This window comes from Nannobrachium achirus (assembly GCF_963921795.1).
Source record: "Nannobrachium achirus genome assembly, chromosome: 18".
Taxonomy (NCBI): domain Eukaryota; kingdom Metazoa; phylum Chordata; class Actinopteri; order Myctophiformes; family Myctophidae; genus Nannobrachium; species Nannobrachium achirus.
In genome coordinates, this window is record NC_137825.1 from 25,069,888 (window position 1) to 25,130,219 (window position 60,332).

Here is a 60,332-nt window from a genome sequence, read left to right on the forward strand (position 1 = left end):
AGTTTAAACCCACGGAATGCCCCTTCACTCAGGAGCCTGTGCCCAAGTTCAAGAACAAGGACGAAAACAACCAACATGGTAAAAAATGTTTATAAAGCTGCAGGGCTCTCTGTGAAAAGTTTAAACGTGGTGGGGCTGATGAATGGAGCCATGGCAGAGATGCTGCTCCAAAACAAGGACCGCCTCCCTCCTGAAGCCTATGCTGAATGGGATGCCATGCTACAGCTGGCAATAGTGAGCAACGTCCATGCCATCCAATGGGCTGGCAGGGGGATGGACGTCGCTGTCAGCATGGAGAGGTTCAGGTGGCTGCAGAAAGTCCCCTTCCAAGGCGACGAACCAAAGGCCAGCGAGAGGCGAGAGGAGCTGAGGGGCCTGGACACAGCCCCCAACAGTCTCTTCGAGGGAGCGTTACCCTTCCTCCGTGTCATCACCGACACCAATAAAGCCCAAAAAGAAGTGGTGGATGCTGTTTTGGGTAAACCTGATAAAGGGAAAGAACAGTCAGGCTACTCAGGACGCTCTTCCCGTAATAGGGAGAGATATCAGGGACCCCCCCGACAGGGCGGGAAACCCCATCGTTCTCCTAGAGCTCCGTCTTCCTCCTCGGGCACGAGCAGGAACAGAAGCCAGAGCAATCAGGGCTCCCAGCACCAGGAGATGCGCCCACCAGCTCGCCCTTCATACAGTGCAGCAGTGAGGGGGCGTGGGAGAGGGTCGAGAAAATGACACTTTGAGAAAGAGGGCCTTCTCACCCTCGGCGCACGGAGACAGAGTCATGGACGGCTCTCCAGCGCGCAAGCACAGTGCACTTTTGATCCTGCCACCCAGGGTGGAGGAATCCAATGTAAATGTGAATTTTGTTTCTGTGCCAAATGTTTTCTCCCAAGTAAAGAATGTGTCTGCGAAACAAGGTCTCTTCTTTCACAATGCACACACAATGGAGAATCCCCAGTGGGGACATCCATATATAAAGTATGCATGCCCAGTACCACAATCACAAACACAAACAGCCTTCAAGGAAACCCCCTTAAGGGGCATTTCCAATATAAAAGGTTTAATTGTTCCACAGCCTCAACCCAAGGGCCGGAACAACAAGTGTTCCTCCCTTCCGACACGAGAGGGCGCCAAAGCGCCAGTCAAGGTAAGAAGGTTGCAGAGAGGGTTTTCTTGTTTAGCTATCCCAGCCAGAGCTGCGACAGCAGTATTAAACAGGGTTTTAGACAGGACGTGTTTACAAGAATGCGTTCCTTTTTACACTCCTCCTCTGCCTCCTGTCCCACCGTGCAACAAAGTGTTGTCGCCGGTGATAAAGGCATTAAACGTAAGGCCCTCGCTTCACAGCAAGACGGTGTCACGCTCAGTAGTAAGTCACGTGACTCAGTCTCGAGTCCCTTTGACTTCCGCGTTACCGGTGACGTCAGAGTCGTGTCCGGGGATGCACATACCGTGCATTCCTATCAATCACATTCCGTTAGGTCTGACGTCAGCTCCCATTCAGAATCCTTTGTCAAAGCATTTAACTCAATGGAAAGCATGCAAGCCGTGTCCCTGGGTGCTTCGCACCGTGAGGCAGGGATACAGGCTACAATTCTCAACCCAGCCTCCCTTGTCAGACAGAGTGATATTCACGCATGCAAAGGGACAGGCCGCTTTGATTCTGAGGGAGGAGATTCACTCTTTATTGGGGAAAGGAGCGATCAGGGAAGTTTCCACAGATCAGCTCGGTCTGGGGTTTTATTCTCATTATTTCGTTGTGCCAAAGAAAGGGGGGGGGCTGAGGCCCATTCTGGACCTAAAAGCCCTCAACAATTTTCTGGTAAAGTACAGTTTCAAAATGTTGACGAACGTAGCGCTATTGCGCTCGATCAGAATCAACGATTATTGGACGTCCCTCGATTTGAAGGACGCGTACCAGCATGTGGGAATTTACCCCCCACACAGAAAATTCCTGAGGTTCGGTTTCGAGGGGAAAGTGTACGAATACACTGTTCTCCCGTTCGGCCTCTCTCTGTCTCCCCGCGTGTTTGTCAAAGTGACACAAGCGGCTATAGCTCCCCTGCGGCAGCAGGGAATCCGACTTGCGACGTACCTGGACGATTGGTTAATAAGCGCAAGTTCAAGAGAGGAGGTGACACGTCTCACCAATGTGGTGATGTCGCAGTTAACCTCTCTGGGGTTCAACATAAACTTCAAAAAGAGTATGTTAACACCAGCTCAGCAGACCACCTTTTTGGGGATCTCGCTGGACTCAATAAATATGACGGCTCGACTCTCACAGGAGCGATTAGTCAAGATCGTGGCCTGCGCGAAATCTTTTCGCGTGGGCAGAGTGGTCACGTACAAGCGCTGCATGATTATGTCAGGGCTGATGGCCTCAACTATCCATCTACTCAGGCTGGGCAGGCTGTATATGAGGCCTTTTCAAAAGTGGATGTTGGCACTCAAGATCCACTCGACACAAGGTCGCCGCAAGGTCAAGGTGTCCCCAGGGTGTGTGTACACACTGAGACCGTGGGTGGACGTGACTCTTCTGTCCCAGGGGGTCAGTATGGGCGTGGTGGTGTCACGGAAAGTGATCACAACGGACGCCAGCCTCAGTGGTTGGGGCGCAACGCACGAGGGCCGTTCGGTGAGGGGAGTTTGGGACTCCGCTCTACAGAAGCGGCACATCAATTTCCTGGAATTAAAGGCAGTGTTTCTGGCGTTGAAACATTTTTTGCCTTTTGTGGAAGGGGGTCACGTGTTGATCAGGACGGACAACACGACGACCATGTGCTATATCAACAAGCAGGGGGGCCTCTCCTCCCCGGCTCTCAATCAGCTGGCGCGGGATCTGACGCTGTGGTGGGAACCACGTTTGGCGTCGATCAAGGCGTCGCACATTCCGGGGCTTCTGAACAGCGGAGCAGATCTGCTGTCCAGGGGGGAGCCCCTTTATGCAAATTGGTCCCTCCACCCGGGAGTGGTGAGACAGATTTGGAGCAGGTTCGGTCAGCCTCAAGTCGACTTGTTCGCGTCAGCAGAGAACGCGAAGTGTACACTTTTCTTCTCTGCGACGGGGCCAGCCCCACTGGGGCTGGATGCTCTGGCTCACGACTGGCCGAGGGAACTGCTGTACGCGTTTCCTCCGTTGGAACTGATCCCCCAGACTTTGGAGAGGGTCAGGCGGTTCGGCCTCAAACTATTGTTGGTGGCTCCGGGGTGGGGCGTGTGGAGGTCGGAGATATCTCCCCTCCTTTACGGCAACCCGTGGCCTCTGCCGCCAATCAGAGATCTGCTACGGCAGGCAGGGCAGGAGATCTTCCATCCCGACCCGGCGAAGCTAGACCTTCAGGTTTGGCCCGTGAAGGGGAGTCTTTGAGCGCTTTGGGTCTGACACCAGGGGCGGTTCAGACTATTCAAAGTGCTAGGGCTTCGTCCACGCGGTCGGCTTATGATAAGAGGTGGAGGATCTTTGAAGACTGGTGTGCGGAGCGTACGTCACCGGTGGTGGCGTTTGAGGCTCCGGTCCAGCTTGTTGTGAATTTCCTTCAGGAAAAGTTAGAAAGTGGTCTTGCCTTTTCTACCATTAAAGGTTACTTGGCGGCGCTGTCAGCGTGCCATGTGGGCTTTGAGGGTAAGACGGTGGGTAGACACCGTCTGGTGGCTCGGTTTTTAGCGGGTGTGCACCAGCTTAAACCGGTTACTAGGTCCCTTTTCCCATCGTGGGATTTGGGTGTGGTGTTGGACGGGCTGTGCCGTCCACCGTTTGAGCCTCTGGAGGCGGCGAGCTTAAAGCTTTTGAGTTTTAAGACTAGTCTTTTGTTGGCTTTGTCTACAGCCAAGAGAGTCAGTGATCTACATGCGTTATCGGTGGACCCGGTGTGCATGAGATTCTGTGAGGATGGCAAGAAGGTTCTGCTAAAACCCCATTTGGCGTTTGTCCCAAAGAACCGTGTGATTATACATGAGCCAACCGAGTTGGTGGCTTTTCATCCTCCTCCGTTTTCTTCGGAGGAGGATAGGCGTCTACATTGTCTTTGCCCGGTAAGATCCTTGAGGATTTACTGTGAGAAGACGAGGGCTATTAGAGCGTCAAACCAACTGTTTGTCACTTTTAAAAGTGGTCCTAGAAGGAAAGCGGTGGCTAAAGCTTCACTTTCAAGGTGGATTGTGCAGGCCATAAAGATGGCCTACACTTGTGCTAAAGTCCCGGTTCCTGAGGGCCTAAGGGCTCATGACACTAGGGGAATGTCGACCTCCTGGGCTCTAGCCAGGGGTGTCTCGATCCAAGAGATCTGTTCGGCGGCTAACTGGTCGACTCCGTCGACTTTTGTGGTTTTTTACCATTTGGACGTGGCTCCATCTTCATTGGCGCATTCGGTCCTGGGTGTTGCCGCCTCCTCTAGTTAAAGATTTTTTTTTTTCCCCTTTTTTATAGCTGAGACCAAGTCCCTTTGCTCTCGGTAAAAGGGGGGGACCCTGTTTCCTTATAAAACGGCTGCTAGTGGGCCTATTAGTGAGTAGGCGGGCTCCAGCCTGTCAGGGTTTTATGAGGCGGACCTGGTCGGCCTATTAGTTCATGAGGCGGATTTCGGTCTGTCAGGGTCTTTCTACTTTCTTCCGCTCTCGAGTCCGGTGGGCTCGGGGCTCCGTGGGGGAGGGGCCACGCCGGGGGTGTGGTCTCCTGTCAGGCGGAGCGGGCGGATTTTGAGGGTGTGCGCTTCCGGGGGTTTATGTGACCCAAGAGGAGTGCATTTCGAGTAAATGACAGAAAACGAAAGGTTTCGTACGAAACCATGGTTTTCTTAGTTTAGGAGAAATGCACTCCTCAAACGCCCCTTCGCGCGCATGTTGCGTGCAGAGGAACGGTGTTGTTAAGAGGAAGTACACATGCCAGTCTCGCGCCTTATGCCCACGGGTGGGGCGGGGCGTTTGACTGGCATACCCTCCGACTGTGTCATTCGGGAGCATATGTGTAGCTCTGTATCGCACGCTAGGAGGCGCGATAACCCAAGAGGAGTGCATTTCTCCTAAACTAAGAAAACCATGGTTTCGTACGAAACCTTTCGTTTGTGTACGGAAGTAAAGTGAACTCGTGAAAAAACATGGCTGAATGCTATGGGTTTCAATCAAAAGAGCATCTCTTTTTGGTGAAAACTCCCAACTCTGACACTTGATATTTATAAAGGGACGCCAGGGCACAGGGTAGGAACTTTCCTCGTTGCTACACTCGATCATATGTATTATGTACCGTTTAACGTTATACAGGGCTACGTTTATACATATAAAAGTCATATACGTCTGTCCTCGACTCCTCGGTTAGAATCATTATAGGTTAGAATATATTAGCATGGCAGCAGCGCCACTCAGCAATTACCGTTGCTCTGTTGTTCCGTACTGAACCTAGATGTTGTTTAGAGGTTTCTATATGCCATTAGGTCGTACGGTCTAACATGAATGATTGATTATAGAAGGTAGTGATTGTTTATTGATAGGCTACAAGCCTACACAACTCCCAGATCGAACTAAACTGAAATTATGAAATTAAACAACCATATTTGGCTATCACATTTTTATGTTACAAAATCGTTAATTGTGTACTACGATGACAGAAGTAGACATAAGATAAGAAGTCACATGACCAACATTTTGCCATGTAGAAATGCAATAAGCACTTTTGAAAACTAATTAGGGTCCTGCTTAACCTTCCCAATCAGACTCACCTCACCGCTACTCACCAGTTAAGAGTGGGGTGGCTCAGAGTAGATGACAGAGTACAGCAACTTGCAATGGGCCTGGTGTACAAGATACACTACACCACTATGATACCCAAGTACCTGTCAAAATACTTTAAAAACGTTAAGGATGTCCATAATTACAACACCAGAGGCAGTGCCACAGATCACGTTCAACCCAGAGTCAACTCAAAGAAAGGGTCGAACTCGTTCTTCTGCTACACCACAAAAATGTGGAATGCCTTACCGAAGGCCATAAAGGAGTGTGGATCACTAGCATCCTTTAAAATTGCCCTAAAAAACCACTTACAGGCAGCAGCCGTTCACAACTGGTAAAAACCTAGCCCAACCCTACCCTCCCTGCCCCTTCCTTGTATATACTGTACATACTGATTGTTTAGACTTACTGTTACCTGCCCCTTCCTTGTATATATTGTATATACTGTACTTACTGATTGTATAGACCTACTGTTTTCTTTTTTTCTTTACATATCTACTGCATAGTACTGTGTTCTATTTGTCTGTCATTCAATGTTATATGAGATACTTTAATGGTTTCCTGTTGAAATAAGCTTAGTCTTTTCATGGATCTCCTTTTAGTAGACCTTGTACCAGTGAACTGTACCGTCATGAATCTGTACATTTTCCTATGCAAACTTCTAATAAAGCCTTCAATCAATCAATCAATCAATACATATACAAAACATACGGCACCACAGAACTTTACTAAATATTCCCTATTTTGGGCATGTCATTGGTGGGGAAAAAAAAACACTTCGCAATGCAACATGATGTGAGCTTGTAGATCTGCCATTTTCATTGTGTGTGTGTGTGTGTGTGTGTGTGTGTGTGTGTGTGTGTGTGTGTGTGTGTGTGTGTGTGTGTGTGTGTGTGTGTGTGTTCGAAAAGCAATGGACTTCACCGAGTGTTATGGGGACACTGTGTCCAGTGTTGCAGCAGCAGCTCGCTCCGGGTGCAGAGAGCGTGTTCGGAAGCTGATCCGCAAAGGGTTCAGCATGGACAGCAGAGACAACCGTGGCTGGAATGCCCTGCACGAGGCTGCAGCCGCTGGCAACAAGGAGTGTGTGCATGAGATCCTGTCTGCTGCTGGTAAGCAAGGGTTGTAAACAAACAGCATGTGGTTATATTCATACTTGACCCATTAAGACTTGAGGCCGATTCTACAAATGCCTTCTATTCTAATTCAACAGCTCTCAAATCTTTTCGTGCCAAGGACCCCCAAATTGATATATATTTGGCTGCGGACCCCCATCTGAAAATGTTTTGTACTAGGGACCCCGAGAAGAGAAGATTTATGTTAGAAAAGTCAATATTATTCAACACTTTCAACATTTTTCAAAAATGTAAAAAAATACAGTATTATTTACAGTACATCTGCTGAGGAATTCTGGATTGGTCAGAATTCAGTTCACAAGGAGCCAGGACAATTAACATCTTTGCATCAAGATGGCTCCTCACACAGCCTTGTGCACAAGACAGTAAGCCAGACCTAGCCTAGCTGAGCTAGACATCCCAGCCATGTTAAAACAAGGAGGGGACGCAGTTACTAGTTAGCTGCATTGTATATAGGCTGGCCCCAGGCTAAGCCAGACCATACCTAACAGGGAATAAGAGATTAGTCCACCCATCCTTGCAATTAGTCAAATGCTACTGATCTATTTGGACATACTGTAGGGGATTTCTTTTCCTTCCTAGAATGATGCAGTAACACACACATTTAATTGCCTTTAATTTTATTTGTATGTACAGTAGCAAATTATTTCCCCAATTCAGTCATTAAAGCTAGTTAATTCCTTCCACTGTTTGCAACTGCTGTTGGACCCTTATTTACAAATTCGCTGAGCTTGTAGATTAGCTATTCGACGTACGGCAAAGTAAAAGGTTTCAGTGGCTAAAGACGGCCTGTTCCTATTTTTTCTGACTTTGTAGCAGCAGGCTCATCCCGCAGCCATCGCGTCTACGTGAATTCTTTGACTCACGAGGGAGAGTCTGCAATATACCTGGCGGCACGGCAAGGAAACCTGGCGGTGGTACGACTCCTTCTGAAAGCACATGCCAACATAAACCAGCCAACCAATGATCTGTCCTGTCCTCTCTATGCAGGTATGCAACGCTCTCATAATTAATGTCATCGTGGTACTTAATCTGTAATATCAGTGTTATTTATCAGTTGTGTTCCTATGTACTGTAGCTGTGGATGCTGGGCATAAAGGGATCGCGGAACTGCTAGTCCGTAAAGGTGCAGAAGTCAACGGCACACATACTGCCTCCTGTTGGACCTGCCTTCATCAAGCTGTTTATAAGGTAATATTTACACACACACACACACACACACACACACACACACACACACACACACACACACACACAGATGTACAGTTTACATTCTATACCATGAATCATGTCACACTTTTTTTATTTTATTCCCCAAGGGCCACAGTGACATTCTACGCATACTGGTTGGTGTGTGTTACCTGGAGGCACTTGATGACCACAAGATCACTCCTTTATTTCTAGCCTCACAGTACGGACAGCAACAGTGCCTGGAGATTCTCATTGATGCAGGTAAACCATCTTTCTTTTTTTGGGATGATGACAATAAGAGGCGTTACATTATTATCATCATCGTATCTTGTAATATTTCTTATTACTATAATTCATAATTCGAGAGGCTAAGCCTTTTTTTGGGGGGGGGGGGGGGGGGGGGGGGTTAGGGTTCCCAAAATATCTGTCAAGGAATGGCCAGTGTACCCAAATTCCATATTTGGGTGTAGCTGCATCCCGCCCGTCTGCCGGTCCTCCCTTAAGCCAATTTTAATGTTGTATATTATTATTATTACATCTGTTCTTCTCTGTACTGTAGGTGCAAATGTGAATGCCCAGGCAGAAGACCTGGCCACACCACTTCTTATCGCAGCTCAAGAGGGTTATGAACGTTGCGTGGAGCTTCTTTTAGAGCACGGTGCTGATCCTAACCTGCCATGCAGCTCTGACTGGCCGCAGCTCCCCATTCATGCTGCCGCTGAGTTTGGCCACATCAGGTACTGATCCATAAGATGTTTATCTGTTATATACTGTATACACTGCAGAGCAGACTGTTCAATGGAAATATAAGACTCAGTAGCAGACATTAACTGTGTGTGTGTGTTTATATTCTGTATGCACCTTTTTGAAAGCCATTATGTGCAATAACTTCAGCATTTCTAACTAAAAAAAGCTATACTATATGATAATACTCTGTATAACTACGATTATAATTATTATCGTATATTGTATCTTCTTGTAACTACTATACTGAGTATTCATCTTTTTTGCGCTTCCAGTATCCTTAAGAGGCTGATAGCTGTTACAGAGCGTGCGTGCGACAGTGGTGAGACCATGTTGAGTCCTCTGTATCTGGCTGTGAAGAAGAAGCATCATAAGTGTGTTGAGCTGCTCTTGAAGGAGGGTTACAGCCCAGATGCCCAGGACTGCAATCTCATCCTGGGTTATCAATCACCACTGTCCTTCGCCTTGTCCATTGCGTATAATGATGACCCGTGCAGGTTTGTATACAAACTCATTTAACATCGAAAATGTCAGAGATGCAAGCTCAATGCCCCATATCCTTCTGGTTCCCAGAAAAATAGATTCCAAAATTCTGCACCTACACGGCCCTAGACGACCTAGCTCCCTGGCCTGCTACACCTACGACCTCATCCACCACCATAGGCCTGGTCCATCAGGTCTGGTGATCCCACCAACCTGGTGGTTCCCAGGATAAAGCTCTGAGCCTGGGGTGTCAGGGCCACTTGCTGGCCTTCCCTATGAAACTCACCCTCTCCTCCTTTAGATTCACTCTCAGAACTCAAAATTCCACCATTCTTTTTTGAACAGTTTCAGTTGCTGTTTTTAACAGCAACTAAAACTTTTGCTGTTTTTAACCCTTTTGTCTTTAAAGACGTACTGTGTTTTGCCAATTATCAAAAGTTACATTTGATCATTTACTGCACCTAAAGTGGTTAAACTATCCACATGCTAAAGTCTAACACCTATGTCTATTCTGTGTTTTTGCTGAATGACGTGGCTGAAATACAGTACAAAATCTCTTTCAGTGAAACAGTGAAGTTGCTGATGGCTGCGGGAGCCAGTTTGATTGAGGCTGTGTGGGTGTTTGCCTTGGCCACAGAGAAACCAGACCTGCTGCAGCTGATACTGCAGCACAGACGTATCCCCAAGATACAGAATATGAGCAGGACCCTTTCCATACCAGAACAGCCAAGAGACTCTGTGTTGAGGCACACTGAAGTGAGGGCACTGGTGTGCATAGCACTCAACCATGTGGACTTTGCCCCCTGCTGGCTGCCCCTGCTCCTACAAGCTGGCTTGGAGCCATCTTTACTGGTGCAGCCCATCATGTAAGCTCCTTGCTGTACCTTTTCATTGCATAAATATGCTGTGTTTATTGATATAATTTGACACATGGTTTAGAAATGGGCTAGAGCAGTGATTCTCAATCCTGGTTAGATGTGATTTTTAAAAAGTCTTTGTCCCAATCTGGGTCATCCCTATGTTCCTCAGGTTCTATGTTCCCCAGGTTCTATGTTCCCCACTTACCTTAGGGGTTAGGGTTAATGTTAGGGGTTTAGATACGCTCCCAGCCAATCTACACTATATAATGCGTTAAATGAGTTACAAACCTGTAAGGTTCCCTCTCCCTATCTAATCAGTCTTTTAGCTGGGGGACCCTGTGTAGCCCCCTTAACTCATTCTGTGCCACAGGCCAAAATGCCTCCAAGGTAGCTGTGCCACGGTTTTGTATGTTTTTCTTTACTATGCAATGAAAAAAAAAATGATTTTTTTTAAATAATTTTTTCCCCCACAGAAACAGACACAGTTGTTGTGATTCAGTGGCAAAAATAATTTTGTCAATCGGACAAATGGTTCCAGAGATAGAGCTGTTGTCCATCCACTAGAATGGACACACATTTTCACACATTTTCTCAATCAGCTAAACGAGGGAGCGAACACACAAACAGAGAAAAGCATCTCTCTGATCTCAGGTCATTTTGACATCTTTAAAAAAAAAAAAAAAAAAAAAGATTTTTTTTTTTTCTATGTAAAAAACACAAAAACCGTCATAAGCCGTCATTGGCACACAGGGCTATTGGAAAAAAAAACCGTCATAAGCCGTCATTGGCACAGGATCCCACATTGAACCAGAGATCAAAGACCAAGAGCTTGCCCTTTGGTCTTTTGGCAAGTTTGTCTTTAGCCTCTTGTGATTGTTTTCACAGGCTGGAAAGGGCAGACAGTGCGTTGTTGAACTACCTATTGGCATTTGTGAACTGGTCGACCCTGTCGCCAAATCTGAGAAACATTCTGCTCCGGAGGCTGGATGAGAAGACCTGGACACCACAGGCCTGTTTTGGTAAGGACACTAAATAATGCACATCCCTGGGATGTGTCTCAAATATGTGCTGGCAAAACCCTTACATCCTGATGCTGAGCTTAGGTATTCTTCCCCCTCTCTTTTTATTTTCCTTTTCTTAAATGCTTTTATTTTATTTTACTAGCCCTTACCCGTTCAAAGATATGAGCTCCGAAATGATGTGCAGTGTGTGGGTTATGGGATGTGCACAGTATATGAGGGATGGAAAGTAACTTTAACTGGTGCTTGCATGATAATATGTAGGAGCATCAATGTAAGAAATACCCGTTTCGTTTAATGGCTACAGAGATGACACCCCCCCCCCCCCCCCCCCCGCCTGCACACACACACACACACACACACACACACACACACACACACACACACACACACACACACACACACACACACACACACACAGAGCTGGTTAAACATGTTGCCTCATGTTAGATGCAGAATAGATATGCCTCATGCTAGATGCAGAATAGATAGTAGATACACCATAAAAATGCTAATATACAGCATATGATTTGTGAAAGTGACAAACGGGCTTCACAGTTATGTCAGGTATGTTCATATGCTAATGGTGATGCGATTTCAGATCAATTGCTCCAGCCACTGAGGAGAAACGCTGTGACAGACACTCAGACAGACAGGCAGACTGTCTGACACTCACTCAGACAGACATTCGGAAAATTATATGTTTGATTGTGAAGCACATTGAGACTACCTGCTTAGTGGCCTTTTTGGATTGAGTGTCTGTGTTGGGAGGCACTCATATAAAGGGTTTGATTTGGGTTAAGTCCTTGCGACATATTGGTGTCATGTCCAGGGGATGTACATCAAACTGCCTCATGCTACAGAAACCATGTCCATTAAAAGTTTGATTTATCTCTGTCTCTCTCTCTCTCTCCCTCCCTCCCCTCCTCTCTAGACTGCATACCATCTCTCTTCCACCTCTGCAGGCTGAAGATCAGAGATGTGTTGGGATATCCAACGCTTATCCAGCAGCTCCCAGTGCCCACTCGACTACATGGCTACCTCCAGTTTGCAGATGTCCCACTACCCCTGCCTTTGTCAGATCAATGATACTGAAAAATCTTACATGTACATGTTCTATAAAGACACTTCTGTTATACCTTTCTGCCACCTTTTGTAGATTGTAACATTGTTTCCAACTTGCTTTCAAGTGCTGATTAGTGATTCCTAAATTAGCTTTCTTTTGAGTTGAGCACACCCGTTTGCTGCTCAAACTATTCAGGAGGGGAAATATTGTTTGTTTGTTTACTATTCACACCGATAAAGGCTAGATTGCCGAAATGTCTGTCATTTTTTATAAAATGTTCAAATCAAATCACATAGACACAGTTAGACACACAAACCCCACAAGACATGAAATGTCTGTCATCTTATGGCATATGTAATAATAAAAAATATGGACTTACATTTCTGAGTGTTTTGATATAGCCTAATGGCAGTGGTTCTCAAAGTGGATTCCAGGGACTCTGTGAGTTATTTTAGGAGGGTTTAAAATTAAATTGGCCCATACATATCTGTAAATCTTGACAGTGTACAAATGGAACCAAATGAACGGGAACGCTGACGGGTCCATTTGGTTCCATTTTGTACACTGTCAAGAGTTAAGGGGAGACCTTGAAATTCTAAAGTTTGAGAAACACTGGCCAAACAGTTTAGTGGTCAAAGCTCACATTTGAAGTTTAACTGAAATACAATATGAAATGAAATCTGTAAATTATGAATAACAAAATCGCTCTGTTGATAATGCCTTAATTACATTGAAATAAAACGGCATTTAATTGCCGTTTAATTGCAGTAGACACCTACAGGAGCAGCGATTGGCCAACGTGACATTCTGGGGACGGTGCCCGCATCTGACAGACGGAAGTAAGCGGAGAAACTGGCATTGGTTTGGTTTTTTATTGACACAGAAAAAAATAAATAACATCTGCTTGCTGAAATGCGTGCTCGTTGAATCGGAAAATCCCCCAGAAAGACATGCCTTAATGTATTTCATACGTGAGTATCTCACAACATGTTTGCGTTTCTTTCACAGTAATGTTATTTGTGTGAATTGTGGCTGTGTTGGTTAGCTTATGCTAGCTTTGAGTCGATGCTGCAGCAGCAGGCATCCCAGCGTCAGATTCTCCTCAGCTGTTGGCTTGTGCATTCAGTATAGCGAATACAAAGTGTATGCGTGGAGGACAATAATGTCACATCAGTTGTGTTATTAAAGCCAGCCAGCATTGCAATACCGACAGGTAAGGTTGGTTGGCTAACGTTAGCAGAGCTCTCCATCTCTGAAGACTAATATACATGGTTTTCAACCTTTTCATATCAGGAGGTCGATTATTTATTCGGCATTTGAGCCACGGACCAGAGATTTAGCCTCGATCAGACCCAAAACTTGGAATGTTTTTGTTATGATTGGATAAGATGTTTTTGTCCACATAATTCCATGCTGTATTGACGTGGTAGAGACTAGAGAGATACCGGGGCAAACGTTGATCAAAATAAGAATTCTCCAGTTGCAGATGTTTAACAACAATGTAACTATTGAGAGCGTAAAATGAAACCAAATGGAGCCGTAGGGGTCCATTTGGTTTCATTTTACGCTCTCAAGAGTTACAGATCCATAAGGGTCCATTTGGTTACCAACTCCATCATTTAGCTGGGGACCACCTGGAACCCCCTCCTAAGGATCACTGGTGGTCCCCGGACCACTGGTTGAGAACCACTGTTGTATGGTCTTGCATGGTACAGCACCTTTGTCTCTTTTAAAATACCGAATGATATTGGGCTGTCATCTATAACTGCGTACAGTCAGTAAGTAATGTGTGATAACTGCGTTGGATTGTGGCATGTACAGGATATGTGGGCACTAGGGACATCTGGGTACCTCGATTAGATGTAAAATTGGCTATTTTGTCCAAAATGTTAAATTATAAAATATGAGAAAAATTGTCTTATATAAAGTATACATGATGTGAACATGCACGGTACATCATTATCAGGCTTATTTCTATCCTTCGACTTCTTGTTCATGCTCCCAAAAATGACAGGATATAATGGTTTTGTAGCAACTGTACAAATATTAGACCTTTTTTATTGTCGAATGTTTAAGCATGTTCTTATCATGTCATGTATACTTTTCTTGGCATTTTCCAAACATTTTATTTATTTACGTTTTGGAAATAATGGCCAATTTAACACAGGGTGCCCAATCCTCCTTGGTGCCGACCTATCCTGTAGTGCAGGCCAGGGGTCTTCAACAAGGGGTCCAGGACCCCTAGGGGGTCCTCAGAATGGGGGTCCTCCAAATCTTTGTGTGATAGAAACCTTTTTTCCCCTTTTTTATATGAACCACTTGAACCTTAGCGTCCATATTCGAGAAAGAACGTTTAGCCAAAAATAGCAGATCTACAAGCTCACAACGCCTCACAGGCTATTTTTTAATCAATGCACATCGCCTGACATTAAGCCTTTTAATCCGTTTTTATTCTATACAAAATGTCTTCTAAATCCTAAAGGTTTTCTATATCAGTGGTGCTCAAACGTCTTCATGTCATTGATTCAGGATTGTATATTTTTGGCCGCAGACACCCAGCCATCTCAAAATATTTTGTTCCAGGGACTGTCAAATGTTCGCATTAGAAAAAATATATATTCAGATTTGCACACATTTTCATGATCTTTCAAAAATAGCCGACCTACAAGCTCATAGCGCTATGAAATCTGAAGTGACACAGATTTGTTGCAACGATGTCACAGCGGTAGGCGCTTCTTCATTCAGCATTTTGTTTGACTTGACTTGCAGCTGAGAGCACATCTCTTCCAAACGTCAGCCAGATGAGGCCGGCTGGGAGCATGCAGCCCATATATCGGAGAGATGCGGGAGTGTGGCACCAAACCAGAAGTCTTCTCTACAAGAACCTACTGATCAAATGGAGAACCAAACAGCAGAGTCTGCAGGTGTTGTTTCTTCACTGGATCTGCTTGAATAATACAATAGTCAACTTTGTTTGACTGTGTCTGTTTGATCTTGGTTGACCAAGACCGTTAGATGACTGATTGTTTTGCCGTTGCTGTTTGTCCCGTGCATATCTCCTGTAAACTCTAGGTATAAGCCATTTCGTTCCGCCCGTCTATGCATCTATAGCTTAAAATAATTAGTAGACGTTGTGAAATCAAGTTCCATTAGAATGTTCGTTGTTCTGTCAGCCTCATCGCCAACCCGAAAAAGATGGTCATGATTGTGTGCACTATGCATCATAACACAATTATAAAGTTTTGTTGATTAAATCAACTCTTCATTGGTTAGTCGACAAATGCCTATGACTATTAGTCGGCTAAGAATTTATTAAGTTGAGGAGAGCCCTGCAGAATATGTTGATTTTGCTTTTGATTCTATTGAACTGTATTTGTTACTTAGGGTTTTTGATGTTGCAATGCCAGTTTTCCTCTTAAAATGGAACTAGTTGGCACAGTATACTATCTAGTATAATTGACTTGAAATGTGGATTGACAGTTAACATTGTGAGGTGTGAAAGATGTCAGCAGTGAATCTGGACTATACTATAGCTTTAAAATCTAAATTCATTTAGATTGTTTTTAAATGTGAGGCATATTTTTCTATTAAATAGTGTACTTTGTGTATTTTCATTTAACCACTTAAAATCCTTATCCAATACTTCGCTGGCCGTGGTCCCACAGAGGTCTAATCTCTCTCCTCGAAAGAGCACCAACTTTCACGCGTTTGATTTAGGAATTGTGTAAACATTACCATTATGCCCATCTTCCTCTGCCCCCCCTTTTCTGTCTTTGTAAAACCATGCATTTTTCATTTGGATTTAAGTTGCACTAATGCATATTTAATGCATGTCTCTGTTTCATCCTTTCTTCCCGGCGGCCTCCTGGAATGAAGCAACTGAAAAGAATAGTGCATACTGTATAATATCACTTGTTCTGCCCTTTGTTCCAGAGATGCCAGTAGGGGTGCAACAGTTAATCAAACTAATTGATTAAATCAATTATAAAAAAATTACAGATAATCAATGATTTAAAAAAAATATATATTTTTTTAATCCATCGCTATTTTGACTATTTCTGCATGACACCATCGTTTGAAGAAGTATAAGATAACGCGGTTAATCAATTTGTTGATATATTATTTTTAATGTAAAAAAGAAATCTATCTATTAGAAATTGATAGAATAATCTATAGTTACAGCCCTAGATGGCACTTTGTCATCAGATGTCTTGACCCTGATGCAATCCTTCCAGAGAATGTTAGGTGGAAGTCGAATTAATTATGTCCAGGGGTCATCAATATGTCTGGACATTGATAAATGTGTCTGTGGCAAGACTTGGCCTGGTCCGTGGCATATTTAAAATGTTGTTTTTACACCATTATAGTGATCATAAGACCCAGTGACTGAATGTCAGTCTCCAGGCTTTCTTCAGAATATGTATGACACTTATTTACTGTGACACTATGTATGCCATATGAGTCAGTTCTCAGACGCTTTATTTTCAAGGACCCCTGTAATTCTGAGAGTATACAAATGGAACTGTTACAGACCTGGCTGTAATGGTCATTTGGGGCTAGTGTTTGTCTAATGTCTACTCATTTTGTATGTCCATGGCAGAAATTGAATTTTGGAAAAAATGTCCAACACAAGCCAGCATGGCGATGAATCCTGATCATGTCACACGCTCTTACGTGCCAAGCCTGACTCAACAGCATTGACAACAGCTTTGACAGTACAGCTATTGATTTGTCTGGGCAGGCTAACAAAGTGTTTACAAGATGCATTACTTTTGGGTGTATATGACTCATCCCTGCATTGACCTAAATCTCTTAAGGGCCTAGGCCAATGCTTTTTTGTATTAGTCCCCTTGGACAGTGTTTCTCAAACTTGGGGTGGGTTCAATTTAAGGAGGAGAGATGTTTTTTCCCCCAGTTCAAATATGATTATCTTGGGGCGCCACAGCCTGAAAAGAGTGCGAACCGCTGCCCTGGGATGCTTTTTGTAATATGATGCATTTATACCTCAAGGCAACACTTTATGTTTTATGTCCTCTCCTGACACAGAGAGAGGTCATTGTTGCAACTGTAACACCCGAGACTCAAACCCGGCGGGTCTCCTGTGTGGGAAAGCAAGAAGAGCAGCCATAGCTGAATGGGTAGAGATTCTGATTTGAACAACAAAAAGATTAAATCAGAAATGGCTAAAATCGCTATAAGCTTGTAGATTGGCGAAGTAGGGCATTCATTTCCGGAAAGAACCCCCCAGAAATATGGAGATGCCAGGTTTTCTTCCTGACAATAATGGTACAGTAAGGCATCCGTTTCCTTCTGCATTATTAAATGTTATGTAGGGTAATTATTTTCAAGTGCTGATGACTTAATTTGCTCTCTTTAGAGTTGAGCACAGCAGTTTCCTTGTTTCTTGCTAAAACTAAACTTAACGTATCAGGAGGAGAAATCTAAAGAGAGCATTTGGCAGAGAGATACAGTATATATTAGGGATGGGACGATGCGCGATATTATCGTTTCTCGTGATAAAAAAACACTCACGATAATCGTATTGTGGAGATTTAATTTATCGTTATATCGTCCTCCGTCATGCACTGGGATCAATTCACCTTTTATTTGCCGAGCTGCATATCCGGTACCACATAAACCCTCTATAAATGGTAAAAGGTACTTATAATATACGTACTTGATACAGTCTTTTTTCACTCTCTATCAAATGTCTTTGCCAAAAAATAGACGATCTACTAGATCTGCTATTTTTTGGCAAATGTTCCGCCCCAGGATAATTTGAATCCTGAAAAGTAACAGTTTTAGACATATGACATTTCAACCCGACAGAGACAATCTGAGAGAAATCTTGTAGGCATGACAAAGGGCACTTTCTCCTATGAAGGCACTGGTTGGCTGCTATGTGTCCACGTGCCTGTCATTTATCATGGGATTTAATGGTGACAGCTGTGTTGGGAGACCTTGAGCAAGGCCAGTATTGGCCCATGGTTCTTGTAGAATGGGGTAGAAATTCACAGGAATCCTTTCCGGCTCTTGTGTGGTGGCACACCAGATACAGGCAGCATAATGCAGTGAATCTAAAACAGTCAGGCTTTCTTGGCTGCTTCCCAAGAGCTAAAGATACATCACTGTCATATTATGAAAAGGGAATTTGAGGTCTTAGGGAAGTACAGAGGAGAACTTTGATCTTTATTTTTATTTTTATGGATTTTTAGTTATTGCGATAATATACTGTCACTGTTTACGGACGGTATTGCGGTCTCCCAAAAGTTTTGAATGAAATTATATATCTTTTTAAATACATTTTAATAAGTTGTAATAAAAAGAAATCGCTGGGGCGCCCGCTGGCCTGGTGGTCAGGGCGCATACCACATACTAGGCTGTGATGCCTGCTGGCGTCGCTGGTTCGATTCCCGATCCGGACGATCTTTGCCACATGTCATTCCCCATCTCTCTCCCCATTTCCTGTCAGCCTACTGTCCTATCAAATAAAGGCATAAAAAGCCCAAAAACAAATCTTAAAAAGAAAAGAAAAAAGAAATCGCTGTATAATCGCGGTAATGAACTCAACACTGCGGTTGCGGTATGCATTACACAACCGCGGTTATTAGACCCAGCCCTAAACCCTGAGTGTTATTTAACTCTTAACCCCATGAATGAATGTGCCTATTCTGGGGGGGTGGCGAACATTCGGCGAGCATTGTAAGCTTGTAGATCTGCTATTTTCGGCAAAGAGATTTCGTGTCGAGGGGAAAAAGGATTATAGTGAGCCCTGGGGGTTTAAGTGGTTAATATTGTTGTGCCCATAAGGGTCCAGTCTTTCTCACACTCTCGGAGTTAAATGAACACTCAGGATTTGACTCGTGCATGTACAGTTTCCTGCGTCCTCACGTGCACTTTGAAATGTGAGCTGTGAGCCTCAGTGTCTCCCCTTCTGCAGGCACGTGCACACATAGACATCAAAGGGGGCTTGAGCCCCTGCCCTTTTATCGGTCTGTAAAAAGTGCACTCTCCAGACCATGAATGCAGTTTTTACTATGGTGAAAGAAATGAAAATGCCCTCTTTCCAATGCCATACCTGAAGGCAGCATTCAAGAGAATTGCCTTTTCCAAACTCTCCTGAACTTGAATGCAGCATGTTAAATGCTGAAAGAATTGCCCTCTCTGTGTAGAAACCCATGCCGTACACCACAACTCCAGTATTGACTTGATTACGCTTAGTTCAGTGTGGTATCAAGCACCGAAAATAGCCGAAAATAGCCGACCTCCAAGCTCACAACGCGTCGCAGTGCGACGCGTTGTGAGCTTGGAGGTCGGCTATTTTCAATATCTTCAACAAAAAGGCACTTTTATACATTTCTGCCCCTGCTTCTCTAACATTCCCTGCACGTCCCTGCCCTCCCGTGTCGTCCAGGAGCTGATCCTGCCGCTGCTGCTGCTCGGCCTCCTGATCCTCATCAGCACGCTGAATCCTCACGTCTACTACGGAGGCATCAGCACCATGGAGCTGGACCGCGACGACTACCACTTCCTCAAAGGCCTGGGCTACACGCCCATCACCAACGTCACCAACCACATCATGGAAGAGGTGGCCCAGGAGATGCGTGAGTGTTCACGTCACGTGGGCCCATATTAAGCCAGTGGATCTCAACCCAAATTATTTTGGGGGGTCCCAGATGATTCATTTAATCTGCAACATTGTTCCCTCACTCAACAGTAAATCATGGAAGAGGTGGCCCAGGAGATGCGTGAGTGTTCACGTCACGTGGGCCCATATTAAGCCAGTGGATCTCAACCCAAATTATTTTGGGGGGTCCCAGATGATTCATTTAATCTGCAACATTGTTCCCTCACTCAACAGTAAACAAACCAACCTAAAGTTTAAGTGTATAGAGGGTATATGGACATTTCTAAAGTGAAATTTTAAGGACTTTTTAATACTTCTAAAATGACAAATTACACATTGGCCAAATTGTCAAATATTTAGAGGCAGAAATTGTCAAAATATGTAATTCAACAATTGTGTTAAATCAACAGGAAATGCAGGATGCAATCCTGTCTTGTATCCTCTATATCCTAGTGTTGATTTAACAAGCGGGCAAGCTTTTCGGGCAAATGGTCACTGCTGCGTTGGTGCGTTCTCTTTCAGTCTACACCAAATGTCTTCGCTGTAGATCTGCTATTTTTGGCGAATGTTTCCCCTAAGACTGGGGATGCTGGGGTTAAAGGTTCAAGTAGAATCTGTTCTATAATGGGAACGGACATTCTCTCAAGTTATCCTCGTTACTTGTATCTTAGGGGGAAAGATGTACATGTTTGAGAACCTCTTGTCATTCCAGACATGCAGGATCGTCTGGAGATGTTCTCCAGTGAAGAGGACCTGGAGAACGCCAGCCTGTATGAGCCGTCGGGCTACGTCGGCGTGGTCTTCCTGGACAGCTCGGCCACTTCCTACAGGCTCCGCTTCCCCTACAACCAGCTGCCCCTACCAAGCGACTACACCGAATCTATTGGTAACGGCTTGTTATGCTTTAGTTCCCTTCGTTATTCATACTACTGCTCATTTCTAAAGCCTGCGTGATACTGTAACAGCAGTCAGCGTGATAACAGCATTTCATGTGTCTTTGACACACATTAGGTCAGTGGTTCTCAACATTATGGCCCAGCTGACCACTTAACACGACAGCTGATAGGCTTGAAGTTTCGGAGCATAATATATTTTAACGGTCAATCAATCGTTGTGTTCTAAGAAGGAAGAAAATAACATGATTTTGTATATGTATATATTCTTTTATATTAATGTTACATTATCATCTGTGTTTTGCCAATTAATTCTTGCCATATCACCACGGCCTACTGGTTGAGAATCACTGGCGTAGATGTACAGTATATTACTGTAAACGTTTCGAGTGTTAGTTACTAAAGGCAGTGTTGGGGTACAACAGACTGTAATAGGAGTGGTCACTGTTTGCTCCCCCTCAGCCAACTGCTTTGCCAGCTCAGTGAACTGCAGAGCAGCCAATTACTGGTATTCTGGCTTCATCCGCCTACAGTCTCTTATCGACGCTGCCATCATCCAGGTGAGATGGGCCAAACGTCAGCAGGATGCTGAAAGGGATTTACATGTATCCTTTTATTCTTTCTGTAAATATAACTATTGTTGCTTTTAGTGTTTCTCATACAGTATATAACGTATGTCTCCCAGGCTTTTTTGTGTTATCCTTTCAGCCTTCTTTCCTTTCTGCATAGTTAGGTTACTGTGCTGCAATGCTATTTTTAAAACTGCTAATAAGGCATTCAATCAATGAATCAATCAATCAACAAGCTTTAACACATTAAAACCGGGAAAGCATCATTTTAGATTTTGACTTTTCAAATTTTGACTATTAGATTTTGAGCTTGTACATCTGCTATTTTTAAAATCTTAAAGTGTGAGGCAATTGCAGAATCAGCCTCGGGTTAAGTGGCTAAGCCCACCATGTCTCCCTGGCCTGCGCAGATGCAGACCAAACGTTCGGTCCGGAATGAGATGGACCTGCGCGTGGTGATGATGGGCCAGCCGGGCTCTGTGGAGGTGCAGAAGTTCCCCCACGCCCTCATCTCCATCTACCTCGTCCTGGCCTTCACGCCTTTCGTCACCTTCCTCATCGTCAACGTGGCGGCCGAGAAGGAGCACCGTCTCAAAGACACCATGAGCATGATGGGACTGTATGACACATCCTTCTGGTAGGTAGGGTGGACTGGAGATTAGGGCTGTCACGATTATGACATTTTTGACAACTATTAATTGCCACTCAACTATTGCGATTAACGATTTAATTGTGTTTTTGTTGTTGACAATTACATTTCTGCTTGGCTTGTGTAGGCTTTGAAGTTGCACATGGCAGATATGACACATAACCTAAATATACAAAGAAATTACTGACATATTTGACAACTTTATACTAAACTTTATACTAAAAATGACATTGATAGTGGAAATAGCTGATCTTCACAACGTGTCGTGAGCTTGTAGATTGGCTATTTCCACCCCCTTTTTTTAATGTTTGAAAATGTAAAAGAATTTCAACATGCAAAGATTATGACAAAATAATCGCGATTATGTCAAATAATCGCGATTAGACGATTATGTAATAATTGTGACAGGCCTATTGGAGATGTGCGTCCAATGTGATCCGGGTGGCAACCTTGTATGTTGAGGAAAAAATAACCATTTGTCAAATATATCCAATGAATTTTTTTTTATGGAAAAAAAAGCACTGCAGGGACCAGTGACTCTAACTGACAGGTGCTGTGTGTGTGTGTGTGTGTGTGTGTGTGTGTGTGTGTGTGTGTGTGTGTGTGTGTGTGTGTGTGTGTGTGTGTGTGTGTGTGTGTGTGTGTGTGTGTGTGTGTGTGTGTGTGTGTGTGTGTGTGTGTGTGTGTGTGTGTGTGTGTGTGTGTGTTCTAAACAGGTTGTCATGGGGACTGCTGTATGCTGCTTTGGTAACCACCATGTCCATCCTGATGTCCATCATAGCCACCTATACCGCCCTCTTCCCCAACAGTGACTTCTTTGTCATCTTTTTCCTAATCTTTCTCTATGGCATCTCCTCTGTGAGTATAGTGCTCGATTCTTGAGTTGATACACAATAAAATCCTCAGGATTAGAGGAAAACGTTGCTGATTTTCAACCTTAACAACATTGTAAGATCAATACCAACGATCAGTACTAGTACATTTCGTATGCTCAATGATGTGAGACCTGTAGTTTCACGTTCCACTACATCAGCATTTTGTGGAGAAATACATTTCCTCCTCAAAACTATGTTACCGATCTCCTCACTTCAGAACAGCGATATTTATTTTTTTGAAAATTGGCAGCTTTTCCCTTTCATTTAACGTTGAGTAACCATTTGTACCTGGGAGGGTCCATTTGACTACATGAGTACACTCTTGGAGTTAAAAATGGATCAATGAACAGTGTAATTTACATTTGTTTCATTTCATGATAATGGCTTTTAGAAGTCAGCATTGAGTCAGAGCAGGGGCAAGGCCAGTACTATGCAGCGCTCAAGCTACATTTGACTATGCTATTTACCACAGCTATTTACATGTGCCAATTTATCAATTATGGCTAAGAGGGCATGGCTTTCATTCTCTGTAAATGCTAAATAAATGATTTCGTGGACATAAAATAATTGTTTTTCTTGAAATATTATTTTATTCAATACCCATCAAGCAAATCAGTTTGCCCTACAACTCAGAAATTATACTTTCACCAGTTGTTTTATACATCTTTTCTTGACCTGTCAGGACTGATGATTTACAATTCTGTCCCTATATCGGAACGTAACTCGAATGGGGTTGAGTCGGCTGAAGCAGACTTGTCGACGTTCGGCGGCGCCTCACATGGCTCAAGTCCACTTCCGAAGGTGCTCCTCCTTTGAGGCTGTTCGAAAACAAGCGCTCACTTACGTCTCACCTCCAAGAATACAATATTAGCTTACTGTACATAGAAGCATGCAGTAGTTACTGCAGCATATCTCTCATTTCAGTTAGCCACAGGATGTACATCTTTGATGTTGGATTCACACTAACGGCAACAAAAAGTTACCAAAACGACCCAAGACTAGCTTCATGTCACTGGTTTGAAAATTATTTGTAGACTGTTGCTTTGTTGCCGCTAGTGGGAACATAGCATACGTATTTCTATATTAAAGCTTGTTTGTTTATACTGTATAATGCTCTCTTTCCACAGATTTTCTTCTCCTTCATGCTGACTCCTTTGTTTAAGAAGCCAAAGTTTGCCAGCACTGTGGGCTCCATGTTGACGGTGGTGTTTGGATGTCTCTCTCTGTTCACTGTGCTGATGAGAGACTTCCCACAGCCTGCAGTCTGGCTGCTCTGCCTGCTGTCACCCAGTGCCTTCTCCATTGGCATCGCCCAGGTACGCACGCACGCACGCACGCACGCACGCACGCACACACGCACGCACACACACACACACACACACACACACACACACACACACACACACACACACACACACACACACACACACACACTCTGCATCTCCATTGTTGGATACCCAGAGGTGTTAGGACTGAATGTATTAATTAGTAACTGCAATCATATTTACAAGGTTTGCCTGTGTTGTTTGTCTAACCCACTGTTTGATATTGGAAATGTTCTGGTCTCTCTATAGACAAGAGTGTTTTCTCTGCTGTACTCGCACAAGATTAATAATGGGATTTTTTTTACAAAGTGTCCTTTGTACAGTTTGTAGTACCCCATGCAATCGACCTCTCCTCTTGGACCATGGTGTCTGTTCACTGCTGTGTTTGTGTACATGTGTTGTTAGGTGGTATACCTCGAGGCCCAGGGTGATGGAGCTGTGTTCTCTAGCCTGACCAATGGACCTCATCCGCTCTATGTCCCCATGCTCATGTTGGTCCTAGACTGTATCCTCTACCTACTGCTTGCTGTGTACTTGGATCAGGTGCTTCCAGGTATGCATGCATACAGACAGACAGACACACACACACACACACACACACACACACACACACACACACACATACACACAGGCACGTGCACACATAGACATCAAAGGGAGCTTGAGCCCCTGCCCTTTTATCCCTCTGTAAAAATTGCCCTCTCCAGACAATGAATGCAGTTTTTACTAGGGTGAAAGAAATGCAAATGCCCTCTTTGCATGCCATACCTGAAGGCAGCATTCAAGAGAATTGTCTTGTCCAAACTCTCCCGAACTTGAATTCTGCACCTTGTGTTGAAAGAATAGCCCTCTCTGTGTAGAAATCCATGCTGTACGCCACATCTCCAGTATTGACTTGATTATGCTTAGTTCAGTGTGGTATCAAGCACACCGAAAATAGCTGACCTCCAAGCTCACAATGCGTCGCAGCGCGACACGTTGTGAGCTTGGAGGTCTGCTATTTTCAATATTTTCTACCCTTTTAGAAATGTCAGCGCCTGCCTCTCTAACATTCTCTGCACGTCCCTACACACACACACACACACACACACACACACACACACACACACACACACACACACACACACACACACACACACACACACAGCCATTGAAATGTATTCGGCATCAAATTTGACAATCCTTTTTTTGTCCCTTCTTCAGGTGAGTTCGGGATGAGGCGGTCTCCGTTGTACTTCCTGAAGCCATCGTATTGGTCCAAACGCAGTAAGCGCTATGTGGAAGTGAGCTCAGTATACGATGCAGAGATGAACGGCACGCCGGGAGTCGACGAGTCTGTTGAGCCTGTCTCGCCGGAGTTCAGAGGGAAAGAAGCTATCCGGTAAATACCTGTTTACACACAAACAGACCGATGAATCTATAGTTTAAGTGGTTAAATTTCCCATCCTCTTTAAAGTGTCAACCTGATAGAAGTACAGCACAGTCTTTGGTCCAGTGCCACTCGTCACTCATTCATTACATTAGCCTTGGCCAGCAGAAGTCTGCAGCCAGAGCATTTTTAACGCTGACCCTATCGTTGTTTGCTTTCCCTCTCTCCCCCACCATCAGCATCAACAATATCCGTAAGGTCTACAAAGAGAAAGACAACATGGTGGAGGCTCTGAGAGGTGAGGCCTGTCTGTGCACGTTCTATTGAATGGTTGTTCGGTTCAGGTAGTGGTTTCTCAAATTGCACATAATGTGATATAACAACAAATCAATGAGTTCTTAGAGGAGTCATCAATGGAGTTCCTGCAGTAGATAGAGTTGCACTTTGTTTTCAAAGCCCAGCTCCCTATTGATCTTAGAGCCAAGCGTGGAGATGTGTGACTCTGTGGGCTAGAACCATGACCCCTCTGGGATGGAGATGTGTCACTCTGTGGGCACCGTAACCTCTCTGGGATGTAGCCACTAGTGCAGATTCAATGACTTGGCGTCTAATAGTCTATTATACAAAAATGCTAGTATTGTTTATTACAAAGAGATAAAATGTTCTCTCATACATTTCAGTCATTGGAGAACCTATTATTAACGTACCTTAATCAGTTTGTCAGTTCATCATGCAAGGACTTTAAAAATGTAAAAAGATTCCGGTCATGTGGTCAGCCACAACATGTGTGTCTTTAAAGAATTCTTAAAAGATAATTTGATTTGTGTGAGATTAATGTGAGATGGTAACAAGTTCCAGAATGACATTGATCGATTTGTGTTTGAGGAGATTGGTTCTAGGGGAAGGAAGTGTTAAATGACTGGTTTGTTAAATGACTGGTGTTATAATTTTGTGTATTAAACACTGTAAAAATAACCTGGTGTTTGATTTAAAGTGGGGCAGCAATAATGGGTGCTGATTAGTTGGCTGTCTCCCCAACGTACTAAACAGTCAACCACAGCATGATCATCCGGTGGCATGTCCATATGGATTATATGGACTACGGTACATTTACTTGATTGGCTTTAGCCCCATTTCCACTGTAGGGCCGACCCAGAACTAGAACCAGAACTTTCAAGAACCTGTGAAGTTTCAGGACCAAGTTCTGCTTACGTTTCCATATAACCAGAACTAACCAGTAAGGTCCCCAAAAAGAGCAGCAGCTCCCAGAGTTCCCAGAACTCAAGTTTAGTTCTACCTCAGGAGCAGGACCTAAAAAAGGTTCCAGGAACCTCGTCTGAAACTGGGCCTTGCGCTATGGAAACAAAACCAGAAAAAAATAGGTTCAGGTTCTGGGAAGCTTTGTCCCACCTTGCAGTGGAAAGGGAGCTTTTGATAGCACCTATCTGGTGTGCCACATCTACTATAACTATATTATCCCTGATATGACAAGAAGTCACTGGAAACACTGCACCAGTGTGTTCCACTGAGATGAATTGTTGAGGAGCTGAGTAGTGATGTCTGTAGAGAGAGAGATGCATCGTCCCCTCTAATGCCATTCCTCCCTTCCCCTCCGACGGACCCTGCCCTCAGGTTTGACCTTTGACATCTACGAGGGCCAGATCACGGCACTGCTGGGCCACAGCGGGGCAGGCAAGTCCACCTTGATGAACATCCTGTGTGGCATCTGCCCGCAGAGCGACGGCTCGGCCACCATCTACGGCTCCCCCGTGGCAGAGATCGCAGACGGGTCGGAGATGAAGCAGCTGGTGGGCATTTGCCCGCAGTTCAACATCATCTTCGACGTGCTCACCGTGGAGGAGCACCTGAGGATTTTCGCCGCCATCAAAGGGATACTTCCGGCGGACATTGACGGCGAGGTTTGTACGTTAGCGCAAGCTCTGTAGCGCCTGATTTACACGTGGCAGTGCGGCGTGTAGTCACGGTAGTTCACTGAGAACGGCAGATCTACACACGGGCTACAAGCCTACGTTGCACTGTGGGCTTGTAGCTTCTTCAGTGAATGTCGGTGATCTGTGTTTTGGTCTACTGAAGGGGTTTTGTGTTTTTTCTGTGGCTGATACCAAGTATGTCAACCTCTCTGATTAACAACACGTTACACAGGATTTACCATGACGGCCCACTGTGTGTGTGTGTGTTTTTTCCACCCTGTTCTTTAGGTAACCAAAGTCCTGAAGGACCTGGACTTGGAGAAGATCATGCATGCTCAGGCTAAGAATCTGAGTGGAGGTCAGAAGAGGAAGCTTTCAGTGGGAATTGCCATTTTAGGCGATCCTAAGGTAACTGGAGTGTGTCTTATGTGCATCATAGAAGTCATGTTGCCACATGGCCACATGTTTTGCTTAATATCCGGCATTGCCTTCACACCAACAGTGAACCATATGCTGTTGCGAATCGAAACCACCGTTTTTGGGGGGATTTTAATTTGTTTGTTTGATCCACAGAAGAATACGCATGAGTCAGTCTTCACACATGCCCAAACAATGTGCACTTTTGGACAATACGCTTCAGGATTCATTTTTATCGCATGAAACCATGCATGTGTGAATGCACCCGAACATGGAGTCGCCTCGTATTGGTGTGTGTCAAGAAGATTAATACCTAGTTGCTTATTTGGTAGGGCCGGGCAATATGGTTTCAAAGGCTGCATTACAGTAAAGTGATATAATTGTCTGAACTTACCTGACTGTTTTAGGTGTTATTTTATTTGCCCTTGACCACTTATTTATTGATTATTTATCAAAAATGTCAGTAGTTATTCCAGCTTGTAAATCGTCTATTTCCACTATCGATGTTATTTTTTAAGTATAAAGTTGTCAAATATGTCAGTCATTTCTTTGTATATTTAGGTTAGGTGTCATATCTGCCATGTGCAACTAAAAACCTATGTAATTGTCAACGACAAAAACACAATTAAATCGTTAATCGCAGCTATTTGAGTGACAATTAATCGTCATGTAAAATGACATAATCGTGACAGCCTTATGTGTGCTTGGGCTTTAGATCCTGCTCCTGGACGAGCCCACGGCCGGCATGGACCCCTGCTCCAGACACCAGGTGTGGTCCCTGCTGAGGAGTCGCAGGGCAGGCAGGGTCATTGTGCTCAGTACTCACTACATGGACGAGGCCGACATCCTGGCTGGTACAGTATGCTCCTTTCATGGAAACCTCTTAACACTTTCCCAGCCGAAATCTATTGCAACCGCACTTGCCCGTACTTCTTTAGTACTTAAATTAGCCGACCGGAAATTTCCGGAATAGGTCATTAAAAACACAAGAAATGATAATAATCGCAAAAAAACGATTGTCCCCTCTTCTCCGTCTCTTCTTCGGTTTATTCCAAAGGATCATTGTGTCTGTGCCTAAACAGGAAGTGCTTTTGATCGCTTCCAGGGCAGGATAGCTCTGTTAACCATCCCAATACATTATACACAGAAGCGCTAGCTTAGCCTCTGTCCGTCGATATTTAATTCAGAAAAAAGTTGACATGGAGTGTGCATATAGAGAGCATGCCGTGCGCTTATATCGATGTGCACGGATCGCGCACGTGGAGCGCCTGGTGGGAAGGATGTTTACGCTAAAATTACACAATCACCGAGGCTTTTTCAGTGAAACAACAGACATGTAGTTGGGGCTCTCTGGTGGTCTTGTAAAATGAATGCTGTTTTGCACACATTTATTTATTTTTTTCTTCCAAAAATAGCAGATCTACAAGTGATGCGCTATGAGCTTGTGCCAAAGAAATGACATAGATGCTTTCCTGGCTTTACTGGGTTAACTCATAAATATATAAACTAATAGCATAAACGTGTTACTATAGTGTAGTCAGTATTGCATGGCATGATGAAGAATCTCTCAAAGGTGAGCGCAAGCCCATTCTTCAGCATAAGGAATACTGAGGTAGTCTAGCAAACACAGACTGCATGTACCGGTATAAGAAGAACAACACTTTGGTTCATTGGTGTCTCTCACCGACCATAGCAATCCCATTGTACTAAATATTGACTTTGGTCAAGTATGCACAGTGACCTTGCATGCTTTTAAACCACTGACTGTGGTACATTTTTGTGTCTAGATCGCAAAGCTGTGATCTCTCAAGGTCAGCTGAAGTGCGTTGGCTCGTCCCTGTATCTCAAGACCAAGTGTGGTGTGGGATATCACCTCAGGCAAGTAGCTAATACCTTACATGTTAAAATATATGATGTTTCCAATCATTATATGCGAAAATGTTGCAAAAAAACTATTTTCACCATTCATCATAATATGCGCATACCCTCTATTATGATTTTTATTTTCTTTCCAGGGTGTTTTGAATTGAGGGGATTTTAATATTACAGATAATAAAATAAAACTGTGTTTGCACACATAATCTGATGCACTACTTTCTTCTTTCTCCTGAACATAGAATGTCTGTCAATGAGGGCTGTGGGGCAGATGCAGTCACTTCACTGGTCAAGGAGCATGTTCCCAAGGCACAGTTGTCAAGGCAACAAGAGGCAGAGCTCACGTTTACTCTGCCTTTTGAAAGCATGGACACCTTTTCAGGTCAGATCACAGGAATTACATACGCAACAAAGTAATAGTGGTCTGATTGGCTGTAATAGCGGTTCTTATTACCAGAAATGAGCAAGTCAACGTAGTAATGTTTCAATGTACGTGATGGACAAATAACCTTCTAACTGATATGCTTCCGGTGACCCTAACATGTTGAAACAAAAGACTACTGTTTAACCTCATACCGAGTAAATCTTTTGAGTTGTCACATTTAACCCATTGAGACCTGAGGCAGATTCTAAAAAATGTCTCCTAAATCAAAGTTTTGTGAATAAATGTATTCAGTGGTTATCAAACGTTTTCATGTCAAGCACCCCCAAAATGATACTGTGTGTATTTGGCTGCGGACCCCAATCTCAAAATGTTTGAAGCAAAGATTTGAGTTAAGAAATGTTTCACAATTTCTCAGAAGAATCTATAAGCTTTGTAGATCTGCAGAAGCACAAGCTCAAAATCTGAGCTTGTATATCTGCTATTTTTGAATATCCAAAGTATAAAATAAAGTGGTTAAAAGTATCTCCCCTTCAGGTCTGTTCTCTGAGCTGGACTGCAGGCCAGAGTTGGGGATTACCAACTACGGCGTTTCCATGACAACGCTGGAGGACGTGTTCCTCCGTTTGGAAGCTGAGGCTGAAGTAGACCAAGCTGGTGAGTGTCTCTCTAGGTCTCTCCAGTCATCCTGGTTCTCCATACATCCGGCCAGCTCGTTGGTGCTTTGCGTCTTTCTTGAGTACATCCACATGTTAGTATGGGACGTCCTCGTGACCGGTGCCCATGTGTCGGTTCCCACAGCACCAGTTTACTGGCTGGCAGCTCTTGGTGTCTTAGGCAGTGTCCTGCAAGTCTCATTCTCCTGGCTGCTATTTTATCGCTCACCCTTAAAGGACCACTTCACCTCTGGGACAACCAGATCTTATTTTATTGTTGTTTGGGATCATATGACCAGTTGTTGCATGCTGAAATACTAAAATATGTAATAACACAGATTGAACACAAAAAATAACAAAAGGATTGTGTTGATCGTGTCTCAAACAACAATAAAATAAGATCTTCAGAGGCCACAATAAGTACCTCAGTTTTTGCCTGGTTCAGTTGAAGGAAATTGCTTGATAAGCATGATTTCTCTCTCTTTCTATTGTCTCTCGCTGTGTGTCTCAGACTACAGTGTGTTCAATCAGGAGCAGCAGGTGGACGAGGACTGTGACACGTCCTCCGTGGACGACACAGACCAGCGGCTGTTGACCTTCTCGGACAGCCGCTCGGACGCCGTGTCGGGCCACGCGCTGTGGAGGCAGCAGTTCAGCACCGTGGCCTGGCTCCACATGCTCAACATGCGCAGGGAGAGGAAAGCCTTCGTCTACACGTGAGTGCTCGCAGTGGCGTCAAGTAACCCAGTGCATATATTTGTTTGTACTTTCTTGAGCATTTCCAATACTTTTACTTCTAGTTCTACTCCACTACTTCTCGGATCCAAATATTGTACTTTTGGGAGGGGCTAGAGTATTAACACACTTGGTGCCAACCCAGAGTTTCCCGCTGCAACGCGTTGTGAGCTTGTAGATTGGTTATTTTCAGCATGCAACTAAGTGTAAAATCTGCCATTACGCCATCAAGGCAAAATACGTTTTTGGTCGACTAAAATCTTATGATATTTATTGGACTAAAACTTGACAAAAACTAAAGCTTTTCAGATGACTAAAATAAGACTAAAACTAAATTTCATTTTATTCAAAAGACTATGACTAAACGAAATCAAAATTGGCTGTCAAAATCAACCCTGCCTCCGTCTTTCCCAGGCTGGCCTTGTTCCTGGTGTTCGTTGCAGCGGTGCTGGTCCTGTCTCTGGCCACGGGCAACATCCAGATCCACTCACCAGACAGACAGTTCCTGCCCATCTACCTCCTCAAACGCCACCAGGCGCCCAGGAAGTACGCCACCAGCTTACTGGTTTGCAACTCTTCAGGTTAGGCTAAAGTTTACGTTTTCTTTTATTTCTGCCCCATCCTTTTCAGCAGTGGTTTTCAAACTATTTCAAGTCAAGGTCCATTATTTATTCAGCATTTGAGCCACGGACCACTATTTAATGAGATGTAGCATCTCAAACCCAAAATATTTTGTCACCATTGGATTTTTCCCCACATTTCCATGCTGTATTGATGTGGTACCATAGGAAAGAGAGATAACAGGCAAACGTTGATCAAAATAACAATTCTTGTATTCTCTAATTGTGAAGTTGAGTAATGCAGAAGTTTAACAATTTTACTTTAATTAACACTTTAATTATCATTTTATCAACTCTACATCATTTAGCTGGGGACCACCTGGAACCCCCTCAAGGACCACTGGTGGTCCCCAGACCACTGGTTGAGAACCACTGCTTTGTCCCTGCTATAGAGGCAGATGATCAATATGAGTCCTATACCTTTTATCTTGGTAGTTTCTGTTCCGCACGCATACACATCACGCCTGTCCTTATTCTGTATAATTTGCTGATGAATGTATTAATCATGACTTCTATAAATATTTAGTTCTGTTCCCTTCACTGGCACAGGTCTTTTTTTTTTTTTTTTCTCATTCAGTAGCCCTTTTCTCTCCCATGTATTTCCACTTTTGTCAGTTTGTTGCGACCGTAAGGTCGCAGTTTAGTATGAAAACCTCCACCGGCCGTCCGTCGGTCACACGTGCGGTCGACCGCACGTCACACGTGCGGTCGACGTGTGATGAGGTCACGATGAGTCATCTATGCCCAAATATAGATTTCTAGGTCAGATGGCCCATAGAGTTTGTGATGTCAAACCTAGCAACCCAATACCAGTAAGACTCCCTAATCGGGAGATAAGCGACCGTTGGTCGCTTATCTCCACAAATATCACAACCTCCACCTCTCACGTCATACGGGTAGCCATAGTTACACCTGGAATGTTGAATCTCCATATATGGAGATAACCTACGCATCACACAAAGTCTGACCTCACCAGCCCATACTTGGGCATGGACGACTTATATCTCCATATACGGAGATGGCCATATATGGAGATACGATGACATCACAGAGTCCACAGCTGATGATGTGGCGTGATGTCATACAATACACAAACAAGCCCTATATAAAGGGGCAATTCTCACCAGGGAAGAGAGCATTGCCTGGAATGTTGAATCTACATATATGGAGATAACCTACGCATCACACAAAGTCTGACCTCACCAGCCCATACTTGGGCATGGACGACTTATATCTCCATATACGGAGATGGCCATATATGGAGATACGATGACATCACAGAGTCCACAGCTGATGATGTGGCGTGATGTCATACAATAAACAAACAAGCCCTATATACTGATGCGATACGATGACATCACAGAGTCCACAGCTGATGATGTGGCGTGATGTCATACAATAAACAAACAAGCCCTATATAGTATATACTGATGCGGAGATATGAGCAGGGCAAAGGTGTGACGTGTGACGTGTGACCGACCGACCGACCGACCGACGGACGGACGGACGGACGGCCGGTGGAGGTTTTCATAGTAAACTGCTCCCTGACGGTCGCAATAAACAAACCTGATGTCAGACCTGAAGTATCCTTTTATACCCATATATGGAGATACAGAGATCTCCATATATGGGCATATTAGAAAGCCCATATATGGGCATATACGGATGACATCAGGGATATCCATATATGGGCATAAAAGGGACAAGGGCTTACAGTTAAGAGATCTCCATATATGGGCATATCAGAAAGCCCATATATGTTCATATACTGATGACATCAGGAATATCCATATATGGGCATAAAAGGGACAAGGACTTACAGTTAAGAGATCTCCATATATGGGCATAAAGGGACAAGGACTGTTACAGTAGATATAGAGATGTCCATATATGGGCATAAATGAACAAGGACTGACAAACACTGAGATCTCCATATAACCTATGGGAATATAAGGGACGAGGACTGTCAGCTTGTAGACCTATTTTCTAAATATTGTTGTACATTAAAAACTTGAAATGGGTCGTTCTGCATAGTACTTGGGATTTGTTGATGTAAATGTTCACATAGAGTGTAATAATTGGTAAAACAAACTTTTGGCCTATTTGTGGAGATAAGCGACCAACGGTCGCTTATCTCCCGATTAGGGAGTCTTACTGGTTTAAATAGTGCTACAGTATGCGAATAAATGTATCTCCCATTTCTCTCCAGGTTCAGATATCTCTGAGTTGGTCCACAGCCTGGAGTCTCAGGACATCCAGGTGGAGATGATGAAGCAGGTGGACTACATGGCAGCAGCTCCTCACAGCGCCGCCATCAACGTCACCGGATCCAGCAAGGTCCACTTCATCTCTGATTGATGATACACATAGGCCTGTCACTGATTACATTATTACGCCTAATCGCAATTATTTTTGCATAATCGTCATAATAATCTTTTCACTTGTGATCATCTTGACATTGTGTCCTGGCATTTGGGATGGGCACTGGTGCCAGGCTCAATGCCCCTTTTCATTGTTGTCGGGTGGAAACCTTGCATGTCCAAAACCGTTCCTTTTTTAATTTATTTTAAAAAACATCTTAAATTTTAGAAAATAGCCCATCTACATGCTCACAACGTATCGCAATGCGCTGTAGATAGATGTGGCTATTTTCACTACTTTGTTGTGACTCTTGTATGATGAAGCATACGTAAAAAAAAAAAAATCAAACCTCGGTTCGAAGTGGAGCGGTGAATTTGAGCAGCTATACCCTATGTGAGTGAGTGAGTGAGTGTAAACTGTGCCTGTGAGTGAGTGGTGAGTGTGCCTGGCCTGCACAAAACAGCGCCCCTCCTTTAACTAGTGTGTTGTGTGTGGCCACTCAAGGTATTGCCAGGCTACGGACAGGGCCAGCCACCCAGCCACCCAGCCAGCCACCCACATACCCACGGACATACCTGTTCATTGGGAGCGCTTTCACCGCTCCAAAAAAGCAAAGGAAAAAAAAACATGAAACATGGAGACTCAAGGTTTCTGCCCTGACAGTGATGTTTTCCTACCTTTTTAACAGGGTTTCCGGTATAGTGTGGCGTTCAACAGCACCACAGTACACTCTCTGCCCATGGCAGTCAATGTCCTGAGCAACGCTCTCCTGCGAGGCCTCAACAGCACCGGAAAGATCCGTACCTGGACCAAGCCTTTTGACTATGTGAGCATTCCCAGACACCAGCTTTAAATTAGACACAATGATCTATCAAATGTCAGATTAACTTGGGTTGTGTCAAGCAGTCTCAGATAGGGCTGTCACAATTATTACATAATCGTCTAATCGTGATTATTTGACATTATCGCAATTATTTTGTCATAATCGTGAATGTTGAAAAATGTCCGAAATAGTGGAAATAGCAGATCTACAAGCTCACAACGCGTCGCATTGCGACGTGTTGTGAGCTTGTAGATCGGCTATTTCCACTTTCAAAGTTATTTTTTTAAGTAGTAAGTTGTCAAATATGTCAGTAATTTATTTGTGTATTTAGGTTATGTGTCATATCTGCCATGTGCAACTTCAAAGCCTAAAAGCCAAACAGAAAAGTAATTGTCAAAGACAAAAACACAATTAAATTGTTAATCGACAATTATTGAGTGACAATTAATCGTCCTGTAAAATGTCATATCGTGACAGCCCTAGTCTCAGATGTTCATCCTGGTTCAATACTTATGTTGCAATCCTCCAGCAAATCCCAGAAGCCACGTCCTATGCCCTGGTGTACATCGAGGCCATCATACTTGGCATGCTGGCAGCTGGAATGCCAGCTTACTTTGCAATGGACCATACCCGAGACAGAGAGGTACAGTAGCCGTTGTTTCCTTGACGAGAGGTACTGTACAATAGCTGTTGTTCCGTTGATGATCAAGTTAAAGGGCAAGCCCAGACTAAATAACACATAGGCTAATTTTCCTACTTAATTGATCCCAAATGACTTCCTATGGGGTCTATTTAGCAGAATTGCCACTGTCTGTCGTCCAGTTTCCCCAGCAGCCCTCATGGCATAGAGTGGAGCCCATAAGCATATTGCTACTTACACTATTTGTTGTGGTCAATAGCGTAAGAAGCAATATGCTTATGAGCTCCACTCTAAGCTTGTAAATTGTCTTGTACGGCAAAACGACGAAAGAATAGGCCTTAAGGTATTTAAGTCGGTTACCTATGGTTCTCAATCTCGGGCCGCGACCCACCCAAATGATCATATTTGAACTGGGGACCCCCGCCCTGACAAGCTCTTGAAATTGTAGGAGATGGGGCATTACATTTCGTTTGACTCGGTTCCACAGATAAGTATTGTAAAAATAGCGGATCTAAAAGCTCATAACGCCTCACACCGCTTGTAGATCGGCTATATTCACAATATTTGCCTCTTTCTCACATTATTTGACAATTTGGCCAATGTTTGACCTGTTTTTATCGTATAGTTTGTTGATTACTTTTGATGCAGTAATGGTCTTTTTTGTTGTACTGTACATAATGTCCCATAATTGGCTCATTGACATCATGTGGCGACCCCTCTGGGGGTTCCGACCGATAGGATGAGAGCCACTGAGTTACACAACATCCCAGTGCTGATTCAGTGTCCTTACCTTGTTGTCATTCGTTGTTGTGTGTAGATCAAGTGTCGCTCCACGCTCCGCATCTCAGGCATGGTGCCCTCGGCCTACTGGTGTGGTCAGGCAGCGGTGGACATCCCCTTCTATTACATCATCCTGTCTGGCATGACCGTCATCCTCTTCTCCTTCCATACGGGCAACTTGCTCACGTCCAGCAACCTTACCTCTGTGGTTAGTAGTGCCACCAGTGGTGGAAACATTTCCTTTTTTTTAACTTAAGTAAAAATATCAATATTGCGATGTAGAAATACTCTTTGGTATCAAAATGTTCTTAAAGTACCAAAAGTAGAAGATACTCATTATGCAGAATGTTTTCAAATGTATAAAATGTGTAAATAAATCTAAAATGACACAGAATATAGATGCTTTCCCGCCGGGTTTTAATTGGTTAACTAGCACAAACAACCAAAACACACAAACATAGCCTCGATCTATTCAGAAGGGGGGAAATAATGCACCTGGGACCTGTGCGAAGTGAGCAGTGCAAACACGACACGCGTGCATATCTCCTTGTATGGGCCGTTCTGTCCGTGGCGTCAGTTACTTTGTGTGTATCTATGACTCAACAAATCAGGAGGCTTTCGGCATCCGCATGTGCATATGGCGTGGTTACTGACTTCATACGGAGTCATACTTCATCATGAAATATAAATGATCTGCATAATTTGAAAATATTAGTGGAGGTACTTCTGTGGACTAATGGCAGCTATGTTTGGCGCTGCTTGGTCCAGCGGCTTGCCAGATTAGCTCCAGAGACACACTCACACAGACCCTCTTATAGGGGACTTGCCTCATATACTGTAAAACAAATAAAATAATATTTTAACAGAAAAGGCATGGGGCATCTGCTTATCTACAATACAGGAAGTGAGTGGGCTAGATAGAGGGTTGGCACTTAGTCCAGAGCACCTGCTGCCACAGTTGGGGTCATCAGCGTTTGGGAGGCTTGCACCAGTTCAAGTGAAATACTACAGGTGCAGCAACATGGCATATTTTTAGACGTCAAGGGAGAATATAAACGATGGATTGATCAGCATTAAGGGCTTATACATCTTGAGTGTGATGGATCACGCGTATTAACAACAACAAAAAAAGCATTCATATGATTATGTTTACAGCTCAAAAAGTAGTTTAACATTTTAGCGACACATTGTGAGCTTGTAGATAGGCTATTTTTGGGGTGCAAATTACTATAAATTAAGCTTGACGTGCAGATTTGTGACTTGTGACCCATTGGTAGCTTGCAGCCGCCGATGGGTAATTCGCCAAGCAAGACGCTAAGACTGGTGTGAGACACTCATTGATAGGTGCATTGCCATAATATTGCTACTTCCCCTACCCACCCAGGTGTTGTGCACTGTGGGCTTCGGCCCGGCCATGATCCTCTTTACCTATGTGGTCTCCTTTGGCTTCGCCCGTGTCCAGAGCAACAGGGACTTCTTCTCTGTGGTCTCCATGATGGTGAGACAGGTCATTCTATTTATGCAACAGAAACAAACAATATATAAATACCTTTATTATTGTAAATATATATACACTGGATAACAAAAAGCACGAAAAGCACCATCAGCACTCCACATTTAAAGAAGCTGAATGATTGTTAAAAGATGTGCATATGGCTATATGTTTACTCTGGTAAACAATTAAAATCCTGTACACAATCCCCAATTTTCCAGAAGACATGTACAGTTAGCTTTGTATACAATGAAGCCAATGTAAAGTCCTCAGTGGCATCACATTGATTGAACCAGAAAGCCACCCAACCCTAATAGTGTGTCCTGTGCTTCAAGGTGTGTGTAGTGTCTGCTTCCCTGGTTCAGCTGTCATTTGTCAACGACAACCCAGCCCTGACCAGGAATCTGCACAACGCGCTGTGTTTCTTCAACCCTCTGTACCCTCTCATGGGCTGCCTCAACTGCATCACCAAGGTTGGCCAGTTCGGTAGTTCCTCCTGCACAGTTTTACAGTGTATTTATGTTGCTGTACTGTATATATTGGGACAACTACACATAGAAGTGTTCTCGGCTTGAAAGGTATAACAAAAGCCAAGATACATACAACAGCACAGTATTTTCAGCCAACTGTTTTTCTCATTGTAGGAAATGTGTTAAAATCAGTGTGGACAGATCTGCCAAAAAGATAATGTAGATGCACTTAAAGATGAAGTACACAATCGACTTCCTTTGTGTGTGTGCGTGCGCGCGCGCGCGCGTGCGCTTGCATGTGTGTGTTCAAGAGATAAAATTACAGACACTAAATGGTGCATTTATATAGAAACACACTCAATGCATTTGTTCTTCTCCAGGCTACCTTCCTGCCCTCACTCTATGAAGAGAACTTCTTGTGGAAGAACTTGCTCATTGCAGTCGTGGCCGTATGTAATACATCAAAACATTGACATCCAAACATATAAAAGCACTTGCTGTAGAAGGACACATTGAACCTGTTTGTGTGTCTTTGTGTGTGCAGCCGTATCTTCAGTGCATCCTGCTGCTGTTCCTCCTTCGCTGGCTGGAGATCCACTATGGAGGGAGGACCATGAAGAATGACCAGTTCTGCAGGTGATTCTGTAGATGTTGTTTAGGCAAATCTTAATGCATTTATGAATGTGCTTTTAAACAGAAGTTTATCTACTAATGATTGAAGATTCCATTCTAGTCAAATCGCTTTCAATCTGGACACAAGAATTCTATAAGAATGCAATTCTTCCTTCTAAAAACGCCTTCCAAATCCTGACATAAGACCTTTCAAATGAAAGACAAAAATGAGTGTTGCTATGTACAATATACAGCAACAATTACACTAAAAGGGCTTCCTGGATTGAAAGGTATATACTGTATATATAGTTACGTATTGGTGTTCCAGGTCTAACAGGGTTTTTTCGTCCAAATTAGAGTTAATTAATCCAAACGCTCATTTTCTGTTTTAAAGGATCTCATCGAAAGGGAAGCCCAAAGTGGAGCGGAACCCAGAGGAAGGCTTGAAGGAGGATGAGGATGTACAGATGGAGAAGGCCAGGGTGAGGGAGGCCATCACCTGCCAGTGCTGTGAGGAAGTAAGTAGTGCTTAGCAAACACCATTCAATTGAAAGCCAGTTTCTCAATTTCATAATGGACTACAAGAAAATGTTATTTATCTCCTTTTATCTCCCTTTAGAAACCTGTAGTGGTAGTGAGTAACCTGAGAAAGCAGTATAAGGGCAGGAGGGAAGGATTTTCTTTGAGCAAGAAGAGGAAAGTGGCGACGAAAAACATCTCTTTCTGTGTTCGTAAAGGTAGGTTCAAAGTAAACCACACTTTCTTTAACTTCCTTATGACCTGGAACCACTTTATCCAATATTTTAGGCTTTAACTATAACAAAAAAGCAGATATACAAGTTCTGCAAGCTTGATCTGCTATTTTTGAAAATATTTTGAATACATCTTTTTAAAAGCAAACCTTTGTAACTCAAATATTTGCTTCTGGGGTGGGGGGGTTCCTGTAACAACATATGTTGAGATATAGGTCCGTGGCCAAATACATGTAATTTTGGGGGTCCTTGACATGAAAAGGTTGATTTAGAAGAAGGATTTAGAAGACATTTAAAGAATCAGGTCAAAATATTCAAAAATAGCAGATCTACAAGCTTGTGTGCTTGCATATCTGCTATTTGTTTAATAGTTAAGAAAAACTCTTCATTCACAAATGTGGTCTTCTCTCAGGTGAGGTTCTTGGTTTGCTGGGGCCAAACGGAGCAGGGAAGAGCACCATTATGCACATGCTGTCTGGTGACACAGACCCTACTGCTGGTCAGGTAAAAAGACTCTTTAGGCCACTTACAAAAAACTGTATGTAGCGATGATTCTATCAATTACTTTTTCAGATCATCAAATTGAGAATAACTTGTTATATTTTTCTATATAAACTATTTTTTTAATGCACAATAACAAATGCATTTGTTTCGGGTGTTTTGGGTAAATGTATATTTATTTATATTATTGAACTCAAGTCTCCATGGGTTGAGTAATCGATAGGGGTGAACTATTCCTTTAACTCTCAAAATGCCAACTGTGTGTGCGGAACCCTCCCTCCCCAGGTGCTGATGGGTGACTACAGTACAGAGTTCCGTCCGGTGGACAGTCCCCTGGAGCACGTGGGCTACTGCCCGCAGGTCAACCCCCTGTGGCCCAGGATCACCCTACAGGAGCACCTAGAAATCTACGCTGCCATCAAGGGCATCCGAGCACAGGAGGTGCCAGGTATCATTGACCGGTATGTTAATGCCACACAAATTCCAGGAGCTTGAAAGAGATTCCTGGGTTGGCACTGGACGTCTCAACTTGTGATTGATTGATTGATTGATACTTTATTAGCCGTTCACATAGGAAAAGCACAGGACCGTACAGCTCAAGGTCTACTAATAGGATTTAACCCAAGGAAAGCACTATGGCTTGTTTACATTCATTTAGGTCCTTTTTACTCAATTCATTAGCCGCTTCCCAATTCAGAGTGTGCGCCCTTCGTAGTGTAGCCCTAGCTAGGGTAGTGCTAGTGTAGTGTAGGGCTTGTCCTGTGAAGTGCACATTTTGCCTGTGAAATGGGACAGCACTGCCAAGTGCATAGCCGAGAACTTCCGGACTAAAAAAAAACAATCGTCCGCCATTTTTTCCCACCTCCGCTGTACTTTTAAACCATTTTAAACCGTCTTAAACGCCCGCAAACTTATTTTTTTGAGACGGGGAATTAACTTTTTAGACATTTTAGGATAGTATTTTTTCATAATTCAACATGACACAGCCTATTTTAAAATATTGTCGCGACGTTCGAGGAGAATTGAGAACCAGCATGAGTCGAACCGAGGCTGGCAGTAGTAGCTCTTTTAATGCGATGCTCAAACGCGGTTGTTTTCGTTTTGATTCGGGTTGAATCGTGGAGGCGCCGCGTTGCATTGTGGGACGCCGCTATCCAACGAAGTGCTTGAAGTGGCCATCGGCTGTATGCTTCAAAACGAGGAGAAAGTAGTGCACATTCCAAGGGTAGGTTAAACGCGGTCTACGAAATGGGACAGCACTCAGCGCGGCCCAGTGACGTCATCGCCCTTGAAATGCACACTATGTAGGGCAAATCCCTTGGATTGGAAAGCGGCTATTGTGTCCATTTTCCTCTGCAAAACTGTCTGTTCGTCACATGTCTGTCCATTTGGTTTGCACTTAAGTGACAGTTCTTGTCTTGTCTCCAGTGTTGTCAATGCTCTAGAGCTGAAGGACCACCTGAACAAGCAAGCCAAGACACTGTCTGCAGGAATCAAGAGGAAGGTGAGAGGAGCTTCCTGCTAGCTCTTCCCCATAGATCAGGGGTCTTCAACAGGGGGTCCTCAGAGTTACTACAGGGGGTCCACCAAATCTTTGTGTGATAGAAACCTTTTTTATATTAACCACTTGAACCCTAGCATCCATATTCTGTGAACTTTAGCCAAAAATAGCCGATCTACAAGCTCACAACGCAACGCGCTGCGAGGCGTTGTGAGCTTGTAGATCGGCTATTTTCGGCAAAGAGCGAGGTTTGTTGTAGAGGGGAAAAAGAGCAGACTAAGTACAGAGTGAAAGGTCAAGTTTATTAAGTATTGACGGTTCAAGTGGTTAAATATATGAAAACACAAATTGACATGAATCCAAAATACGCGATGATTGTGCTTTCAAACAATGAAACTGTATGGAATCTATGAAAAGGTTGTGGGGGTCCCTGCTTCATTTCTCACTCAACTAAGGGGTCCTTGGCCTGAAAACGTTGAAGACCCCTGCCATAGATTGTTACTTGGATTCTTAGTTGTGCGACACTTAGCACAACTAAGTACTCTATAAACCAGTAAGACTCCCTAATCGGGAGATAAGCGACCGTAGGTGGCTTATCTCCACAAATAGGGCAAAAATGTGTTTTTCCAAAATCTTCCTGATCCATGTTGATGACATGAGTGTAGACATGCTGTGTAGTGATATTCGTGATTTTAGGGCAAAAACTGTAGGAGCAGTGTCCAAAAATGTGTTTTAAAAATCGGCCTGAAGGTGGCGCTAGAATAGGGCCATGTGAGAAATGAGGGGTGGGGTCTCCGCGTTGCCTTGGCGGACGAATAGGTACCGGCCCCGGCATTTTATGTGCGCTGCAGTGGCAGGGGGTCCTCCAGTGGGGGCGCCACCACTTTTGCATCCGTTCTGGAGCACCAGGAGTCGGTGGTCCCCGGGAATTCCCCGCGAGCAGCCCCGTTGGGGTGGTCATTTGGTCATTTTTGCACATTTGGTCATTTTCCCTGGGGCTCCAGGGGTCCTTGGAGGTTGTAGTTTGGCAGGCAAGGAGTGTGTGTGTAAAATCTGGCATGGATCGGGTCAACGGGTGCGGAGATATAAGCAGGGAAAAAGTGTGACGTGTGACGTGTGAGCACATTTGGTCATTTTTTACATCTGGGGGTCCCCCAGGGACCTGGGGGTCCCTGGGGCTCCGGGGGTCCTTGGAGGTTGTAGTTTGGCAGTCAAGGAGTGTGTGTGCAAAATTTGGCATGGATGGGGGCAACGGTTGTGGAGATATGAGCAGGGCAAAAGTGTGACGGACTCACTGACTCACTCACTCACTCACTCACTCACAGACAGCCGGTGGAGGTTTTGGTAGTAAATGCGACCTACGGTCGCAATAAAACGTTATTTTACTCCTGGCCTTAAAGCCATACTGTGTAAGATGCCCAACTAGTGGTCATTAGCCCTATAGCAAACCGCGGTCGCGTCCGCGTCTTTCGGACGTTTTTCGTACCTTCAGACCCCCGCGTCTGCCTCCACCTCGCTGAGATCTATCTTTTAAGGGGTTCCTTGTTCCTGTGCGTTCAGTAATTCCAGAGATACGGACTCCTTCACCCTGCCTGGTAGGCGAAATTACCTAGAGAAGGGATGGTACAAACGGGCGACAACAAATATGGCTGCCATAGCGACCCCACTTCAAGATGCGCTGTGATTGGCCAGCAGTTGTATAACCCTCGCTGTGATTGGCCGGTAGTGTGATGACGCAATTTTGGCGCGAGATCCGGTCCACGGCAAGGATCTCAGTTTACATACAGAGAAGGCTTTACAGGCTGAAATTCACGGCGCGGATCTTCTAAAACTTTTGTGATTTAATAGTTAGGAGAATTTTAAGATTTGTTTTATAAAAAAAGTTACATAGTACAACTTTAACTCCCACACTTTTCAGCTTTTGGCCAACCTAAGACAACCTAATTTGTCGTTTGTATTTATTTATTTATTTTCATTGTGTACACTACAATCAGTTATTTTGAATATTTGTCTCCACCAGCCGAAGGGTTGGGGGAGAGTTTTCGCCCCTGTCCGTCCGTCCGTCCGTCCGTCCATCCATCCGTCCGTGCGTGCGTCCGTCCGTGTGTCCTCCAGTTTGTTACCAGCCGTTGGCCCGGTCGCTGCCAAAATGAGCACACACACTCCCTGGATGCCAATTCAGAACCTCTGCCCCACATTTTTCAAATGGCCCTGTTCTAGCGCCACCATGAGGCTGATGTTTGCAAAACACATTGCTGTACACTACTCTTAGAGATTTTGTCCACAAATCCTACAAATCGGTAGACAGTATCTCTACAGTCATGTGATCATCATGGATATGTCCGATTTTCCGCATTCCATCCTGATTGGCTACAATTGGCTTCCAAAGTATGCAGGATTGCTCCGTTTTGAACAAAATGACTCAAATCGTGAACACACCATGCAATCTTGGTGAAATTGGGCGTGCACGTTCCCACTAGGCAGAGGAAGAAATGCCAGGGCAGGGCAATTTGTGTGGCCTGGTGGAGACCTGTGCTCGGAAGAACACTGCTTCTAGTTTGTCCTATTTCAGCTAATTTCCCAAATGCAAATTAACACATAATGCCTCTCTTTCACGGATTAATCATTTCTGCATTTCTGTGGTTGACCCGCCTGTTGCCTCTTGTTTCCAGTTGTGCTTTGCCCTGAGTATGCTGGGGAACCCTCAGATTGTGTTACTGGATGAGCCCTCCACAGGAATGGATCCCAAGTCTAAACAGCGCATGTGGTGAGACAATAAAAGCTCATCATTGAAGCCCCGAATTTAAAAGAAATTGTAGCATGTGGCATCAAGTATGTTTTTTTTTTGTTGCCTTTCTTGTTTTATTTTTTATAGATGTCCAAATGTCAACCTTAGTTGTTACCAACTCTAAATGACTGTATTATCTTTCCCTCTTGTGTGTAGGAGGGCAATTCGTGCCGCTTTCAAGAATCGCCAGCGGGGAGCCATCCTGACCACTCACTACATGGAGGAGGCTGAGGCCGTGTGCGACCGTGTAGCAATTATGGTGTCTGGTCAGTTGAGGTTAGTGCACGCACACAAACATGCCGAACATAGCCGATCCAGTATAGGTAGAAATCAGGCTTTACAGTTATGCAGGCATGCTTTTGTAAGATATGTACATATTGCAGCTCTCTAGTACAATTTCGCAGAATGTTGAACTAGTCGTGGTTTTAACAGAGGTACATGAGCCTCTCTCTCTCTCTCTCTCTCTCTCTCTCTCTCTCCCTCTCTCTCTCAGGTGTATCGGCTCTATCCAACACCTGAAAGGGAAGTATGGCCGAGGCTACAGCCTGGAGGTGAAGCTCAGAGAAGAGTTGACGGGTCTGCAACAAGTGGCACTGCTGCATAAGGAGATCCTCAGAATCTTCCCTCATGCTGCCCGACAGGAGAGGTGAGACCTCAATACTGTATATACATTATATATTACAGATATATAACTCGGTATGTGTGCGTAATTGCGTAACGTAAATGTCGTCTTTTTAATTTTCTTTTCGGCCCCATGTTGCAGCTTTGCCACGCTGATGGTTTACAAGATCCCCATGGAAGACGTTAAATCACTGGCTACAGCATTTTCTCAGTTAGAGAGTGGTAAGTCACCACTACACACACACACACACACACACACACACACACACACACACACACACACACACACACACACACACACACACACACACACGTGTACTGCCTCATTTAATTGATACAAATAGATTGATTGTGTGTTTCCTTTCTCCTCCAGCAAAGCAAAGCTTCAATTTTGAAGAGTACAACTTCTCGCAGTCTACGTTGGAACAGGTATACATATTAATTGTTCTGCCCGTTTTTTTTCCCCTGCCCTTTTCAAATTAGTTAAACATTTACCCTCAACGCTCGCTAAACCTCCTCTCCCCCCGCTCCTCCGTCCGTCCGTCCTCCAGGTGTTCATGGAGTTTGCCAAGGAGCAGGAGAACGAGGAGGAGGAGGTGGGCTCTCTGAGCACCACCTTCCAGTGGCAGAGGCTGCGTCAGGACGGCCCCGTGTCGGTCAACAACACGGACAGCATCGTGCATCAGCTGTGATCGCCCATCCACCCAGGAGGAGGAGGACGACGACGACCAATACTGACCTGCCGGGTACAGCTGCCACCGGGGCACATGCTAGCACTCGCCCCGCTCCACACGCGCCCGCCCACCCACCCACCTGTGTGGATGAGACAGACCTCTCCTACGGGCTGGTCCCTGGAGGGGATAGTGTGTTATTACATGGGGGCGATCTGTGTGTGTGTATATATGTGTGTGTGTGTGTGTGAGCGCGTGTTGGGGTGAGGTGGTGGGGCTGAGGGCTATTGAGGCTCCCTGTCTGCGGGGCTGAGGTGCGTGTTGTCTAACCCTTAATATGCAGGGTGCTCTGTTTTCTGACTTGCACTGACCGTGGAGCCTACAGACGAAGCACTAACACGACACCTACTTTTTTTCTTTTTTTTTAATCTTCACACGGAGGAAAAAAACATATCCCTGCTGTAGTGCAGAAACCTCTCATCTGCATATTTTAACTTTTGTTTTGTAAATGAATGCCCTACTTGATCATCCTACACTACAGCATCACACAGAAGCATCAAAACGACACGTTTTGAGCTTGTAGATCAGCTACTTTTGCTATTTTTGAATTTGAATCCTGAAAAGTAACTGTTTTGGACGGACACACATTATGAGGTTTCAACCCAACAGAGACGATATACATATACTGTATAAAGTGTATACGTATATATAAATACACACATTATATTTATAATTTGTAAACCTTTTCATCCATTCTCCTTGGTGGGAGACATTACAGTAAGCGTGTTTGCTCTTCATCCATTGTTTTTGTGAATCTCTATAGTGGTTTATAGGTGTTTATTAATAAAAACTACCAGTAGTGGGATCCGTTCACGATGGTACCAAAGCAGCACATCTCTAAACCACACACTCATACACTCCTGTGTGCACAGTGACACTAAGAGGCACTTTTCTATGTAGTGTCTGTAGCATGTGGATGAAATTGCGTAATCGCTGCAACACGTGTTCCCGCCGGTGGCGGGAGGCAGAGCGCATAATGCCCCATTTGCTGCACAGATGCATGAAGCGTACAGTTGTGGAAAAAAATGCCATTTTATGTTGTACAGAATAAGAGTGCAGTTCTCCCTTGAGCATTGGTTCCCAAGCTGGGTCGGGACCCATATGTGGGTCGCGGACAGATTTTTATGGGTCCCTTTGTTTTTTGTTTCCTACATTTAGTTTTTTTTTAATTCGGCTATTATTCAAAATATTTTCAAAAAAATCTTTCCCAAAAAAGCTTCTTTTTGTCATGAATTTAAAACACAATTCAATGACTTTTTGTCCTGTAATTTCATGAAGAAATCAAAGAAATTCCATGAATTAGAACACAAACGTTTAAGATGTAGTGAAAACAGCCGATCTACAAGCTCACAAGTTTGTAGTTTGAGCTTGTAGATCTGCTGTTTTCACTAGTTTGGGTAAACAGGTCTTCATTTCTCTTTTGGGTCATGGGCTGCTGAAACGTTTGGGAAGCACTGCCCTAGAGTGTCCCCAAATGAATTACTGGAAAACGCCTCACTGCTCAGCAGAGATGTTGCTACGTTTTTTTGTTAGTTTGTTTTTTCTCGGAGCTCGGACATGATCTCCTCTCCTGGTTTCTTACAGCATGCATGCTGGAGAGAGGAATTCTTTTAGAATGTGACAGATGGACATTCATTGGGATGTTTGATGCTCACTGCCCCCGTGGCCTTCCTCTCTAGGTTTAAGCTTCCGAATTTTAAATAGCCTGAGAATGTAGTCTAGAATATGCACTCCAGTACAGTACATGTAGCACGCCGTTAGCACACCATTCTCATCAAACACCTGGCACGGGCACTAACCTCAGACGTGGCAGCATCGCATTTGAAAGTAATACATGTTTGTACATACAGTAATTTTCTCGAGACAATATTTTAAAGTTTTTTTCTTTTTTTTTCTCAGACAACTTTTATGGGGGTGGATATTTTTTACATTAGATTATGAATGTATTTTGGGCCTCCAAAGAGAAGGGCAGGAGTGGGGTTGTTGTGGCTAACTCCATAATACTGTTCTGAAAAGAAATCCACGGAGCTCCTATGTCACTCTTATCCCTGATTTAGACTTAGTTGTGTGCTGGTGTCGTACACCGAAGATAGTCGAGCTACAAGCTCACAATGTGTCACGATGAGATTCGTTGTGACCTTGTAGATATTTTTGGTGCGTTACACCCACGCGCAAGTAAGTAACTCAGGCTTTACACTTTGGTGCCACTTTTAATCATAGAAAGACCATTATTTTGTTAGATTCCTCTTGCCTATTTAGTTTAAGAAACACAGGATAAGATGTTGATTTTGTGTTAATTGTATGTGTTTGTACAGATGGTGACTATTTGGGTGGGGGGATGGGATGGGAGGGGTTTGCCTGTATAGGCTGGTACTTGTACCAAAATGCATTTTTGGTGCAATATCTGCAAACCATTAAATTGTAATTTAACCCTATTATATGCAGGAGTAGGCGTTTAAGAATTTCAAGTATTCACTTGATTGAATATGTTTGGCCTGTAACTGACGATGAACAGCTGAGGCTGTCTTGATTTATTTTATTTTTATGTGCTGCTTATTTGTCAGTCCTTAATTAAAAGTATGACAATTATTGCCTCTGGCTTTCTGCTGTAAGTTGCAGCAGACACAATTTATATTATGAGGTGGGGTCCATTTGGTTCCATGTGTACACTCAGGGTTAAGTTAAAGCTACAATTCCTAGAGTTTATGTGCTGTCACGACTTAGAGAGGTAATTGCAACAGTAACGCCTGGTAATTCAAACCCGGGTCTCCTGGGTGGGAAAACCAAACAATCTACTACTCAGACAGGAGGCAATCTGCCCTTGGCCAGGGGAGATATTGGGCTTATCAGCTTCAGCCAGGGCTGCTTGTGCTTCCAGACACTAGGGTCTACATTTCTCAATGGAGCCGGGAGACCACCTCCATCCACTGCCTACAGTTTGTGCTAGATAGATAATCTATTAAAGGGATATTTCACTTTCGTAAAAACCTTTGGTCATGTTATCGTCTACTCAGGATTTTGGGAACACCCAGGACAGGACTTCCTATACAAACCCATTGTAACTTCAAACTCTATTTTAACCATGATAGATTCATTGAAAAAACACCCGTCCTTTTTTCTGGGGACTCGTAGTTCCCTCCGGATACTTAAGCTGGCCGTGTTTTTTTATTTACTTTTTTTTTAATCTGTCATGGTTAAAATGGAGTTTGAAGTTACAATGGGTTTGTATAGGAAGGGAGCGTGTCTGATGAAATCAATAATAATACAACATTGAATCAATCAACTTAAAAACGGTCCTGGTCTGATTAGACGATAAAATTACCAAAAGTTATTTTGAAAGTGAAATATCCCTTTAATGTACACCAAAACATATATAGAGATTGGTTCAAAAACATTTTATTCATTAATATGAATTCCGGATCGCAGCTTTAATTAATGCTAAGGATTTTACTGTGTACATTTAAAAAAAAAATCCAACATTTCAGATGCCAACACTTGTACTAGCCGTCCTATTCTAAAATGATTCATTAAGTGTGGGACTTTTTTGTATTACAGGTGTTTGGGTTAAGTGGCTTAGAATTGTTGTCCTCTTTTTGTTGTCTTATGGATTTTATGGGCTCTTATTTTTTTTTACTGTCACTAATGAGCGTTGAGCGCAGAGAAGCTGTTTTACTACCCTGTGCTTCACTTTAACCACTTAAACCCTATATACTTGTTGTACATCAAATAGTGAAAGCTATTTTAGTGGAATGTTCGATTATTTTCCCCCGAACGTTCGCCTATTCTGACATGCCCAGAATACGGATGCTAGAATAGAATTCATGTGGTTTGGCATCCCGTTGTGTAATGTTGAAGTCATGTTTTATAGAGCATTTTCAGACAAGTAGTCTGATTTCTGAATATGAGTTGGATGTTTGTCTTCATAAAATATTGCATTTGTTTTTGCCATTCAATGTTTTATTTTATATTTTCGAATCTATCTATCTATTTAAACATTTATACTTATTTGTCCACAAGATGGTTTTTGAGCTACAATTGTCTATTCGTATCAAGTTAATAACGGCGGAGTTATTCAAAAGACTTCCAAAAGACTTTTTAACCTCACACAAATGAGGACGTTGAATGACCTTTATTTTACTTGAGATATATATACATATATATTTTGCACACATGTAGCCTTGTGCACTTGAATGGAGCACATACAGTACATAGAGTAGACCAGGGTTCCCCAATTATTTTTCCCCAAGGGCCGAATTATGTCTAGGGTACCAAGCCGAGGGCCACAACATTGCAGGGGTTCACGTTGGCGTTCCCACTACTCCAGCGACCGTTTTCGTCGTCGTCGGGTGAAAATCTTGTATGTCCAAAACCGTTAGTTTTGAATTTATCATTTTAAAAATGATTTAAACTAGTGAAAACAGCCTAGTGAAAACAGCCGATCTACAAGCACACAACGGTTGTGTGCTTGTAGATCGGCTGTTTTCACTACTTTTGTGCGACGGCCTTGTATGATTTGCGAAAGAACGTACACATTTGGAGATACGAGATTTGCACCCGACAACGACGATATACTAGTGTTGTTGCTGCTCTTATACCACCATTATTACTGGGGTTGGTGGGGGCCTGACAGTAGCCCCCGGGCCGCCTATTGGGGAACCCTGGAGTAGACTATCTGTCTTACAGTTGGTATTCGGTGTGATTGGGATAGGTGACTAAGGTGAGAGATGGTTACTCTGACCGTGTACAGACAGACACTGAGGATTTTACTGTGTATATACATGGTGTTCACTACAAACATTTAATATGTAGTACATTGTCAACTACTGCAATATCCACGTGTGTGGTTTTAATTGTCATTCGCAGTCAAATGTAGCCATCTAAATAACATCTGCTTTCTTTTTGCACTTTTCTGATACCTGCTATTGGGGAGAAAAAATCATTTAACCCTGGAACAGATTTTTTTGGCTCTGTATAGTATATAATTATTAATTATAGGTATTTGATACGTACGGCAATCTTTCTTTGTTTTTGTTTTGTTTTTTTTCCTGGTGGTGGTGGTGGTATACTTGCACTGTTTCTGGGAAATGTTAAACCTTTCTGTATATTATGCAATCTTTGTAAGATTATTTATGCACTGATTTTACTTTATAAAGACTGTGTGGTTTAGCAGTGTGCTGTGATTTGCTCCTATAATGCCCCAATGTCAAAAAGAACACAGGTCGTGAATGAATTCCCCCCCTCCCTATACCACGTTCTCATGAATAAAATATTACATAAAATGTACTGTCTTTATCTTCTTTTACTCATAGAGTGAATTTGTTGAACAGCAGTAATTGAACGTCTTTAAAGTTTATCTGGCCTTATCTGGCTCTAAATGTATCTCAGATAGTGTACAAATGGACCCTTATTTGTTTTTGATTTGTACATTCTGAGTTAAATTAACAATTTTACAGTATTGAGGTACCAAACATTTATAATAATACAAATATGGGGGCCCAATGCAATGTTTCATTTGGGGGTCCTTGGAATAAAATGTTTGAGAAACAAAATAGGACCCACGCATGTATGTAATGTCCCTCTCCAGCTTCCGTACTTCCTGATGTGGGTGCGGACGGTTCCATTGTCAACAGATGACTACACTAACTATGGAGGCTAACCAGCACTGATCTTCTGCGCAATTTTACACTTAAATAGTATTAATCCAGCGCAGTGCTTAACATTTCTATTCAGATTTGTGTTAACTGGCTGGGATGCGGTGTCACTATGGGGAATATCTTTGGCAAGAAAAAACGCACTCGAGTGACAGAGCAAGACAAGGCGATATTGGTGAGTGTGTTAGCTAATAGCCAGCATTAAAGCTAACTACTGTCTGTGTCGGGACGTTACTGTACTGGTACTGTAATGAGAAACTGCACAACTATTAGGATGTTTTTCTTTTTAAAATATAACGTGGTCTAAAGCGGTGGCTCAGAGTGGGGTCCAGGGACCATCAGGTTTCCTTGAAGGTGCTCCAAATGGATCCTTACAGTCTGTAACTCTAGTCTACTCTTCTGTACACATTGAACCAAACGTCCCATTTGTACACTTGAATCTTTGAATTAAAAGAATAATAGTTTTTGGCTCTGTATAGTATATAATAATTATTAATTATAGGTATTTGATACGGCAATCTTTCTTTGTTTTTGTTTTGTTTTTTTCCTGGTGGTGGTGGTATACTTGCACTGTTTCTGGGAAATGTTAAACCTTTCTGTATATTATGCAATCTTTGTAAGATTATTTATGCACTGATTTTACTTTATAAAGACTGTGTGGCAACCGTTTAGCAGTGTGCTGTGATTTGCTCCTATAATAATAAAATGAAACGTCTAATTGACATACTGGTCTAATTGACAGGAACGGTGCAGGCAGGCAGGCATTCATGTTGTCTTGTCTTAATAATATGCAGCATTATGTCACTTCTTTCATTTCAGCAACTGAAACAACAGAGAGATAAGCTGAGGCAATATCAGAAGAGGATCAATCTGCACCTAGAGAAGGAGAGACTTCTAGCTAAACAGTTACTGAAGAATGGAAAGAAAGAGTAAGAACAAACCCCCATGTTAATAACACATAATATATACACAGCCTACTGTACTATCTCTTATCAATTATCCTACAACTGTCCCAACACAGTCCCTGGGCTGGGGTAAAGTGAGCTGATATCATTTCTGATGTGTCCCTCGCTTCAAACAGAAAAGCACTGCTCCTGCTGAAGAAGAAGCGCTACCAGGACCAGCTCCTTGACAAGACGGAGAACCAGATTAGCAACCTGGAGCGCATGGTGAGTAAACGGACAGCTGTCTTTGACATGCAATGCACCAACACTTTTCATTTGTCCACTTGCAAGTAATGCTACTATTTCTCACTCAATGCAGGTCCAAGATCTTGAATTTGCGCAGATAGAAGTAAAAGTCATCGAAGGGCTGAAAGTGGGAAATGACTGTCTGAAAAAGATGCATGAGGTAGGCACACCAAAATGTTAAAGAAAGGTATATTTGTTTGCCATAACATCTAGAGTAGAGTGGTTCTCAACGGGGACCCCCATTAGCGAGGATTTGCCCAAATGTTGTAAAAGAAAAAGTAAAACTCAAATCCCCAAACCCCATTTTGAGAACCAGTGTTCTAATAGGGTATGTCTCTCGTACTGTGCTCTTAGAATGTCTACTTGGATAATGATGAGCTCTTGTTTTCCACAAACTAGGTAATGTCCATCGAAGAAGTGGAACGGATTATGGATGAAACCCAGGATGCTATTGACTACCAAAGGGTGAGGGTCCCAGATAACTTCAGAAACGCACCATATGCTTTCATTTCCATAACTAACATTATGTCAACATTATTGTTCATTTCTGAGACTATCGTGGGTTTGACATTGAAATGTGTTGGTTGTTTACTGAGAGTTTGTTATCTGTCCACACAGCAAATAGATGAGATGCTAGCAGGGTCTCTGACACAAGAAGACGAAGATGCTGTACTGGCCGAGCTGGAGGCTATCACTCAGGTCAGTGTTTCTAGTAGGGCTGCCAGGGCCATGTGGACAAAATACCATATTGTAACAAATACATTGAAGCCTACATAAGCGATTAAATAAAAGACAGCACTTATGCCATATCACAATATTACAATATCACAGACAATATCTAGTCTTTATTTTTTTGTGAGATGTAAAAGTGTTACAGCTGGTCGGAGAGAGAGAGAGAGACTTGTAAATGAAGAACATTCAATAATACATGGCCAAAACCAACTTACAGTTTATTTGGAATTTGTTTTGGTGTGCTCAGAGATGACAAGAACAAGAAGCGGTGACCAATGGTTCCATACACTACTGTGTGGTTCCAGCGTTGAACCCATTCATCAGTGTTAATGAAGCATTGAAGCACACTCAATACTTGTAGTGACATCAAAGACTGTCGTAACTATCTTTCAGCTGGTCTGAGCTACATCTGAAGAGTCCTCCCATAAAGCTTTGATTATCTATAGAGATATACAGTATGCAGAGATTGCAAACAGTGAAGAAAATTATATTGAATCACTTAAACCCTCTCTACTTGTATTTGGTCCACTCTTTTTTCCCCCTCTCCACCAAAACTATACTGTAATTATTGTTTTTCTGTCAGATTTCTGTCTGTTATGGATCCAGGCTCCAATGATTTTCCACTAATATGTGTTTTCACTTTCAGGGAGATGTGGAGCTTCCTGAGGTTCCCACGGAGGACCTGCCAGAAGTCCCAGAGGCAACAGAGGAGAGCCCAGGCAAGTGTTTTAATCAAAGAGCGTTGATATTGTCACAGTCGGGTCGGGTGGAAATGTCATATGTCCAGAACTGTCACTTTTCAGGAAATGAAAAAGATAACCGGTGTTCCAATGGATCCAATGTAGTTATTTAGTCACAAGCACCTATTAAGTTAATACTTTTCATTGGTCTAATATTTATAAAGCCCACAAGTTAACTTTCAATGTTTTTTTAGAAAAAGGTAAAATGTGTTGATCTGCAACCTCGCATCTCATTGCGATGCGCTGTGACCTTAGTAGATCCTCTATTTTAGATACTTATGCGTGTAGGACATTCATTTACAAAAAAAGTAGAAATTTGGAGACACGGTTTATGCCTGACAGCGACAATAATATTACCATGATGAGAGACAATCCCACACCTCACCACTAGTACAAAACTGTGCACCAAATGATCAGTGTTGCTACATCTCGCGAGTGTGTGTTGACTTCTGATCTCCTAAATCCATGTGACACAGACACAGGAAATCATTCAAAGTTTTCCAGTCTTGGTTTACTCCACCTGTCTTTGTTTTAATCTTTCCTAAGGTTTCATTGGTGACCCAACACCTTCCTTGTGTTTGCTGTGGCCCGGTCATTTGTGATGTCTATCAAGGCTAAACATGTCACTGTGTTGCTTGTCAATCTGTCTTTGCTGCAGAGAGGGAACGTCCAAGGAAGAAGCCTGAACGAGAGATGCTCGCTGCCTAGATACATGCCTGAATCCCTCGGGTGACCTGGTGGCTCTTCAGACTGTCCTATACACAAACACACAACACAAAAACATTACCTGGAGATCTGTCTACCATTATGATTACCATCCTCGGTGATGAAGACTGGACCTCCTCACAGCATCCAGCTACAGCCAGCATCTGGCCATGTAATATGCCTACCTGCCAACACCCTCTCTGGCCTCGGATACAAGCCAGTTCTCCCCATACAGCTGGGGAAATAACTGGTTCGCTATCTATCTAGAAAATTAGATGCAGCGCCTAGCTTATTGGACAATGACCTGAATATTGAAGGCGTACAGGATCAGTAATTGTGCCTAAACCCTGTCGATCTTTTTATTTTGTGTTTTAAGCTTTTGTGAAGGACTAATTACTGTATATTACTCACTTACGATGAACTGACTGACAAATATATCCCACCTATTATTATTTCTCTACTCATGTATGTGACCACAACTTTCATTTTAACCACACAGCATGGCAGGATTAACATAACTTTGTCGTTGGGCAGAAATCTAACCTTCCATATTTCAACCTTTTGTGATTTTTCATAAAAAATTAATGCCCTATTTTGTCATACTAGTGTCACACAAAAATAGCCAATCTACAGGATCGTTCCTTTTTTAATTGAAAGTGGTTAAGTCTGTCTGTGGGTTTGATAAATATTGAACCGATGAAAAGTATTAACAATTTTGAAGCCTAGGAGCGCAGGTTATTTTTTTTCAATTTCCTGAATAGTTACGGTTTTGGACTTACAAGATTTACATCGAACAGGGACGATAAAATGTAGTGCCTCTAGACGTACTGTTTCCCAAACAGTGGGTCAGGACCCATTTGGGTTTTGAGGGTCACGACTCGAGTGGTGCCATCTGCTAGATCTGTTATTTTCACTAACTTCCACGCAAACATCTAATCTCTCTTTTGGGTCTCGACTTGAAAAGTTTGGGAACCACTGCTCTAGAGGTTGTGTTAATATCGTCTACGTTGGGCTCTGGCCCAGTCTACCTTAGTGGTCCCAGCCATGATGACGGCTTGCCTAAGATGTAAGACCCATATGATCTGTCCTAGAACTTTGCATTGGAACGTTTGCGTAAGCATCTGTATCACTTAATGTTGTCCCACTCTGACCCCTTCTGGCAGACCGGTTAACCAGTCTAATTATCCACTCCCCTTGTGGATTAGTTACTATACCTCTGTACTCAATACAACAATTATTTGATGGATGCTAGCATCTGTCCAAGGTAATATCTGACCAACATGGTAATTGATGAAAAAAGAGCATCTTAAAGGAGCTAAAGTCAACTAAAAAATGGACGCTAAAATAATGTTTCAAAAATATTTTATAAAAAAGATTAAGCATATATGTTTATATATGTTTCTATTCAAAAATGACCTCAAAAAGCGGATGGGATAAGGGATGTAAACAAAGTTTTTCACATAGCTCTTTGACTATAGCTCCTTTAACAAATGAGTATTATGAATATAGTTGGTAATTTACGTCTACGGTAAATTTTGCACCGCACCACATATTCACTTGGGTAGACTTCGGTTTAACTGCAGAAACACACACACACACACACACACACACAAACAAAACAGATTAACCTCACATCGTTGCATAAGACCTATTCTAATACTTAACTTTATACGAGTATGCCAGAGTACAATGGTCTTGTGGAACAGAGGATCAATCTTAAACTCCTATGTCTCTATGTACAATCAGGTTGTCAGGCAGACAGATTTGAAACACTCCTATTACTAGTTCTCTCAAGCTGTGGAAGTCCTTTCAAGTGGGACTATGACAGACCAGTTCATTCAGATGTACCCCTTAATTGTTATTCTCTAACAATAAAATATATTGCCCTGCCCTTCATTCTCCCACTTGAGCTTGCCTTCGGTGAATTGTTTGTTTGCTCACTAGGCAGCAATATGATAAATACACTAGCAACAAGTGCATACTGTGCTGCAGGTGGCTTTACATGATTAAGTATTAGACCTATTTATTTTTGGATATGTAAATATGTACTAAATGACAGATTTTGTGAGATCTATAATATTTCGTAAGAAAAACGTAGGCCACACACCTATTCGGTAAAAACAAACTTTATAAATCCCAAATATATATATATATAAAATGCTATCTAAATTACAGGCCTATGTTCATTGAGTTAGGCAAGTGCTGCTATGGTAAGTGCATCTATGGGCCAACCTGTTCAATGCACAGACGATATCATATTGGGAGGTTTTCAGCTGTTACTTTCAATGGTGTCAGTGTGAGGTCACATTTTCTCTCTATTACAGTATAAATGGATAATACCCAAATACATTTAAATACCTCAAGTTAATAAATAAAATACTTACCTTTTACAACTAACACTTAAAACAGATTGTTGTGAGGTTTTAAAAGAAGAAAAATAAAACTAGTCCTAATGGAAACTTATGTTGAGAGGTGCTCTCTTTGTCAACACATGTGCAGCTGCATTCTGGACAAATTGTAACCATCCTATAGTTTTATTTATTTATCATCTTTCTAGGAAGACCAGATAGGAGAGCATCACAGTAGAGATAAAACAATGAATTAATCACTCAGTGTCAGCCTGGGAGAGAATTGGTTGGACTTTGGCAATGTTTTTTAGTTGGTAAAACTTCGTAACATTTCTGATGTGTGCCTTCGTGTTCAAATCAGAGTCAAAAATCACACCCAGGTTTTTGACCTGATCTTTGGTGTGAAGCGCCCCGGTTTGTAGGTGAGACGGCAATTTCTCCCTTTGGGCGTGGACTTGCTGGTTGTGTGTCTTCAGCGTACTAGCATAAAGGAAAGTCTTATCACAATGTTGACAGTGGAAAGGGCTTTTATGGGTTCGATGGTGTCTCTTTAGGTCACTTGAGTCACTGAAACTCATGTCACAATATTGGCAGTGGAAAGGTTTTCCTCCAGTGTGGACACACTGGTGTCTTTTCAGGGAATATGACAGAGGGAAACTCTTATCACAATGTTTACAGTGGAAAAGAAAACCTTGAGTGTGGGTAATTTGGTGTCTCCTCAGGTCACTTGAGTCACTGAAACCCATGTCACAATATTTACAGTGGAAAGCTTTTTCTCCAGTGTGGACACACTGGTGTATTTTCAGGGAATTTGACCGAAGGAAACTCTTATCACAATGTTTACAGTGGAAGGGTCCAGTGTGGATACGCTGGTGAGTCTTCAGCCAGTGAAACGCAGTGAAACTCTTTCCACACCGTTTACAGAGGAAAGGAGTTTTTTCTCCAGCGTGGACACCGCCACTGGTCTCCCCCCCATCATCACGGTCTTCCAGCTCAACTTTAACTTCAGAGCAGTGTGAAGAGATGCCGTGGTCTTCAACCTCCTCTTTCTTTACACACAGCCATGTGCAGGATGGTGAGGTCTGAGTGCCGTGGTCTCCGGAGTCCCCCTAGAAAGAAAAGGGCAAAGAGGTGTGTAAATACATAGAAATGCATTTTATTTTTAAAATGTTTAATTAAAAAAAGTAAAACAAGAAGAGAAATGCTACAATCTAAGCAAGGTAAAAGCAATGCTAAAAAGGTGTTATAAGATTTCTTTTATCCCCGGAAGGCTGTTGTGCTCCCAAAGCGTGGGAGCATAATAGCTTAATGCTTAGAGCTGCTTCACCATAATTTTGTATGTATTATAGTCTCCGGTTACACCCCGCCATTCCGAAACACCGCTATTCCGAACGTTGACTTCTAACCCTAACCCTACCCCTAACCCTAACCCTAACCCTTACCCTAACCTAGGGGTAGGGTTAGGGTTAGTTAGGGTTAGGGTTAGGGTAAGGGTTAGGGTTAGGGTTAGGGTTAGGGGTAGGGTTAGGGTTAGAAGTCAACGTTCGGAATAGCGGTGTTTCGGAATGGCGGGGTGTAACCATAGTCTCCAGGACCTCCAGGAGACCAGCGCTTGTAGATCTAAAGGGCCCTACCGAGCACATAGTTAGGAAGCATTGCTGACAAGTAGGCCGGTGCATTCTTATTCACAGACTTAAAGAGACAGTAAAAGGATCTTAAAATCTATTCTAAAATTGGCAGGCAAACAATGCAGGGATTTTAAAATAAGGCTCTCTTTGTCAACACACATGCTGCTAAAATAAGGCTCTCTTTGTCAACACACATGCTGCTGGATTCTGGACAAGTTGTAACTGTCCTATAGTTTTTTTAGTAAGACTAGACAGGAGAGCATTACAGTAGAGATAAAACAATGAATTCATCACTCAGTGTCAGCCTGGGAGGGAAGTGGTCGGACTTTGGCAATGTTTTTAGTTGGTCAAATTTTGTAACATTTCTGATGTGTGCATCCGTGTTCAAATCAGAGTCAAAAATTAAAACCAGGTTTTTCACCTGATCTTTGGTGTGAAGTCCCCCGGTTTGTAGGTGAGGCGGCAATTTCTCCCTTTGGGCGTGGACTTGCTGGTTGTGTCTCTTCAGCCGACTTGGGTCAATGTAAGTCATGTCACAATGTTTACAGTGGTGAGGGTATTCTCCAGTGTGGACATACTGGTGTCTTTTCAGTTGACCTGATTCACTGAAACTCTTGTCACAATATTTACAGTGGAAAGGTTTTTCTCCTGTGTGGATACGCTGGTGTGCTTTCAGGGAAGTTGACCAACTGAAACTCTTATCACAATGTTTACAGTGGAAAGGTTTTTCTCCAGTGTGGATACGCTGATGGCTTTTCAGGCCACTTAACCAACTGAAACCCTTTCCACAATCTTTACAGAGGAAAGGTTTGAGGAAAGGTGTTTCTCCAATGTGGACACCTCCACTGGTCTCCCCCAAAGTATCACTGTCTTCAGTGACTTCAGTGTCAGATACAGGCTCAACTTTAACTTCAGAGCAGTGTGAAGAGATGACTACTTCATCAACTTCACTTTTCACTGCTAGTAATATCAACATTGGCCTAACAGGCTCCCCTGGTCTATGAAATTGCTCCTCCTGTTCCTCTTCTTTTATCTGTGGAGGCTCTGGTTCCTCCTGGAACAGACTGGGGCTCCTCTCAGGAGAAACCTCCTCTTTCTTTACACACAGCCATGTGCAGGATGGAGA

The 60,332-nt window shown here is 43.3% G+C and overlaps 3 protein-coding genes across 3 annotated transcripts; all 3 read left to right on the forward strand.

The window, feature by feature from the left end:
* The first annotated feature begins 5,083 nt into the window (after nucleotides 1-5,083).
* Nucleotides 5,084-12,469, forward strand: asb3 (ankyrin repeat and SOCS box containing 3). The gene is made up of 10 exons (XM_080748239.1): nucleotides 5,084-5,190; nucleotides 6,630-6,830; nucleotides 7,671-7,844; nucleotides 7,933-8,045; nucleotides 8,174-8,306; nucleotides 8,605-8,782; nucleotides 9,065-9,286; nucleotides 9,836-10,138; nucleotides 11,018-11,151; nucleotides 12,086-12,469. The coding sequence occupies exons 2-10, from the start codon at nucleotides 6,632-6,634 to the stop codon at nucleotides 12,238-12,240; spliced, it is 1,611 nt and encodes a 536-aa protein (XP_080604365.1). The 5' UTR covers nucleotides 5,084-5,190; nucleotides 6,630-6,631; the 3' UTR covers nucleotides 12,241-12,469.
* Nucleotides 12,470-13,075: 606 nt separating this feature from the next.
* abca5 (ATP-binding cassette, sub-family A (ABC1), member 5) lies at nucleotides 13,076-47,513 on the forward strand. The gene is made up of 38 exons (XM_080747899.1): nucleotides 13,076-13,188; nucleotides 14,987-15,141; nucleotides 19,632-19,821; nucleotides 20,557-20,730; nucleotides 21,200-21,297; nucleotides 21,717-21,943; nucleotides 22,672-22,813; nucleotides 23,958-24,146; nucleotides 24,561-24,708; nucleotides 25,359-25,536; nucleotides 25,764-25,822; nucleotides 27,157-27,443; nucleotides 27,744-27,863; nucleotides 28,588-28,726; nucleotides 29,660-29,750; nucleotides 29,990-30,129; nucleotides 30,667-30,786; nucleotides 31,297-31,501; nucleotides 31,935-32,101; nucleotides 34,350-34,477; nucleotides 35,190-35,327; nucleotides 35,854-35,967; nucleotides 36,782-36,952; nucleotides 38,129-38,242; nucleotides 38,572-38,709; nucleotides 39,087-39,155; nucleotides 39,251-39,342; nucleotides 39,713-39,836; nucleotides 39,938-40,055; nucleotides 40,483-40,574; nucleotides 40,857-41,032; nucleotides 42,000-42,075; nucleotides 44,745-44,839; nucleotides 45,017-45,136; nucleotides 45,354-45,506; nucleotides 45,624-45,703; nucleotides 45,855-45,910; nucleotides 46,033-47,513. Exons 1-38 carry the CDS (start codon nucleotides 13,176-13,178, stop codon nucleotides 46,171-46,173), a joined length of 5,037 nt encoding a protein of 1,678 aa, XP_080604025.1. The 5' UTR covers nucleotides 13,076-13,175; the 3' UTR covers nucleotides 46,174-47,513.
* Nucleotides 47,514-51,849: 4,336 nt separating this feature from the next.
* LOC308303276 (charged multivesicular body protein 6-like) lies at nucleotides 51,850-57,121 on the forward strand. Its single transcript, XM_080747611.1, has 8 exons — nucleotides 51,850-52,038; nucleotides 52,683-52,792; nucleotides 52,945-53,032; nucleotides 53,127-53,213; nucleotides 53,453-53,518; nucleotides 53,672-53,752; nucleotides 54,432-54,508; nucleotides 55,188-57,121. Exons 1-8 carry the CDS (start codon nucleotides 51,976-51,978, stop codon nucleotides 55,231-55,233), a joined length of 618 nt encoding a protein of 205 aa, XP_080603737.1. The 5' UTR covers nucleotides 51,850-51,975; the 3' UTR covers nucleotides 55,234-57,121.
* Nucleotides 57,122-60,332: the final 3,211 nt, after the last annotated feature.

Excerpts from the sequence above, each read along its gene's own strand:
- asb3 (XM_080748239.1), top strand. The coding sequence starts at position 6,632 with ATGGACTTCACCGAGTGTTATGGGGACACTGTGTCCAGTGTTGCAGCA. Across the intron at positions 7,845-7,932 it reads GTCCTGTCCTCTCTATGCAG|CTGTGGATGCTGGGCATAAA; the intron begins GTATGCAACGCT and ends TATGTACTGTAG. Across the intron at positions 8,307-8,604 it reads GGAGATTCTCATTGATGCAG|GTGCAAATGTGAATGCCCAG; the intron begins GTAAACCATCTT and ends TCTGTACTGTAG.
- abca5 (XM_080747899.1), top strand. Across the intron at positions 38,710-39,086 it reads GCCTCAACTGCATCACCAAG|GCTACCTTCCTGCCCTCACT; the intron begins GTTGGCCAGTTC and ends GTTCTTCTCCAG. Across the intron at positions 39,837-39,937 it reads CCTGCCAGTGCTGTGAGGAA|AAACCTGTAGTGGTAGTGAG; the intron begins GTAAGTAGTGCT and ends ATCTCCCTTTAG.
- LOC308303276 (XM_080747611.1), top strand. The coding sequence starts at position 51,976 with ATGGGGAATATCTTTGGCAAGAAAAAACGCACTCGAGTGACAGAGCAA. Across the intron at positions 53,033-53,126 it reads TTAGCAACCTGGAGCGCATG|GTCCAAGATCTTGAATTTGC; the intron begins GTGAGTAAACGG and ends CACTCAATGCAG. Across the intron at positions 53,214-53,452 it reads GTCTGAAAAAGATGCATGAG|GTAATGTCCATCGAAGAAGT; the intron begins GTAGGCACACCA and ends TCCACAAACTAG.